This window comes from Sinocyclocheilus rhinocerous, unplaced genomic scaffold, assembly GCF_001515625.1.
Source record: "Sinocyclocheilus rhinocerous isolate Xijiao unplaced genomic scaffold, SAMN03320098_v1.1 scaffold2631, whole genome shotgun sequence".
Taxonomy (NCBI): Eukaryota; Metazoa; Chordata; class Actinopteri; order Cypriniformes; family Cyprinidae; genus Sinocyclocheilus; species Sinocyclocheilus rhinocerous.
The window spans coordinates 9,609-81,697 of NW_015630655.1; the positions used below are offsets into that span (position 1 = coordinate 9,609).

At 37.5% G+C, this 72,089-nt stretch overlaps 1 long non-coding RNA gene across 1 annotated transcript; it reads right to left on the reverse strand.

The window, feature by feature from the left end:
* Positions 1-16,504: 16,504 nt before the first annotated feature.
* On the reverse strand, positions 16,505-30,429 carry LOC107740700 (uncharacterized). The gene is made up of 4 exons (XR_001640106.1): positions 30,344-30,429; positions 19,548-19,553; positions 17,864-17,869; positions 16,505-16,515 (listed from the first exon to the last, which is right to left on the reverse strand). It is a non-coding gene; the product is annotated as an uncharacterized LOC107740700 (long non-coding RNA).
* Positions 30,430-72,089: the final 41,660 nt, after the last annotated feature.

The window sequence follows — 72,089 nt, forward strand, 5'->3', positions numbered from 1 at the left end:
CACTCTATGAATATGCCATTTCAAATAAATGAAATAGAGAAAAAGGAAAATGGAGGGAAACAAAACAGAAGAAAGGCAAAAAGCAGAGATTTAAATCGCAAATTAAATTGGCATATTTAAGAGAATTTATAGGAAGATGGTGAAAGAAAAATGATTTGGTCAGAAAATAGAGGGTCGTATTAGAGAGACAAAAAAGGAAGAAAAAGGAGGAGGAGGAAAATACTTTTTAAAGAGAAGTGAGTGTGGCAGTTCCTAATGCAGCTGTCAGTGCTGTGCTTGGGTTGCGGATACACGCCGTCAATGCCGCTTGGGATTCTACCGCTTTTAAATGAGCCGCAGCCAGGGGGAACGCCAGCCTGTCGCCCTGCGATGACACCAGCTATGATTCACCGTGCCATTAATCTCACAAGGGAAATCTGCCTGGTTTTGGTGCCCCTTGCCCCTCCCATCCTAACCTGAGATGTAGTCATAAACGCCGGAGCTGAGATAGATTGACAGAAGAAGAGGGAGCCCCAGATTCCAGATGCAGGCAGGATGAAACGAGCAAAGATTTCAATATTGTTCAAGGATCTATAGGCTGTAATTCTCCTCATATAGGAGAATTAAACTATTTCTTCTTTTCCTTCTTCACATTTTAAGAGATTATGCAATGGCTGTTATGTCACTCTTAAATGATCTGATCCAATTGAGTACCGTCTAGTTTATGCTGTTCAACAAAAGCCCAAGGTTGTTGTGGACAAGGCTGCTTTAAATCAAGCAGAAAGGCACTGAATGCGTCATTCACTGAATGCTGCTAAAAGGCTTTTGTTCCCTCCTCACTCGGTTGTACACTGATTTATTACTTTCATGTGCTTCATAGCGCTGTTTTATAAACTGCACACACCCTGATTGGCTCATTACATATCTCTTTTTAAAGTGGGAGGTTGTTTCTTTGTGTTTAATGAATATATACCTGTGCAGAATAGAGTTCCCATAGAAACTGTGAGAACACACACACACACACACACACACACACACACACACACACATAAATCAGCTTTAAAAAAGGGCTTTTTGACACTGAATCAACACTCATGCACCCACTCATTCCCACACAGACATATTTATGCAACTAAACACACTAAAACACAGATAATACAGAGATTAATAGCTATTTTGACAAAAGCTAAATGAAACATAAGAAAATAATGTTCCTGTTATGCAATACATTTTCATATCCCCATTTATAGGGATAAAATAATAATAACTCTGGGAAAAATAGCAATCAGTTGTTCAGTTGTTTTAACATTCCTTTGCTTTGATTGGATGTTGCCATTTTGACCTACAGGTGCTCTGCACTAACTTCTAAAATGAAAAGATTTATTAAGCAATTTATTAAGAAATGTCCTATACATTTTAAAACAATTATTAGCACGGTGACAGAAATCCTATGTGAAAAAGTAAGAGACCTTCATTTTGAACTGTAGAAAATCTTTAAACATAAATGTAAGTTTCCTACAAGGTTTGACACTCTGCCATGTTCTTTTCTTTATTTGTCTCTGCCTAATTTGCTGGCACAGATTCAGCAAGGTTGATATTCTGCTAGCTTTTTGGACGGGGTCTAAAAAAATTGGAAGTGTCCTGCACAGCTCTGGTGTCAGGGCTCATCCTTTGTTAAGCGCCCATCATGTTTTGCATTAATGAGCGCCATTATGGCTACAGAAAATGGGACCAAAATGCTTGGCGACAAAAGAGGCATTCTAATTCACAAGTGCGCACAGATGCTTGTTGCAAGCTGTAAACAATCTGTCAACTGGGAGGGGCATTTGAATGTTTGTTTCAATATTTAGCAATGCTAGCGAGGAATAATGTACTAAATGAGAAATACTTGAAAAGTGTTTGCTTTTACAGTGTGCTCTTACGGGTCTTTAAAATCAAATACAAAATGACAGCGTTTGAACAAAACATGTATGGGTAATGTGTTTTCATTTCCTTATGCTGCCCATCAGGCATTAATGTTTGTGGTAATTAGCGCTGGAGGCAAAGCAAGCTCTGTCAAACAGCCTCCTCCTCCTCTCCCTCCTGTCATCCTCATGGTCTGAGCTGCATTAGAGCCCAGGCATCCTCCTGCAGGCAGTGCCGGGGCCACTTGTGTCCTCGCTAAGGTGGGCCCCGGGATTGCTGGAATGTGGCAGGAGCCTCGGAGAACTCCCATTGCTAGAACTCATCATTTGAGGCTATGCCGCTATAAGAGGCAGTATGATTCATTAAGCCCAGATCCAAGTACTGAGGGAATGGCATATGAACCTCCAGCACTTTTACCTCTGATATGCCCCCCTCCCATGTCCCTTTTCTCATTCTCCAGATGGGCTGCAGCTTTGCTTGCCAACGATTGCGGCACGTCAAGGAAGGAAAAAGAGAAAGAGACCATTAATGTCACTCAGCCTGGGAGACATGTAAATGCTTGGAACACGGAGCACTTAGATTCTCACTTCCTGACATACGGAGAGAGCTGAAAGCAAGCAAGATTATCAGAATAAAAAGAAATGAGACAAAGAAAGCAAGTGCGAGAGCAAAAGTTAGAGGGTGTGGTGTAAAAGATGAAAAAAAAGTGAACATAGAGAGAAGGTATGGACAGAAATGCTTTGTGGAAGCCTATATCACAAGATTCTTCTATTCTCTCTCTTTTCACCATTGTGTCTGTGCTAGTTTCCTCTTTGTGCTTAAATCTGCCTGCGGGATTAGACAAGCCCTCTGCTTGGTCTTCAAAGCAAAGCTCAACGTTTTTTCTTCCTACTTTCCTTCTTTCTTTTCTACTTAAGTTTTCTTGCCAAAGATGCTTAGTGGGGCTCTATCTAGTGGTCCTGTCCTACTGCGGAGTTGAACAAATCCTCACAAGTCCTTGCCCCAATATGGGACAGAGGAAGAATGATAAACTGAGCAAAGCAAGAGTAATCCCCTCACGAACGGAGACATTGTTACTCGTCATCCTCTGACCATAAAATTGCCATTTGTGCACTGTAGGAAAGAACCAGGCAAAGAAATTTTGAACTATTGCACTACATGCGGATCGGTTTTACGGATACTTTGTAGTGCAACAAGCATCGTGTCATATTAAGACTGCTGTTTTATGAGACTTTTCTTATTTTCATTATCATTGGGAAATAAGGAAAATGCCACTGATCAAACTGACTGACTTTTTATGTTTGGGATCCCAGAGAGTCTAATAATATATTGTATATATACATACATATATTAGTATAATTTTGAACATTAATCTCCAAGATGGCACCACGGATGGCTGCCTCGGCATGGAACTCCACAGTTGTTTTTGTTAGTTTGTCCTGTTTTTAGTTATATATTCCTACAATCAGTTTCAACAGTGACGAATTGCTGAACATTCGTCAGTACGCACCACCCAATATTTCACCACTTTTCGACTATTCTGATGGATACTATTGGACATTGTAGTTGGCGGAGGGGGTGCGCTGTTCAAGCGCTTTAAGATACGCAAGCGAGCCGGCGTTCGGTGTTTCCCGAAACCATAGTTCAAACAAACATTCGCAAACAGCGTCGCAAACTTACGTGGTAGGAACTACAGCTCTCGACCTGTGGTTAGAAGCATAGTTTCTTGTTAGTAAGATATATGGACTTAAATAAATTATGCTCTTGGGCACAATAAGCAAGCTAACATGCAGTACAATCTATATCTTCCATTCTATTTAAATATATAAATTTTAATCGATACATTTTAGCACGTCCTCAATAAGCGCCATTTTTGAAAAGTGCGAGTGTGCATAATAGCTTAAATTTTTCGTCTTTTTTAAGCAAAGCAATCGAACGACTTGGAATATAGCCCACAAATCAAATGGACTACAGTTATGGCACTTTATCTGCTTTTTGGAGCTTGACAGTTACAATCACCATCCTCTCATCCCTCATACTTTTGTTTCACGGATGAAAAAGTCATATGAGTTTGGAGCGACATGAGGAAATGACAGGATTTTCATTCCTTTCGTATTGCTTCTGCAAAACAGTATCTCTTATTTATTTTGAGATATTGTACAGGCCTTTATTTATAATTAAAATACTTTGTGTATATTGTTGTAACACAAAGTTTGCAGAAAAAAAACCCAGATAGGCCTACTGACAAAAAGTTCATTCAGTTGAATTTGTTTTTCATTGAAGAGCGTAACTTTTAAATTATTCAGAAAAACTGTGAAACCTGAAAGAACACATGCCGTTTTAATTATTTAGAATACAACTGAGTAATTCATTGAGAAATATCATAAAACTGAAAGAATTATTTAGAAAATTCATGTATTTATTCTCAGCAGTTTTTCATAAAAACTTAAAAAAACTAAACTTTTAATATTGTATGCTCCTGTTTATTATTATTATTATTATTATTATTATTTTAAAGTATCAGATAATTAATAAATGTAAATTATGTAATTATTGTGGTGCAAAAGTTTTTCTACTTTGAATCAAATTGTGAACTATAAAAGGAAACAATATTATTTTATTCAGCGAATTGGAAGGTATTCATATGGTGATTGCAGTCATTCAATCTTCAATCAGTCATTCAATCTTCATTCAATCAATACTTTCTTCTTGGATTTCCTTAATGGATTTATCAGGGATTCTGTGGGGAGGAAGTTCATGATGTAAATTGACAGTAAAAAGCTGTCTGGTTGTGAAGAGCATTAATATTGTACTTCACAAATAGACAAGAGTGCCTCTAATTAACCCTCTACGGGTTATCTTAATTCATTTACATAGATACGAAATGGTTGTGATAGATTGAATTCCCTCAGTGAGGATACTTGCGCTTTTGAATCATATCAAGACACTTTCCTCTGGTTAAATGTTAGAGAGCACTCCAGCCCAGTGGTTCATAAATACCTTCTTGGTCTGACACAAAAATACTGATTAGGAAAACACTCAAAAGAGTGAAAGCAAAGGGGGGGGACATCAGATATTTTTTATGTGCATGATTTCCTCCGCAGAGACATAGGCCTTTCTGGTTTCCAACAGAGGGCCAGAGAAAGATACATTTAGTGGGCTGGACGAACTTGCAACATTCACTACCACAAGCTGCTCTGCCATTTCCCTCATGGAACAACAGGCACAAGACTTTGTTACAAAGACAAACCTCACTTTCAGCCATTTAATTGAGACATGCAATTACCAAGTACCACTGAGCGCTCACACCTCCTTTAATGATATAAATTCTTCTTTCATGGATTATGCATGGTTTAGGTTCAGTAAACTCTGCTTTTAGTTTAGTGGATTTAAACGCTTCCTAATGCAAATATAAAAATACTGTGTTTTATTCCTGGCATTAAAGGATTTCTTTCATATCGTGAGCCACTTAAGAGCATAAATTGATGCTATGTGACCAGTGGAATCCTCTTGGCTGACACGGCCCTCACTTCAGAGCACACCTCTTAGATACTTTACTCTTGCTTAGCAAAGAGGCTTTTAATTTAGTTTATGCCAGTGAGAGAGAGTATGAGAGAGAGAGAAGATGCCTCTTCTTCTCTTCACTCTGACTATGCCAAATAAGTGTTGATGTGCAGCTGGGTGAAGCAGGGCTGACAGTGCCACACCGCTAATCCGGAGTTAGCGTTCGGATGGCTTCTCTCTCAGTGGAGGTAAATACCTGGGCGTGAGATGGAGATAAGAGCAGCAGCAGGTTTTAGCATCTTCTGCTGAAAAAGGTTTTTCCCTAATTATTTCCGTTTTTGGAGTATCGAAGGCTGCAGTGCTCTGAATAAACTCACAGAACCACAGGTATGGTCAGGAAGTGCTCACAACACGTAAACATGCGTACACTGACATCAACGTCAAATTTATTTCAAATTTCTTTATTATTAGATTTTCTGCATGGAATATCAACTCAACAAATTACAACATAATTACAACCCCACTAAATTACAACCCCACTAAATACTTCCCTCCCTCAACAACTTATAACTTCACATGGAGGGGGAGAGAAAAGAAAGAGAGAGGGAAGAAAAAAAAAAAAAAAAGATTCAGGGGGACGATTTGGAAAATGAGGGAATAGTTTTTGCACAAAGTGCCTGACTTGAAAGAAACGAAATAAGTGGGAATTAGGTAGATCGAATCTCTTAGAAAGGTTATTAAAGGATGAGAAAATACCGCTCTCATAGAGATCATTAATGGTCTTTATGTCCTTATTGAACCATATTCGGAACGCCTCATCCATAATGGATGGCGCAAAACAGTGGTTTTTAAAAATCGGAGAAAGGATAGAAGACCTATGCAGACCAGTGTGCTTCCTAAATTGAGTCCATATCTTAACTAAGTGGGATACTACTAAATTTGAACTAAAATTGGCAGGTAAAGGTAATTGAGAGGATATAACAGAGTTCAGAGAGAGGCGTATCTAAAAGGGAAAAGTGAATATGTAAGGTTATTTGCCAAAGAATTTACAGGGAACAACTCACTCTTATGAAAGTTAATTTTATACCCTGAAATTTTATCAAAATGATTTAGAATGCTTAAAATAATAGGGACAGAAACCACTGGGTCAGAAATAAAAAGTAAAAGATCATCAGCATATAAGGATAATTTATTGATGCTCTAGCTTGATGCGCTAATAGTTTGCCTGCCTTATCACCCAGTTAAAAAAATCGTTGCCTAGATTTAAGCAGCAGCGCTTCAGCATTATTCGTGGTCAGAAGATCAAATTCTGTTTGCAGACGGAGACGCTCTTTATACAGATCTTTATTTGGATCAGCAGCATACTGGCGATCTGAGTTTTGTAGATCCTTCGAAATTGCATCTAGTTTAAGCTTATTAGCTTTATTTGTCAAAGACAATTTTTAATATAACTCCGACTGGATTCGTCTGAAAGAAGAAAGTCATATACACCTAGGATGCATCGGGGGTGAGTAAAACGCAGCCTAATTTTCATTTTGGGGTGAACTAACCCTTTAAGTATGTCTTGAACGTTTCCCAAAGGGTCCCTCTGCTAATACTTGGCATATCGTTAACTTACAAAAACAGGGCAGTTTGTTCAATCAAAAATTGTTTAAATTCATCTCTAGCCAAAAATATAGAGGGGAAGCGCCACTGTTTAGAAAAAGATTAATGTCAACAGAAATGGAAGCGTGATCCGAAATAACGATGCTGTGATATTCACAGCTCGATAGGTTTGGAAGTAATCTGTTGTCTACTAAGAAAAAATCTATCAACGTCAAATTTAAACAAAGGTTTTCTTACTCAGCTTTGTGTAAGTTGAAGATTTTAGTTAATATTTCTTTAAAACTAATCTGATACTGCCAGCCTTGCTAGACCAGATGTACTAAAATCCCAAATAAATGATGCTAATTTGCAATCGAACAAACTGTGTGTGCTTTAATAATTTATTTTAATAATTTAATAGTTTAATTTAATAATAATTATTATTAATGCTCAAACAGCCATGGAAATTGCTGTGCTAATAGGTTGGGGATACACCCTTATTTAAAGGGCGATTTTGCATTTGTGGCCAGAATGTTGGCCTCTTTCTAAATATGACAATTTATATGATTTCTATAGTGTGAATAGATCTACCATACTGTTCAAAAGATTGGCATCCTTAAGATTTTTAATGTTTTTGAACGAAGTCTCTTATGTTCACCAAGGCTGCATTTATTTCATGAAAAAACATAGTATAAAAGCAGTAATATTGTGAACTATTATTACAATTTATGCTAACTGTTTTCTAGTTTCTACATTTTAAAATGTTAATTTCTTCCTGCGATGGCAAAGTTGAATTTTCAGCGGCCATTTGTCTTCATTGGAATTATTCTAATATGCTGATTAATATGCTGATGTGGTACTTATTATTATCAATGTCAAAAACAGTTGTGCTTTTTCCAGGATGTTCTGATGAAAAGAAAGTTCAAAATAATATAATTTATTTGAAACAGATATCTTTTGTAACATTATAAATGTCTTTACTGACATTTTTACTGACAATTATCCTTGCTGCATCCATCAATTTTTTCTTATTTTTCTTATTTTTTAATCTTACCCCAAGCTTTTACATCGTGTTTCTAAAATAATATTATATAATATAATAATATAAAGTAATATTTGGCAGACACATTTACCCAAAGCAATTTATAGTGAATTTACAATGATACTCTTTAACCCCAAGGTGCACAACACCGGAATCAGCAAAGCAAACAAACATTTTCTAACACAACAAAATTCACCTTGCATAGTTAAGCCATAACTATCCAAAACAAACACAAAACACAATAGAAATTCTCCCGACCTAGGAGTAGTTGCTCAGTATAACTGAATGGTACACATTAGTTTCCAGTAGTGAAAGTGAACTGCTGCTCAGCCATGCTAGAAGTAATTGTTTGTCTAAATACATTGAATATACATTTGTCATATCAGTTTACTTACATTTAGAATCTGTTGTTGTGCCAGTAAAGGTGTCACAAAATCTTGATTTTCCAGGTTGACATTGCCCCTTGTGGTCAGGCATTTGCATTGTGCTGTAGTTTAGTTCCACTGTGTTGTGAACTTTTGTTTGATTTGTAATGTTGTTAACCTATTGGCCTCCACATGAACCAATTTCATACAAAAACAAGTCTGGAATGGAGAACGAAATAAGCTGAATTCACCAATGACAAAGAAGAAAAAGCCATCAGATTATGCATTAAATTACTTATTAATTTGGGGAAACCCGCGATACAGACATTTTTTGGAGGTGCTATTAGTGATCATGTTTTTTTAACACACAAATTTTAAATCAGGGCCTCATTGTCAGATATACGTTACATGTTCACAAATGTCAAAGAGTACAGCAGATTACATGCTTTCCTTTATATCCTTTATCTTCTTAATTTTAACACCACACATGAAGATTACTATTCACCACTTCACTTCCAGGTTCAAAGAAGCAGTTAATTCTAGTCTGTTTAATTATAGATATGCCCTGTAGATAAACAATCTTCAAATGTGACTGTAGGGCTCTATTATGACTTCACAATTGCCTAAAATACACCCACCTCTGCCTCAGCTCACCTAAGAGCTATTGTGTCGGAGCTGCAGAGCTGTCAGATACTTGATATTTTTCTTTTGGGGCCTGTTTGTCAGAAGAGCATCTCTTGTTATTTGGGAAATGTTTGAAATGAGAGAAGGTTGTAGCGACAGATTATAAATGAAAACACTTATTGAACTCTGCATGCAATCTGTCACGAGGCACTGACAGCCAGAGGTAAGCACTAAAGTGCCGTTTGAATCAAAGAGTGTTGCACTGGGACTAAAGTATCATACTTTTATCTGATCCTAATCTGAGGGTATAAGCCAACGTCTTGAGAGATAGAGATAGAGATAGAAATAGAGAGAGAGAGAGAGAGAGAGAGAGAGAGTGAGAGAGTATCATATATAGGCATAAACAGAAGCTAAATCTGCAATACAGGTGACAGTAAGCAAAGGCACTGGTTGATGAGCTTTATCATATTTGGGACCCTATGATTTCCATAATGCGGAAAACTCGGACAAAGTCATGGAATCCAGTCATAAAAATGGAATTTACTGTATAACTCGGATTGTCACAGAATTTAACTAAGTTTGGATGAATAAATAGAAAGCAAGTCAAATTGTGATATGGACTAGTGTCTATCAATATTAAAATACAAAAAGACTAATATTTAAATATGAAATCTGCATGTTCTGCGTGTCTCTGTGTGAGTGGCACGGTTTTGTCTACTACACATACTCAAGCATGTGTGATGCTCATGGTGTTTTTGGTGTCTGCTTTCTCACTATGGCTTCATTCACAATTTGGGATTGACAACCACATACTTATAGGTCTGAGTCTCGAAAAGTCCTGTTCACACAGCAGCTTACATGGGTTTGAAAACTGTCTGCATGAACACGCAACTAATGACAAGCCTGTACTCTTTTTGTAACAATCACCTTTAACCAGTAACAGTGACTAAAGTGAATGTCAAAGATGGTGACGTCCAAAACTGCCAAGTCTTATCACATTTGATGCAACAAAAGCTCAGCTGAGCGTGCAGACAAAGCTTAATTAACTGACAATAGCTTTTACACCTCAGCAAAGAGTGGAGCACATGAGTTGCATCAAAACCACAAAACTGTTTGGAGCAGCTCTCGAGGACAGTGACTGGATATAAGTCATCAGACACACAGCTCATACAGTATCTGCGGCTCTGGAAGTTACCGAAACCACACATGAAAACCTGCAACATAAGGCGTATATATATGCAACGCAGAGTGACTCTCTTGCACTGCATAACATGACAGACAACTTTGTCCAGTATTGTTTCTTTCACACAGGAACATCACCAAAACATGGTTGTGAGTCCTGAAAATGTATGGGTGTGAGTTTGGTTATAGAATGCAGCTGTCACTCCCATAAATAAATGAAACGTGTGTGAAGAAACAACTGTATTATTTACTCAAACACAGGACTGACAAACGTATTCTGCTGCTGTGTAAACATGGCCTATGAAGACACTCCACATGAACTCCATCTCCAGAGCTGCTCTAAGAGTTCACTTCATGAGCATTTCATTTGAGAAAAACTATTGTCATATCATATACACACACAGAAACTAAAAGGTTGATAATGTTTTTAAATAGTATTTCACATGATTTTAATGAATTATATATGCTTTATTATTACTAAAATGTAACTTTATCATAAAAATGGATTTGAAAAAAAGAAGAAAGAAATCCATAAAAATTAAAATGGAAAAAAAAAAAGGTATTTCATAGACCCTGTCTATTATTGCAATATATATTTTCAGTATGCATGCATTTAGTACCAAAGTCTTCTTTTTGTGGTTAAGAAAAAGAAAACAATTCGAGAGGGAGATACAGATGCAAACAATATGTTTATGTAAGATCACTGAGCAACATTCCTTGCTTGAAATAGCTGTGCTCCCCCTGTGTATTGCCCTGAGTGCAGAGGCCGCTGGGGGTCTTGATCTGTTCTTCAGCTGTTCCTTTGCTCTCTGCTCTGTCACCATCCTGTTGCCTAAAGACGGCCATAAAAGGAAAAAAAATTAAAATAAAAAATAAAATAGTGGGGGAGTGAGGGCTGAAGATGGTCCCCTGGTGCCTGGGAAACAGTTCTATGTTTGTAAACACACAGCATAACATGTCAAGTGTGTCTTGGTTGTAGAACATGTATTAAATGTGAACAGGGTGAATGAGAGTGGTTTATATCAAACACAAAGACTTCTTGTAGTGCAGATTGATAATGAACCATACATGTCAATTGTGATGAAATGAAATGAGGTATTGGAAATATTAAAAGCCATTTTCAGTTTCTGCCTCTGAACTCGCTGTTTGAGTTCTTCACATGTTGGTGATGGCCATCTCCCTTGGGTTTCATGCATGCAGCATGGAAAAACAAGAATCACAGACACTTCATGAACTCACTTCAAAAATAGGAAGCAAGTGAGGAGTTTAAAATCTTTTAAAACAGCAACCATGGCAAAAAAAGAAACATTTAAAAGAAATCAATTTGAAAGCAAATCTAAAAAAATATATATATTTATAGAAAAATCCAAGAGGGCTTAAATAACATTATCCTAAGAAAGAACTGGAAAGAAAAATGGAGCTTCTGACAGTTCTCTTTTACTTAAAACTTTGAAGACAAGCTGAGCAGAGAGTGGCTTAGGGAAAGAGTGCCCAGGATCACAGCTCACAGACACCTGAATAATGCTGTTTAATCATATCTACTGCATTTGCTGCACACGAAGAACATCCATAACTTCTTCCTTACAGGATTTACTTTCATTTCCTCTATACACTCTAAAAAAATGCTGGGTTGTTTCAACCCAACTTCGGGTCAAATATGGACTAACCCAGCTGTTGGGTTAAATTTTTCAATTAAATTTTTACCCAAAAAGTGGGGTTAGTTCATATTTGACCGAAAGTTGGGTTGAAACAACCCAGCATTTTTTAGAGTGTAGCTTGCTTGGAAACAGCCCATCGGGCACTTCCTGTAAGATTTGAAAGTATTGAGCAGACTACATGCAGTTAACCTTTCTCATCTGTCACAATCACAGTTAAATCACTTAGGCATAATTAAAGCTTTTGATCAATATTAATATCCCTACGCAGCATAAAAGTGACCGTCAAATGTCTAAAGCACTTAAACTGCATGAGGAGATGTTCTTAAACAACAAAAACTACACTTTCTCTGCAGCTTCTGAAAGAACAAACAAAGCCAGTCGAAGTGAAACATACAAACCTAATTCGGGATAATCTTTAATGTCAAGATAAGCCAAAGGGTAGTAATAACTTCCATGGCTGTGCATTACACAGTGGAGATTGGTCATATGTTTGCCATTTCCATTAATGTTGTGTATCCGTATGCGTATTTCTTCTTCTAAGTTGTAGAAGTGGATGAAGTGCACTGATTCCAAAAATCAAGGCCGATGGGCCAGCCAGTGTCATTTAATCTTTCACAACAAATTATTCTATTTGTTTATTTTCATTTGCAGCTCCCCTCATCTCCTCCTTCCACCCCCCGCAGTATTTTGAGGAATGCAATTTCAGAGAGAATGAAAGGGCAATGTTTTGTTTGATTCAATCAGTATTGAATTGAACTGGATCAAATGAGAGTCCATTATCTGAAGGCACTGTTTGTCTCTTGGTGTAATGAGGGCCCTGTTCACACTCCGGTGTCTCATCCACCACATCTGTCCAACTGTTTCAGCGCAATAGACCTTTTATTACCACTGTGATGATAATCTTGTTGTTTTGTGCGATAATTGTATCAAGTAATCTCCTTTTCACAGAAACAAAGACTCAGTGGTGATGGGATGCCCTGAAGTTCTCAGTGAGCTAAAGCAGCAGCATTGTCTCATGTCCTCCTGAGGCACAACGAACATTCAAGCTCGACATGGATTGACCGTGCTGTGACACTTCAATCAACATCTCTAAACAGTGGTAAGCTACCATCTGTGGAGTGATGACATACACCCTCTCATAAAAATGTGATTGGATTATGATTAAAAAACACAGTACAATACAATAGAAGAAATGATCACACATTATATTGCTATACTGCAATGAAATCTAATTTGCTAATGACTAACTGGGACACTAAACCATCTTAAAGTATCACTGATCTTACTGATAGACAATCCCGGTGTTTAGTATTTATTTATTTTGGAATTTTCAATCAATATCTTGTGTAATTTTTAACTTTAAAATTTTATCAAAATTATACTGAAGCCACATATACATAGCACACATGCAAAATAAAGTTTTCAACATTTAATTTAGAAACTTTGAAAGGATAAATTATAGTTATTTCAATATTTATTTACAGTATATATTTACAGTGATAAAACAAGTATTAGATATATGAAAGTTATGCAAACAATGTGTTACATTAGGTTGTGCTGATACATAGTATATGAATGTATTACTATATTCTTTTTCTCACAATATTGCAGCAATACTTATGATATATGATGATACATGCATCCCAATGTGTACTATATCATGATACCAGCCCTATTCTAAGCATGTAATGCAGCATACGAGCATAATGGTTGCCTATATTATTGTCATATACAGTATGCATTTTTTACAGTAGATGTCTTCCAGTCTTTTCCCACAGTTTGGAATTTGTTCAAAGCTAAAAATTCATTTCTGTAAAAGGCATTTCTGTTAGAGCTCACAAGAGGGCATGAGGATGTGGGTGAAGGGAGGAGGAGGGTGGTTTGCTAACACTTCTTCAAATGCACTTAGGGGACAGTGGGATCTCCTCTCTCTGCTTATTCTAATTACTGTGAAATCTGTCTTGTTATATGTTTCCCCAAGTCACTCTGTTATAGGCCTTTACAAGAAAAAAGTAGTACAGAAACTGATTGCATTTGGGCTGATGTTATTGTAGTATCTGTTAGTTTGCAGTAAGTGTTGAATGTCACATGCACATGACATTATAAGGTCACACATTAAGTGTTTAACTTTTCAAGTATATAAAGTACTTTCTTCCTCTATCTCTCTCTATAGTTACAGATGCAGAATTGTTAGGCCATAAAGTAATGCATGTATTTTCATCATAAGTGATTCACTTTAAATCACATATTTTTATTTTGTGCTAAACTTAACCTCTTTGAAACAGCATAGAAAATGTTTTACACTTCCATGGAAATATAGCTAACCAGTTCATTTGGTAGACACAAGAGCTCTAAAAATAAGTCTTCGTGACATTAATCTGTCAAAGGTAAAAAAATAGTACATTAAAAAATACGCTCAAGACAACAAAGCTTTGAGTTGCTGTTACATTTCCTCCTGTCTTCCAGAGAAGTTTATTTTTGTATACATACTTTATGTAGATGCAAACTGGTTAATGAGAACTAAAGTTCAAACACCATGGTTAAAAGAAGAAAGTCTGCATTTTGTAATAGCATTCCAACACTGTATTTTTTTCTTTGTTCTGTGAAGCACAATAGGAGATGCTAGACACAGTGTCTGAGTTTCTGTTTTCTGTTATTTTTCCCTAAACAAATGTTATTATTATTATTATTGGTAAATTGTAATAATAATTCACAATATTGCTATTTTTTCTACAATTTTGATCAAATAAATGCAGCCTTGGTTAGCATAAGAAATTGTTATTTTTTATTATTATTATTTTATTTTTAAATACGATTTCTATCATGATTATCAGTAAATAAAGTAACAATACAATATAAATCATTACAAACTGTCATTGTATGGGAAGGAGCCACTTGGACATGTCTAACATATTTTAATTCTCCAATGAAGAAAGTAAGTAATACAGGGTCAAAACATCATGACAGTGATTAAATGCTGACCATGATGATTTTAGATGAATTAATGCAATACTTTTTTTGTAATCTGACCGCTCATGGGTAGTTTGGTTAATGTTCTCTGAGCCTCTGGAATTTTTTTAAATGTACGCTGGCAGCTGGTTGTTCAAGCGTCAGCACAGCCCCCTAGAAAAGCACTCCTGAATGAGCAATGCAGCAGCCCGCAAAGAGGCCTGCGAAAGTGTCACGCCTCTCAGCTCAAACACGGCTTGAAGCTGACTCCGAAATGGCAAACGGAACAGGTCAGTTCGGCATTAGCCTCCAGTTACAACAGCACCACGCTCCCATGAAGAGCAATTACACACTCTCAAGCAAAGACTACCTTGGCATTACTTCTGGGCCATTATAGAAGGGGAATGACAGACTTTTCAGCGAACAAAGAAAGGACTTACTTTGAAAGGAGGAGAAAGTAGACTTACTGGATCTTTCTCCGAGAATAAGCGTGCAAGACTAATACAAGTCCTTCAACACTTCAAGTATACATTTCTAATGAGTCTTTGGTCTCACACTTAAAATGCAGCAGGCCAGACTGGAATACTCTGAATGCAAACCCAGGCATGGTACATCCGTGGCTTCTGTAAACAGATCATTAGCATTGAAGTGACCTAGTTTACTTTACACCTAACCTAGAGGTAGCAATCTAATCTGACCGCTCATGGGTAGTTTGGTTAATGTTCTCTGAGCCTCTGGAATTTTTTTAAATGTACGCTGGCAGCTGGTTGTTCAAGCGTCAGCACAGCCCCCTAGACAAGCACTCCTGAATGAGCAATGCAGCAGCCCTCAAAGAGGCCTGCGAAAGTGTCACGCCTCTCAGCTCAAACACGGCTTGAAGCTGACTCCGAAATGGCAAACGGAACAGGTCAGTTCGGCATTAGCCTCCAGTTACAACAGCACCACGCTCCCATGAAGAGCAATTACACACTCTCAAGCAAAGACTACCTTGGCATTACTTCTGGGCCATTATAGAAGGGGAATGACAGACTTTTCAGCGAACAAAGAAAGGACTTACTTTGAAAGGAGGAGAAAGTAGACTTACTGGATCTTTCTCCGAGAATAAGCGTGCAAGACTAATACAAGTCCTTCAACACTTCAAGTATACATTTCTAATGAGTCTTTGGTCTCACACTTAAAATGCAGCAGGCCAGACTGGAATACTCTGAATGCAAACCCAGGCATGGTACATCCGTGGCTTCTGTAAACAGATCATTAGCATTGAAGTGACCTAGTTTACTTTACACCTAACCTAGAGGTAGCAATCAGTGTTATAATTAATCTTTTCATGGAATCTCTATCATATTTGGCTGTTTAATGGAGATGTTCAGATGCTAAAATAATTACCTGAGCAGCTACAGTGGCCCACAAAAAGTATTTGGACACTGAAGCCACACATATGCATTAATATTATTATTATTTAAATAATTATACACTGCTTAAAATTAAAACTAATTATTTAAAAACCTCCCGGCAGTCAAACGCTAGTTGAACATGTCCATAGATAATGTGATGAGTTTGTGAGTCATATTTGGACTCACAATTTCATATTTCCCACTCTGACTTCCTGACAAAAACAGGATGTTTTTAGTGCTATGCAACTTAAAGCTGCAGTCCATAAGTTTTGCCTCTTTGTCGCCATCTCTGTTTGAAAACCTGCAATTGCAGTTATTTGCTGAATTATCTTCCTTGTGTGGGTTGTGCACCGGCACGGCTCCAGCGCGGATTAACCTAATGTGTGGCTGTCAGTTACCGTACTTGTGTGGATACTGCACTTTGTATTCACTGATTCTACATCTATAAAGTATGACCCGAATAAGAGTTTTCACTGGAGAATGTCATCTGAACAAGTAAGTAACACTTGCCACTTTTGTTCTGATCAACTGAGGAAAAAAGCATTACAATAAATTGCGCTATCATTGATTAAATCTAACGATCCGTTAGCTCATATCACATCAAACCGTGCCAATTATTATTGTTATACTTTGTTTTCAAATTGTTGACGTTAATAACATCAGCATTGCGTGAGTGTGTGTATTTAGTGTGTATTAGCGTTACCTGTAGATTTAAATTTCTGTACAGTCTAATCTTTCGACCTTTCTGGATTGCAATCCGCCATTTATTGGCACGGCTCCAGCGCGGATGAATCTAATGTGTGGCTGTCAGTTACCGTACTTGTGTGGATACTGCACTTTGTATTCACTGATTCTACATCTATAAAGTATGACCCGAATAAGAGTTTTCACTGGAGAATGTCATCTGAACAAGTAAGTTACACTTGCCACTTTTGTTCTGATCAACTGAGGAAAAAAGCATTACAATAAATTGCGCTATCATTGATTAAATCTAACGATCCGTTAGCTCATATCACATCAAACCGTGCCAATTATTATTGTTATACTTTGTTTTCAAATTGTTGACGTTAATAACATCAGCATTGCGTGAGTGTGTGTATTTAGTGTGTATTAGCGTTACCTGTAGATTTAAATTTCTGTACAGTCTAATCTTTCGACCTTTCTGGATTGCAATCCGCCATTTATTCCAGCTGCTGTCAGAAAAGGCTATAAACCATCCATCACCTGCAGCATCCTCACATGCGATACAGCATACTAGCCGGGACAACTTCTTTATGTTTACAGATGTTAACTAATGACGCAGTGCCATGCTCGAATTTCCCGCGAAAACCTACCCATACCACTCAAATTAGAAAACTTTATTACAAGCTTACTGTTGTGAATCGAGCTAAAGTAAGGCGATAGTTTTGAACACTGGCTGGTAATGTACTTGCTCAAAAATTGATTTTGGATCATTTTTAAACAAAAAAGTTATGGACTGCAGCTTTAATGAAGAGCAAATTATGCACATTAGGTGTGTAATTGATGTTTTATTTATGCATTTTCGGCCCAACATTCAGCCACAATGAATGTTGGGAATTGTAGTTTGTGTATCATGCAGCTAAAAAGTAGTATTTTCTGGGTATTCTCTATCAACAGTACAGAAAATTGTACCATCAACATATTATGATTATTAACATTTAACTGACATCCTTAGTTCAGAAAGCTAGGGCTTAAATTAAGTGTCAAGATTCCCACTAGTAATTATGACTTTCTGGTGGCATTTGTGTGTGCTCAATTTGTAAATATGATTATTCAGATAGTAAAATGACCTTGAGGCCCATGTGTTTAAATTTTTTTATAACTGTATAAATGGCTCTGGAAAAGTTCTAAGAAAAGGACTAACATTATTTGTTTGCAGATACCACTTGGTTCGATATTTTGGTGCATTCATGTCAGTAAGATTTGTTGAGTTCTAGAACTGCAAGTGGAAAACTCTCTTTAAGCCCTGCGTTTCAAACTGATTTAAAAAAAAAATATTTACAATAAAACTATTCATGTTGCATGTACAAAATACCACAACAATACAATTACAATAGAATATATAACTATTACAATTAAATTTACAGAACCTTCAAAAGTTGAATAAAAACATTAAAAAACAAAAACAGACCTGATGCATATTCTTTAGTCATCATTTCGCAGAAGTAGATTTAAACAATTTTGCTGACTTTTTTCGTAAAAATGGTAGATCTTGCTCTGACCAAAGCTTTCAAAAACGTGTGTACAAACCTCCCGGAAATTTAAATGCAACAACATTCATGCACGTTTATGTGTGGTGTAAGCATCCAAATGCTTGTTTTGACTTCTGTGTAAATATGAGATGATGCTACATTTGAATAATTATGTGGATTGAGAACAACAGCCCTTAATGAATGGATCACATTTTTTAAGGACCACAATAATCCAGGAGCGCTGTCTGCTTGAATAGATCAGCACCTGCAAATATTACATTGAGTACACTCTTGCCTTCTGAACACTCTGAACATCCCATATGATCAGAGAGGCCTCTGATCTGTTTGATCTTACGTCTATTCCCTGTGTTGCTCAGATGTGAGATCTTCCTGGATGACTGAGAGACCTGTATTCATTTCAGACTTTGCAAGAGGATCAAGTAAACACATATATTTCATTTACTTATTGTTGCTAATCATCTTAAAAGTCACTTGCATGAAGGTGAAAGGTCACTGATTCTTACATGTATATTGAACTGACAACCTCTTTACTCCACAGACACTAACAGCACTTACTGTTCCTCTTTGTCTCTTTTCCTGTGGCCTTGCAATGTGTGATTAAAACAAGGCAGCACTTCTCCTTTAATCTATAATGGAGCAGCCGCTATCATTTATTGTTAAATAATGCACAGTAATAACTTGAGCTCCAGTGACCTGCCTGTGGGCTCGCTGTGGACTTTGAACAGGTCAAGGTATTGCGGACACAACAACACGAGAGGTATGCAGCAAAGTGCATGAAAGTTGTGTATATCCATGCTGTTGCGTGCGTCTGCATGAGTTTCTATTTCCTTTGATCAAGCCATAGCACAAAATTGAATTTACTGGTCAGAGCAACAGCAGATTGCATTGTCAGAGATTTGTAGAGATCTTTTTACTTTACATTGTGGTATTACCAAGAAAGTCTATATTATCTGGAGAGAGCTATCTGTTAGCATTTCCATTCATCTCAGTTCTCTTCTCAAGTTATTTCCTAAGCTGTGACGTTAAAGACAGCAGACTGAAAACAGTAAATTTTCAGCTTAAAAAAATCTGTTTTATGCTTTTAAAATAGTCTTAAAATAGTCAATTTTCAGTATCTGGTGACAGACTAAAATCTTTGAACCAAAATCTGTATGTCTTCAGTTGGAGAATATCTTTTTATCAAAGACTTCTTTCACTAAGTATACACATCAAAGTGGTTCAGTAATTTCATTTAAAACTCTTGACATCTTATCAGTGTGTACCACTCTCCTTTTATTCAGAACATCTGCTCTTAAAAAAACAACTTTATCTGCAAAGTCAAACTTTTGCCTGTTTGCTTTGCCTTTCGGCCTTCTGCAAAGAGTTGCATTTTTAACATTAAAAGCATTCTGGCTGAAGTTATTCTAAAGCTTTGGAACTTTGACCTGTTTTGTTTTACTTGGATTTGGAGTCATGGTGGGCAAGTCAAAACTTCTTTGACCAGTATACCCACGGAAAATTCTTCCTAATCAAAGTCACATTTCAGGAAGCCAACGCAATCACGTTCAATTCACCTCAGTGGTGGAGACTAAAATACTTAACCTCTTAAAGTCAAATTTGAATGATAATCATGCAGTCATGTGCTCCATATTCATACTTCAACAGTGTGCCTCTCATTCTGATGACTACCCCATATCAGGTTAATGAATAATGCATGATAGCTTTTTTTTTCATATTCAAGCACACATATATACGTATATATACACTCAAGCGTTCAGCTTGCAAAAAGTGTACAAGAATGTTTTTGATTATTTTTGCATTGTTCCAGACATGCACCAAAGCATTTGGGGATACACTATCTGAAAAGTTGGACAACCATTATAAGGTCAAGAGCAGATTTTTTTTTTCAGTCGTGGAGACAGATTTGGTTATTAAACATATTGTCCAAAAAAGTTTATTGGTCAACATGAATCTTCATTTTTTCTTTCTTTCTCATTATTTTCAACATGAAAAAGAATAGCCAAACAGAGTCCCGAACCCAACCTTTAACCCTATGCTCTAACAGTTTGTATTGGTAATACTAGACCAGATCAGTAATGGACAAGGAACAGAGGGATGATTTTCTTCAGTCCTGCATTTGGCTCAGTGTTTACTGGTCACACTAATGTCAGCAAACAAAATGAAAAATCAAACACAAGTTAACACACTCTTGGCTGTTTTTCATCTGTTCTGCTGTAAACATCCATGATAAAAATTCTATTTGGTGGATAGCTTGTAAATTGAAAGTTTAAACATGGTTGCTGGGCAACCATGGACCAGTTGCCAAACAAGCACTACTGCCAATTATGGTGGGCATAGGAAGTGGCAGGTCTCTTTTTTCAATGTCACTTTCTCTTTGAATAAACTCTTTCACAGAGGACAGAGTTAACATTGCGCTGAGGATCGCAGCTGCTTAAAGTGAAAATAGTCATTTCTACTATAAGCTACAATTAACTGAAACAGCAATGTGAAGGATAATTTAAATATTTCTTGCTATCTGTATGTGTATTGATTAATCAGAGTATTTACTCATCTAGGATTCATTTCAATCTCAGATTTAAAGTTGTAAATATAAATGTATACAATACACATAAAAATAACACTAGATGTACTGCCATTGCTGACAGGTGAAAATCTCACCTGTCCCACTGTAGTTCCAGAGGGACAATATTTCATACTAGACTGTGATGAAAAGAATACAATAAACTTGATTACACTAGACATCTCGAGATTGCATCACTCTTACTTACCAAGCCCACTAATCAGCAGGACATCTATACAACAATAAAGTATTAGGCAGATAATTGTCTGTACTCAAATGACTGATTTATATGAAAATATAAACTGAATACAAATTAGAACTGATATTTAGAACAACAGCAATATTGCAAGTGTGACAAGAGTCAACAAAACAAGACTCTAATATTGTGTAACTTACATTTTAGACAACACTCAAAATAAATTTGTTGACTAAGTAACTGGCGATATTGTGTGTGTTCCAGCAACACACAATAATGGTGTCTTGTTCCTCAGTGTTTTTTTTATGAATTGTATGAGTGAATGGTTCAATGACTCACTCGTAAACACAGTCATTTGTGTAATTCCTGAATGAATCAGTGTGTTTGAATGAATCATTTGAGTGAATAATTTAATGTTTCACTCACAAAGACTGTGGCTGGATCTGAAATCACCTACTTCTCTTCTATATAGTAAGCAAAAAAATAAATAAAAAAACGTATGTGAAAAAAATTGTATGTCTGAATTCACAGAATTCATCAAACGGTAGGCAAAAAGTACCTGGACCAGACTGACTGACAATCTATCTGGAACCTGCAAACACAGTCAAGCAGAGTTGTATAATCAATATGAACTGTTGTAAAAGCAGAATCACAGTCAGAAATACTGAATAGCACAACAGAAAGTAAAATGCTGATATATTCAGAACCACAGCCCTCTTGTTCATGTGATGGTGCTTGATTGCAAGATAAGGGAAAAAAAAAAAAAAGTCTAAAGGTGCTATCAGTATTTCTTCTGGTAAAAAGCTATCAAGTGAACACCTGTGTACCACAATGAAAATTCTTAGAAGTTTTAAAGAGTCATTTTTAGGGCTTGTGATAAAGTGAAGAGCCATCTGTTTTGCCGTTTACACAGCACTGATAGTGAAAACCATGTAATAATTCATATTCATGAATTTGAGGCGATAATTCAGTCCCTCTTGCCACAACATGACCAAAAGGAATTCTGGGGCAAGCACCCACGATTAGATGTGGCACATTCAGAGGCTCTCAGCTAAATGCTGCTTGAAGGTGTTGGTTTCAGAAGAACACTGATGAAAAATAATGGTGCCATTGTTCTCTGATATTGCACCTTGCTATTAGATTTACCTGATATGGGAGCGTGAAGTGTGTAGAGGGGGAAGGTTGATCTCTTTAGGTAATTAGGTTTGCCCGGGTATTATTGCTGCAGATCCGAACCTTGAGGGGTGGTTGCTTGGTTGCTAATCATTTGAAGCCTCTGCTGGAACTGAAGATGTTTGGTTGCACAGAGGTAGCTGCCCGGCCTTTGGTTAAGCTTGTTAAGGAGGGGGCAGGGAGGTTACCGTTATTGAAGGGAAGAGAGCAAAAGAGATTAAGTGAGGGCAATAAATATGATGACTTAACCACATTGCACATCTCTCATAGGTATAATTGTCCCTGCGGTGCCAACTATGATTCAATTACTTCATAATCTAGTGAACAGTATATGTGACATGACAGGTTGGTTATTACCTTCTCCACAAAGCCTGGTATTTGTATTTGTCTGTGTCAGTTTTTTTCTGGGATAGGATGTTTGTGATGATGTATGTCTACACAAGCAGGATGTTAGGATACAAGCACTTAAGGATACATTTTAAAGCCCTGGCTTGCTTGTAAGCTGCCGAACAGAAAGAAAGGTCGATAGATACAAAGTTATGTTTGTTTCTATACATAGAAATTAGTTTGAGAACCTGGATTGTCATTGGGGATTTTTAGCATTGACACAGATCTCACCATTGGACAGCCAACGTGAGGGAGTTTTTGATACTGTGTGTGCCCTATTCTTCCTTCCACTACGAATCTGAATTGTTAGAAACGTAGCAGCCAGCTGAATAACCAATGGTCCAAAAGCATTTGGAAAGCAATTTTCAGAGCTTTTCAAAAGGCATTCTGAAAGTTCAAAGATACCATCCCCTGCCTGCGACTTTGGGGAAAACAGACTAAAGGTGCCAGTGAGGTGCTGCAGAAGTCACACGTGCTTTTTATCATCATGCAGACACATTCTCAAAACCCTGCCATCTCAACCCAGTTTTAATCACCATAGGCGACATCTTGAGGTGTTGGGAGCAGACATTCCTCTTCAAAGGCAGTGCTACAACACAAACAATAATGCCAAGATAATCAGTCCTCTCATTATGCAGTGAAGTGGCTTATTTCACCACGGTTTGAAGTGAGAAAGAGCCAAAAGTCATCCTCAGATCCCAAAAGCAGACGGTTGACACAACTCATTATACAGCTATTTGAAAACACGTCACAGAGTTTGACAGGTCACCCTTTCCGCCACACAGGTCATTAATGGCACTCTAAAATAAGGCTGGAGAAAGAAGGCAATTTCGGATCACTTGACATGGACTCTCGATCCTCTCGGCAAGAGAAACAGGTTGCTTGTCTTGAATCAACAAACCCGCCGGTTTGAAACGTACAGTATTACATCTCATTATGTCCCATTCCTGCTACGATTGTCATCTTGCGCAGGGACACCCCACTTAGTTTTGGATCATTATGTCTTTGGATGCGGCCTTACAGACAGCTGAACTAAGAGCTCTGCTATGAGACTGTGAAATATTTCACTTGCCGACCTACCCAAATCCAACCTATCCTCTTATGTTCAGCAGACATCAAATTTCACCTTGGGTCTCTCCATTTTGCTCAGTGAATGAAAAACAGAAACAATTCTAATAGGCTTGAGAGGTCAGATTGCCATTTTATGTCACCATTCTGTCAGCTGATTCAAATGATGTTAGTTGTGAGAAGGTCAGAGTGAATGGCTGTCTAAGGGCACGTTTCAAAGGTGATGGTGGAGATGGGAGCTCTAAGAAATGTGCTGTATTAAAAAAGGTTAAATTTGGTGTATGACAAAAACAGCGCACAGCGACTAAAATGGCATCATCATAAGTAAGAAAATGTTACAAAAAAACCCCCACCAGAATAATAAATACAGTTACTCCTATGAAAAGATAAACTTCCAGCATTTATGGAATGGTAGCAAATGTTACGATGACAATATTTTCATGCGTCACTTTCATGTTACTTTTTTACTGCTAATGAGTAGTTCTAGTGTTGTTATTGCTAACTAAAACAAATAAATAACAAGTAAATAGTTTACAATTAAAAGTCTTATCTTGAACTATCTCAACCATTTCATTAATGAGACGTTTATGAAAAAAAAGAAACAAAAACATGTAGCTGACATGCTACTTTTAGAACTGAGTAAAACAGAACTTGAAATGTATTTTCAAAGTAATGTATCCTTAACATGCTAGTATGGAAAAAGGCAGCTGGTTAAAAGAGCTCTTTAAACACAAGTGCGGTGAAGGAGAGAGAAAGTGTGGGAGAAAAGGAAACTAATTACTTTGTTTCTTTGTCGCCCCCTCTCTCCACTAATGTGACATGGACTTCTAAAGAAAAACACGGTTTTGTGATATAATTGGTATTTTGCCACCTGCCATTTCAACTGCTTTCTCAAATTACTTCACTTAAAGGGATAGTTCAACCAAAAATGAAAATTCTGTCATTAATTACTCACCCTCATGTCATTCCAAACCCATAAGACCTTTGTTCATCTTCAGAACACAAATTATGATCTTTTTTATGAAATCCAAGAGCTTTCTGACCCTGCATAGACAACAATGCAACTACCACATTCAAGGGCCAGAAAGGTGTCAAGGAAGTCGTTAAAATAGTCATAATGTTATGAAGCTACAAGAATACCTATTGTGCGCAAAGAAAACAAAAATAATGACTTTATTCAACAATTTCTTCTCTTCCGTGTCAGTCTCTGCTGCCATTCACGAGAGTACCATGACACATGCATGCGGTGCTGCTGACGCAGGAGGCGGGTTGGGGACAAAATGCATATGGCTTGGCAGCTAATGAGAATAATATAGCCATGAAAAAAAATACTAAATTGTGAACTACTTTTTTGTTGAAGATATAAATCCACAGACAGACTTTCCAAGTAGGAGGTGGATGGATTTCTTCAAATATTTACAAGGAAAGCAGTATTGTGTTCTGTCATTGCATGTGTTATTCCTTATCCTTTAGATATGTGTAACATTTTTGGAATAAAGTGGTAAGCAAGCAAATACATATCATCTCCAAATTTCAAAGCATGCCGATTGCTACATTAAAGTTTCCATCTCAAAACAGTATCTGCATGATTGGATATCTGACTTATATAAATGCTAATATCAGTTCTAACTCGTGCAATATAAAAAGGTCTGTTCATGCCATTTATTTTGCAGTGCACTGTGAATGTGAAGCCTGTAACTTTCCCAGTCAAGGTCATGACCCCAGAAAATCAACTAAGCACAGTTTTCCAGTATATCTAAAGTGCATTTAGCAATGTTTTGCATATATAGATAGCATATAAAAGCCACAAAACTCAATGTTGATTTAATGGGGTCTTTAAGACTTTGAAAATGTCACCCGTAACCCAGGCTTTAGCTGCCAGAGTCTTTGTTGACCTGTACTGTAAAAGTAAAACCATCTCTAAATGGGCAATATAATACTTTGCAATTTGCAACTTGAGGCTTTGTTGAATTTTTCGATTTCTGTTGATGCCGTCTGCAAACACAATCTACTTCAAATGTATGCACTGTTAGAGCTGCTTTACCTTTGGCTGTTGAAAGAAGCACAAAGAAAAACAGAATTGTGAGAAATGAGAGTACAGAAACAGAAGCAAGAAAACCGCATCGCCAAGATTGTATGGCAGGACAGAACATTGGTCTTGAAAACAAATGATGAAGAGGGATGTGGGGAGGGGGCGGCAGAAATATCATCAATGTTTCCCCTGCGCTCTACGTTTCTCTCCTTAGGACAGATATCCCATGGGCTTACAGCACAACAAATATGAAAAAGAAATGACAAACAAAACAAAAAGGCCACCGAGAACTGATGAGAGAAAGGAATGACATAATAAAGTAAATCTATTAAAAAGCCATCTGAACATTAATAAAAGTAATGCTTTGATTATAACATGCTATCCCAGCCCCAGCGGCACAGACTAAAGTGGTTTTTATTTTTATGCTCCTCTATCAATAGAGGAAATGAAAAAGAGCACGAGAGTGCAGAGGAAAACGAAACATAAAAACTATTGCAGTTCTCTCCCCCTCCCTCCGTTAATGGGATATTCTCTCTGTTGCTGATGTGACTGAGGTAGGAACATTATTTGTCAAGAGAAGTGATGTGGAGATGGGACAAAGTGCAACCGGCATTGGTTTGGCTTTCTTCTTCCTCTCCATCTACCACTTCTAGTGTTGCTCCTCTTAAGTGAGCACTTCTGAGACCTCAGATTCATGAACCCTATTAGAGGTACAGCTATCAAGTGATTTAGTGGATAACTGTCCACAGTGTGAAGAGACTGTATTGCACACTTTGGGCCTGTCCTCGTGGTCCTGCCCCTAAATTATGGCCACTCATCTTCAGTAACCCAAGAGATGAAAGCAATATTTCCAAAACAGTCCTACCAGAAAAAAATAAAATAAAAAATATGACAACTTGGAGAAACCAACACTGCCACATTTTCTTTGCCCTAAAACATCCAGTATGTATGGTCTGGTTAAATGCAGACAGGTGTACATTGTCTACAGACTAATAATGTTCATTGCTTCTCTTAAGCAAAGAGACACAAATTAATTTGCATACAGTACCATATTACATACAAATTGTTAATTCAAAGTCATAAGCCAGTACCCTGATGTCATGAAGTATGTGTTTAAAGAAGTTATTGTAATGGAATTGGATGACATTTTGTAGTAAACCTCTTTAAGGAAAGACAACATATACAGTTTAGATACAGTTGAGTGCATAGATTTACATGCACCTTAAGTGAAGATGTTTATCATTAAAAAAGAAAAATCACAAAAATGGCATTTTTAGTACTGCCTGATGAAACTATTTTTATTATAACTGTTACAACTGTTTTGAAATGCACTAAATACTACTAAATACAACTAAATAAAAACACTTTACTTAAAACATTTATGAGTAATACATTATACAAATATTCATAATGTATTTTTCAATGCATTATTTATTTTCATAAATAATTATAACCAAAGTTAAAATGCATTATAATATTTGAAGGTTTGTTTGTCATGTGTTTTAACGCATTATACTTTCTAAAGGTGTAACAATAAGTGTTATGTAATATAACTGTGGTTCATGAGATCCTACATTGCATAATAATGTGCATTACAAGGCATAATTCATGCATTAAAATACTTTTATAATGAATTATATATAAAGTGTTTCCAAAAGTTTTTTTTTTAATTGCTTATATTTGTATATGCAAATATATGCAACTGTATATATGCACAGTATACACTCTAAAAAACGCTGGGTTGTTTTTTCAACCCAAATGCTGGGTTGAGACTGCTGGGTAAGGACGTTGGGTTGAAAATTGGTCTTTATCAATAACATAGCGCTGCTGGGTTAGGAACGCGGACGTGAAAGAGAGCACGCACGTCACGTTAACATCGGACGACACCAGTACAAGAAGCCGCCATTTTCTCAGCGTGAAAGACGGTTAAAGATTAAAAAATCATCATTCATTGTTTGAGTTCGGTAGTATTTTGAGATTTCACGGAAGGCGGAAATATTCCGAAAAGAGCTTATATTGAAAAATACGCGGACGCGGATTTCGCCTCAGAAATAGTCTTAACGGTCTCTTTTACTGAACACAGAAGCCTGCTTGTGTGAGGAGGCGATTTTCTCAGCTTCTTCAGAAGAGAGGGAAGGCAAGTAAACTTCAGAATTCCATGTTATCATTTTTTTCTTTTTTTACTAAGAGTAAAAGAATGTTTGTTTTTGTAGATGTTGAAAGCCAGAGACATCGGAGAGCATCATTCTTTTGAGATTTATGGGAGTTATTTTTTAGAAAATAAATGTTTCTGTTGTCTCCTGCCTGTTTACCTCACATTTTGATTGAACAACAGTATGATTACGTGTTCATATTTTATGTAAACCATTGATGTCTGTGTTCTATATAATCAGTATTTTCAAGCTTCAAAAATACATAATCCATGCCAATATTTATATATATGAATAAATCTTAAATTATATCATAGTGAACATGTCTGTTCAGAAGAAAATACTGGTCTCCCAGACTTGCAATGGAGGACAACATTTTTTTTGTATGGGTATGGTTTGTATGGTTTTGGAACAACACAGGGGAGAATAAATTATGACCATTTAAATTTTTTGGTGAACTAACCCTTTAAAGAGCAGCCCTCCACGTACATGAAAATTTGTGAGGTATGTGAATGTCATGTCTGTTTTAATGTTTCAGTAAAGAAGTAGCTTTCTGAAAGCAATATATTTATTTAAACAATATTACATGCCCTCACACTAGTGCTGCCATTATAGCATTCTAGAGCGCTGTGGTAGACAGAGACATTAAACAACCACACAAAGTAGTTGAAATCATTAAACAGACTATTTACCAATCCTTACTGTGCCAGAATAGTTTGTAAAGAACTTAACTATTAACTAATTGTACAACTATTGTATAATAGTGTTTTTGTATCATATTTTTATACAATATATAAAATTTACCAAAAAAGTCAAATTTGATCTTAAAAGTTGTATTCAACAAATGTTCAATGCTTCATTTGTAAACTCTGTAGCTGTTAATGCCATACTTTTTCTGCATTTCTTCTTGCATGCATGTTACTTTTGACTGTTTTCTCTTGTTTTAAATAAATATTTACCTTTTGATAGTCATTCTGTGTGTGTAAAAGTGATTTTAAAATGAACAAGATTTGTAGGTTTAATGTCTGGCTCGATTTGGGTTCATTTTAGCCTAGCAGTGTAGTAATTTTAAACCATAAAAAAGCAACCCAGCGTGCTGGGTCAAACATATAACCCAACTTGTTGGGTTAAAACAACCCAGCGCTGGGTTCGTCCCTTTTTGACCCAGCGCTGGGTTGCCAAAATAACCCAAATTGGGTTGTTTTTAACCCAGCAGTTTTTAGAGTGTAAGTTTGGGTTGGTGTTCATTTTTTGAAAGAAGTCTCTTATGCTCACCAAAGCATAAGAAATCATTTCAATATGCTGAAAAACCCCCCCACTCATTATTATTTTTTATGAACAAAGTTTAAAAGAAAACCCTAATATTATTATTATTGTTTTTACATCTTTACTATCACTTTTGATCAATTTAATGCATCTTTGCTGAATAAAAGTTTTTTTTTTCTTAAAAAAACCCTACTGACCCAAACCTTTGAAAGGTAGTTTATACTGTACCATATGCTGTATGTATTGTACCACTATGATGGACTTGCCATCCATCCAGGATATGCTGCAATAGGCCCCAGCATCCCCACAAGCTTGGAGAATGGATGGATGGATATACTGCAGGCAGAGGTGTATATATGACTTTTGTTAAACATCTCTTCTGGATGTATAAATCAACGAGCCTTCAAGGAGATCTTTCACCATTATATACTGTTAAACAACAAAATACAAAATCCATAAAGAACACAATCAGTCCTCATTATAAGACTATATATCCATCAACCCTGCATAACAAACTGCCTATATTATGTGCTCAAAGTATTATTTTTCCTCTTCATCTAAGTTTTTTTAAATTTATTTTTTACCCATTTTATTGCCCCGGAGGTGACATGTTCGGTTCACTTAGTTTTGTCATGGCCATGATATAATAACTTGTGGGAATGTGATAATATGTTGTGGCCACGAGATATTAATTTGAGGGAACGTCATATTAACTCGTGGGAACGTGATATGTCGTGGCCACGAGATCATTTTGTCGAGGTAAGGACATCCATTTCTTGTGGTCACGAGTTTAATGTGTAAAAAACCTGCGTGACCATAGCAACCCGGGATTATCAAAAATGGATAAAACATTTTTATTAACATTAAACATTTAATTTAATATTTGTATAGTATTATTATTATTGCATTAACTTATTAGGGCTATATTTGTATATTTTGCAAATAAACGCCTGACAATTATGCCAATAAAGTTTTGACTTTATGTTTGTATTCATGGGCGACATTTGACTCTTGAGTCAGGGGGGACAAGAAAAAAAGTCCGAAGTCAGATCTGAATCAAATGATTCGCGAAGTCCAGATCTGAATCAAACGATTCGCGATACGCGCTTTAAAGTCCAGATCTGAATCAAATGATTCGCGATAGGCGCTTTGAAGTCCCGATCTGAATCAAATGATTCGTGATTGGAGCAATTCAAAACAGTGAATCATTTTGCGATGCAATGGTTTAACTGATTCGGAGTTTCAAAAAGCTCCGTTGATACTGTAAAATGTATGCTCTTTGCTCACTTTCCTATATAATTTATTCGTTGTTTGAATAACCGTTGAAATTAATTAATCGGCCTATGTTTTTCTTAAATTGTGATCACGTTAAATAGCCTACATTTTCAGTCGTATAAAAACATTTTGTGACATGACGTACATTATCTGGTACTTGCTTAAAAAGAAATATGATATAATGACATAAATGATGAAATAAAAGTAAATAAAAGCAAAATATTATTTTTTTCTGATATAAGCATCAAAATAATGCCCTACCATATTACAACGCATCAAAGTCAATCCAAGACAGTCGAGAATAACTTTAAGAGGTTGCCACCGTTTAGTAAACTGTGGACTAGCTTTGGCTCTTGCTGACTTGAATGGTGATGCTTTCCGTTTGTCAGTTGATGGCCTTTCATTTTTAACCAGAAATGTGCACGCTGCTTTTCTGATGTTCACTGAAGTTTTCCGTGTCACTTGAAATGCTTCCGTTTTGAATCGTTGTTACCAAAGGCAAGACACTTGAGGAAAAAAATAAATGATCATTTGTGGGACTATATTCTGTCATAAATCGCACGCATGGTCCGTGAATTAGATCTCGCTCGGGACGCGCGCTGTGTGTGGAGGTTTGGCCAGGACCGGTTCCAGAATTAAATCAACATATTTTATGTTCTGTCCATTGCCAATCACTGCTATTTTGAGAGTGAATCCCGCATAAATATGCGGATGTCATTCCCGAAACTTTGCAGGGTGTAGCCTATGTGTCCGAAAAACTAAAGTTTCATACAAATTCTGAATGGATTATACCAAAGTGTGCAAAGCACGCTCCCTTTATCACTAAAAAGCGTCACTCATCTTTGTTCATGGCAATCTTACAAAGTTCCGTTATAATTAATGAAGCTCTCTAAACTGCACAATGAATCTCTTATTGATGTCTGCACTTAGTCATGAAATGATTCACGAGCGTGCATAACTGCACTTAAAACCTGCGGCGCTTTCAGCGGTGAGTGAATTCTGACAAAACGTTCTGATTTGCCATTGTGTTCAAAAAATCAACAGATATGTCTGTGATTGGTTACATTGCTCAACGCTGCAAAAACACGTTGAGGGTATTTAGCGCTTGGCTAAGCGTTCCAATTGCAGTGGGCCACATCAGGGATTCCACGACTAACAATTGCCCTCCCCCCCATAATGTCACCCATGTGTGATGATAAATGAGCGTGTTGTGTTTTCATTTACAAATGAAACTATGTGAATGATTAATTCCTCAAAATAAAATATTAATGAATCCATCTCTGATAATCCCGGGTTGCTATGGACACGCAGGTTTGTTTATGCATTAAACTAAAATATGTCGTTCCCTCAACATAAGAAGTCGTGGCCACGAGAAATGGATGTCGTTCCCTCAACATAGCATCTCGAGGCCACGACATAAGGATGTCGTTACCTCGACAAAATGATCTCGTGGCCACGACATAATATCACGTTCCCACGAGTTAATATGACGTTCCCTCAAATTAATATCTCGTGGCCACGACATATTAACACGTTCCCACAAGTTATTATGTCGTGGCAATGACAACTAAGTGAACCGAACATGTCACCTCCCGGGCACCGTACCCATTACCTGTCTGCTGAGGGAAACCAATGTTGGAGAAATGAATGGCATGGTCATGGCTCTTAGTGGACTCTCAACTGTCAGCCGTTTAGATCCCACTGGATCTTACAGGCATGCAACTGTCACTTAAGCTCAGATAGACGCCCACGGACACGCTCCTGTCTTAGCATGGACCCCAAGTGCTGGAGTGATGGACACGGTTTAGCAGCAAGGCTGGGCTTTGCGTGATGACAGTCTGTAATTAACGCAGACATTTGAATCTTAGGTAATGAGTGATAATAACAGAAGCAGACAAGCGTGTGTTTGTGTAATTGGGAGATGGTGGCGGCTCCTGGCACGATGTCACAGTGTGTAAGTAGTGGGCCATAATTATGATCTGCGTTTCAATTATTCCCAAAGAGACGTGACTCTATTCCCAAACTGCTTATTACTTGGACGTCTGGCAAAGATAATTTGGTAGAAGGTAAAACTTTACAAAATATTTGATATTTCTGTGGAACCAGGGAATTTGCATTTTCCTTTCTCTTTGCTATTATAGACCATCTAATGCAAAAGTGAAAGTGATGTGGTCAAAGTATGGTGTCCCATACTTGGAATTATTCCTCTGCATTTTTCCCATCCAAGTGCAAACACAAACACACTGTAGTGAGTACACACCGGGAACACACACCTGGAGCAGTGGGCAGCCATTTCTGCTGCAGCGCCCGGGAGCAATCGGGGGTTCTGTGCCTTGCTTAAGGGCACCTCGGTTGTGGGTAATGAGGGTGGAAGAGAGCACTGGTCATTCACTCCCCCCACCTACAAATCCTGCCGGTGCTGAGACTCAAACCCGCGACCTTCGGTTTACAACTCAGAATCTCTAACCTTTAGGCCACATGTGCCCCCAATTGTATTTGTGCTACATTCATCTCAAGGAAGCCAGACTGACTGTATGATTGTTGTGAAATTTGTGAGACTTAAAAAAATAAATAAAAATACAGATAACACAAATCTCAGAGCATGGTTTAGACGACCTCTGAATGGATTCCAAATTGGATTGTGTCCAATATGACTGACACAAGTCTAGTATGCGATAGACACATCCCATCATCCTCTCTGCCAAAGGAATACCAGTGACAGTTGAGAATACAGGCTCTGTATTATTACATGGTTGATGTTTCACTCTTACACCTTGAGGGGCTGTGTTATAAAATTGCATGTAGATGCAAAATCTAAATAGATAGATAGATAGATAGAAAGATAGATAGATAGATACATAGACACATACATACATAAAAATAAAATAAATAAAATTACATTTAAAATAAATGGTTGAATAAATGTTTGGATTTTTCTTAAATATAGTATAGCTTTAACTGTTTTGTTAGATTTATATTAGGATTTTTGAAACCTGACTTTCTGTCTTACATGCAATAAGGAAATGTTGATATTGGTGAATGATGACTCAGTGGTGTAAAAGTTCAAAAAATCACTTTTGAATGATTGTGCAGTGTAAAAGTTGTATGGACTATCATAATACAAGTTTTATGGACTATCATGATGCTTTTAATGTGCTTTTTATGTCTTGACAGCCCCCGGTCATCATTCATTTTCAGTGTATGAAAAAGAACAGCTCAGACATTCTGCTAAACTTCTTAGAAATGTCTTTCACAGAAGAAAATAAGTCATATGACTTACTTGAGGGTGATGACAGAACTTTTACTTTTTGGTGAACAGTCCCTTTAAATCATCAAGTAAAACATTCCTTTTTGTTCCTGTTTTGTTCCTTCCTTTACACCCTTTTTCTTTCCCCAAGCAAAAGTGTTTATTCCTCACATCACCAGATGAGAAATATGCACCGATCTGCTCGTGTACATCCAATAACCACCTGAATCACCCGAGCCTAACTAACAACAATTCCCAAATTCTCCCTGGCAGGTTATTTATTTATTGCCAGATTTAGCAATAGAGTGGGCAAGAGATTACATCATCGGGCTGTGAGCAAACTGCACAAGCATTAAATTGGATTGAATCCTATTATTGAGTATATTTCTAAGTTGGTTATTTGTTATAACATTCCAAGGAAGAAGAAAAAAAAAACCTAGAAGGACTTGCTCATAGATGCTTGAAATTCAAAGCCAGGGGCACAGTAGAACGTGTATTGGGAGGAACTCCATTCTTTGTTTTATAGGATTTTTAGTTAAAGCCTGTACAGACTCACTAGAGACAACACACAATGCACATATTGATAATTTCTTACAGTCACATTACATGTATTCATTTTCAAACAAGTTGCGTCAGCCTTTACATATGCACTATAGTGTAATCTTTGTCTGCACCTCTGAGCTTTGTAAACGGCTATTCATTGTGTGTGGATACAAGGAGTAATTACATTATGGCAGTCGATTAACACTGGATTGATTCTACAGTGTAACTGCAGGACATCCTTGAACTAGATCTGAATAGAGAGAGGAACGCCTTAAGTGTGTTTTAAAATTCAGCCATAATTACGCACATACTGCAAACTAATTAAGAAATGATGAACTCTTTGCCTCTCATTTCATTCTTTGTGTGACTGGGAATCATATTTCATATGTCCCACATGTCATTATACATTGCAAATGCCTGGTCACAGCTTTCTTCACAGAGCTAAAGAGAGAAAAGTGAAAAATTGGGGCCGCAACTTCAGCGGGAGAAAAAATATCTCTGACTACTGACTATTTCAAAGTCATTATAGTAATAATCTAAAAAGTCCCATCCAGAGAGAAAAATATGGGCATTTTTATAATTCAATACATGTAATTCATGACTGCAGTAATCAGGATGTATTTCCTCTGGGATGCCAGCGTATCGTCTGAAAGGAAACAAGAGTCATAAATGAAATCTCCGTTATTAAGCTCTTTTGTGATTACGATAGCAGGCTTCAGAGAGCAACATCCTCAGCCATTAGACGAGATGTCTCTCACACCCAGCCGGGAGTTTTGAGCAACCACAGCTGGCAATGACAGTAACACACCCATCCTCAGACGGGGGAATGTAAAAAAAAAAAAAGGGCGAAAATCAACAGCAACTTTACCCAAAGTGACACATAATGTCAGCAGTAACCTGCCTCACTTTCACAAGATTACTGGTCTGTGAAGACTGTAAGCACTCTTCTGACAAGTGTTGGGGGGTGGGGGATAATATTGGATCCATCTGGCTTGCTGAGTTTTGGGAAGGCGATGGCACCCTCTCATCCATTTGTAGAGTGTTTTGTGTGCAAGAGTGTGTATTCATCATATTCTGTGCAGGTGCTATGTTAATCCAGAAACACTGGAATCTGGAAGATCTAAGAACATTTGTAGTTCTTCAATCCCCCCCACCCCATAATAATTAATATGATCATTTTGTTGTGAAGACCATGATTTTTTAACAGGTGAAATAATTTACAAATAATATTTTTCAATCTTTGAAAAGATGGTGGACTGAGACAAAATAGCTAGACTGAGAACACAATTAATAATTAATAATAATTAATAATAATAATAATAATAATAATAATAATAATAATATAATAATAATAAACCACTGAGACAGAATAGGTAGAATTAGAATATAATTAAAAATTACAATTAATTAAAAAAATAAAAAACGATCTTACAAAAAATACAAATAATATTCATGTTAAAATAAAAGGTTTGAGAGATGGAAAGCAGCTCAGGACTTCCCAATTAAAGTGAACAATAATCATCAGGAAAGAACACAAATAGTTAAAATACTACTTAAAACTACTTAAAGTAGAAGACAAGGTGTTGATGTAGTTATGTTAGCCAACCAGTCTACAGAAATAGTAACTTGGGTTGTAGAATAATAATATATAAATGAATTAATATAAACATTGTCTATTCTGTGATAATGACCGGCTGACTTTGATTATAATTTCAGCTACCGAAAAGAGTGCTGTAAACTACTTACATCCAGCTCTGCAGAATTTCCACCAAAATCAATGCAATTAAAATACAAAAAAAAAAGCCATCTGGTCCGAGCCATGACTATCAATACCTCCACAACTGAGGGGTTACATGACTGCACAGGTCATAGTTTGTTCAGTGAGCTGGCGTTCAGTCAGGTTGAACCAACACTGACCTCAACACCTGAGGAGATCCTCTCACACCCAAAGCTTAGCTCTGCTAGCACTGCGGGGTCCAACTTAATCACGCGCCTCGCTAATACTGGCCACCGCAGAGCCTCCTTATGTCTAGTGACAGATCCATAGCACTTAGATTTATTCCATTAAGGTCCATGGTGTAGTTGTATTTGTTATATAGAATGTCTGTATGTGTTATGTTTAGCAGGAAGTCTATTAACAGATCCACTGGCCTCAGAAAGACATCTCATTGTCTGCATTGTGACCATATGGTGATAATCAATGCACCTAAAGGCACTTCAGCTTACAGGAAGGAGTCTTTTGCTCTGGGTCTGGGAAAGCTCTGGGCAACTGAAGGGGAGGTGAGCTCTCAACACTATCACGGTGGCAAATCAAAACCTGCACTTTGGGTCAAGTTCTCATCCTCACATCAAATGAATTGTACATCATCATCAAAGGCTGGCTAAATGACCCTGCTGGCCTAATTGTGTCAGATGGGCTGCACTTTCTAAGGACCAGACGGTTTTCGAAAGAATAAAACCACCTTATTACGAAGTCTTCGTATTTCATGAGATAGTACCTCTACCACTGCCAGATTTTGACGCTTATTATAGGAAACGTTAAACATCAAAACTAATAAATAAAAGACAAATTATTAGAAAATAAACAAATAATAAAACATTCCAGTAAATAGTATAAAAAAAATATGGCAGGCATTTGTTGTTATCTGATTTGCCTTGGGTAAGAGAAGAAATGATTCAATATGTCCCAATAATGATGTTACAAACAAGAAAACTTAATTTTAAAATATCACCCTGCTTATGCTGTAGGTTCCTAATTATTTCTTGTGCCCTTATTCTGTTTTTGAACATTCAAAAATTCAAAAGGGGAATCATACTCCTGCTTTGCCTTGTGCTGCCATTTGAAAACATAACTTTTGGCAATTTGGCAGTGGAAATGTCACAAAAAGAGAGAGAGAGAGTGAGATGTAATCGTGGTCAGGTACACAATCCGTTCGCAGCCTTTTATCATTAAATGTTCCTCAGCAGCATTTTCCAGCCTTTAAGGGTTTTGCTTTCATTTCAAGGTTGAATTTCCTAGCAAAATAAAACTTCAAATGAATGGTAAAAGTAATTATGTAGACATAGCAGATTTTTCCTCCATCCTATTCTCACCCTCTCTAGCTTTCCCCTTTCCCATTTTAATTAGTCTTACAGTACGTTCTTGAAGATCCTGCTTTTTGATGAAGGCAGCTTTCTGCAGCTGAGCTATGCCTATCATCATAACCATCACATCCCCATTAGATACTGGGAAAAGAAATGTAATTAAAAAATATATCAGAATGCCTGACAGGCTACAATCTTCTCTTTTTCTGGTTTTCAATTATAGTCCACTTTTTGGACTTCAACCACTCAATCAGCAATATTCCTGACATTGTTCCAGCACTATCCTGACAATGCTCAAACAGTGTGGTGTTGGCGCGTCACGCTTGTTCTCGTCTTTCCTGCAGTCCGAGCAACATGACATCATGTTACAAACAAAGCAGAATGTACGCTTTCAAATCGCCATTTTGATTGAGCGTTCTCTATTGAAGCGTTCGCTCAGATGTTCAACGCTGAAATGATCATCTAACTCTACAGACACATATCTGCGGTTACACCAGCGAACTGTGGCGTATCTTCCAAAATGTACAGAGAATTCATCCTCCAGGTTTCTGTTCTGAAAAAAATAATGAAGAAAAACTTTTTGAAAACTTCATTGTCTAATCGTCTTCTCCATATCTTACCTAAATTCTCTGACACTGACGTTCAAAATGTCTTCAAATCGAGGCTGTTGTACAGAAGCCCTCTTGAGTGGAGTCTTGTCAAAAGTTAGCTCTAATAATGCATTCACTCCAAGCTGTCTAATATGGATGAGAAAAGAGACACGGGGACGGGTGAGAAGTGCAGATGGTTCGCGAAAAAGGGCCACAGTCTGTAGGTAGAGCAAAGCTGGATTTGAAATAAATTAACTGTGGGATTGCTCAGTGTCTTAGTATCCCTGAATTGTTTCTGACTTTGTATTGCAGATTTCCCATAATGCCAGTTGAGTGCAGACAAAAGAAAGGGAGCCTGAGAGAGAAAACGAGGGAGAGAAGAAGAAAAAGTAAGAGAATATCAATATGCAGAGCATTATCCATTCAAGGTGAGTCGCTGGCTTTATCCCTGTGGGCTTAAATATATCTGACGGTGTGTCGTTCATACGCTGAGAAGATTATAAAATACCTGCTCTTCTCAGCGGCGTTGATGCACGGAGATTACAACGCGGCAGAAGTGCGGGATGTCACGAGGACGATGTGAAATTAAGACATCTCTTGCTGTGGAGATCAAAAACATTTTAGCAACTCTCCCGAGAGCAAGAGAGAAAGTAAAACATGACGTGGAAACATGTAAAGTAGGTAACCGCACTTTCACGTTCGGTTTAAATGCACGTCAACTTGCTTATAAAGGCAAATTGGGTTTATAGGTTCTGATTTTCTCACCAGCACATTTATATAAACCTGGTTATTTTTCTGAAGTGCACATTTAAGGACTTTAAAATGGAAAGAAAATCCAATCTGTCCCTACATAAACAATACAAAATAAATTTTTCGATTCAGTTTAAAAAAGGAAGTGTGAAAGAGAGAGAGAGAGTGCTTGTAAGCAGTGCCTCCTGGAGTCAGACAGTCAGTCTGATGTCAACAAGAGAACTACTGTTTTCTGGAGAAATCAAATTTTCGGGTAGACTAATTTCTTCATTATAGGTTAACAATTATCCTGGGGTGAATGGAAATCCAGATATGGAAATCAAATAAAAAAGAGAGAGTTTGTGCTTATTATTAAGAAATGGGGTGAGAAAATATTAAGGACCTAAAGTTTTACGATAAAGGAGTTAGAAAGAAAGGTTGTTCATATTTCAGACACTTTCCTCACTGATTTGATGACAATAAATGGAAACAATCCCCAAACCCTTGGTCTTTCTTTATTTCCACTTTTAAATATTTGCTCCCAATTCCAATAACATACTGCACAAAAAAAAAATAAAAAAATAAAAAATAAAATAAAATAAATAAAAAAACCTTTATTGTAATAAAAACACTATAATCATGACTTTTGATTCTGTTACTTTCAAAGTAGAAAATTATTGATAAATAGAGTCCAGCCTCTGGTATGTTGTATTAATATTGAATAAACTACAATAGCAGAAATAATACATTTGTTTGCTTGTCTAACTTGATTTAACACTCATTTAGCCGTTTAACTAACTCACTCATTTAAGTTTTTTTTTTTTCTTGTACTACATTATGGATCTATGGTCAGTTTTATCTGGTTTATATAACAGTTTATTGATTGTGCCTGTGTACAGAGTGGCAGACATAACACAAGGTCTTTTTCAGACTTCATACTGTTGTGTGTGCAGGAGCATGTTTTCTATGTGATAAGAAACCAGCAAATTAAATCAAACGAAGTGGCTCTATATTAGCAAAGCAAGTTTTATTTAACCCAGGATTTTCTTGAGCTCAAACTCATCACATTTCTTTCAGAGAAAGATAAAACATGCCTTAAAGTGTTTTTTTGGGCCTTTGCTCATGTTTTGTTTGATCATTTCAAAGTTTGGAAAGATTTGCTGAATTGTCCCGTTTGAACTTTCCAGAACTCCCTAAATGCCATGCTGAGATTATGCAGTGTTGTGCTGAGATATATATTTAGGGACAAAAGTGTAGGTTTGCAGAATTCTCCTTCTTAAGAACGGTGTGGGGTTTGAAGGTGTCTTTACGCTGTTGATTTAGCTCACTTGAAAAGTAGACAGGGAGGAAAAGCTAGGAAGAGGGAGAGTTTGATGATATTCTGTCAGATGTGGGGAGTTCGGGCGTCAGCATTGAGTACCCAGCAGTCTCTGGGCCCCAAAAGCACAGCCTCTTCTGAAAAGCCTTCCTGCTTTACCCCTTGTTATTTCCCCCATTAGTGAAATCTCCCAGGATGCACTAGAACATTTGTCTCCATTAACAATTTAGGTTACAGGAGGGCTGGGCTTTCTGCGTGCTTCGGGAGAAAACTTTTCTCCAGCTTTTACTTATCCAATTACAGCCTTAATGTTTGTTCTTTGAGGAGGGCGAGAACAAAGCCCAAATGTATGCATTTTCCCCCAATGCAACTGTGTGAGAATGTGCTGGCTTTTGCTCAGAACTGGCCAGTTCATTTTTGCCAATGATGTTTTATTTATTTCAGTTAACATTTCTTTTATTTAAAAAAACAAAAAAGCTTTTTATGGTTTTAGTTAACTATAATAATAATTGTTTTGTAAATGTTATTTTCTACAATATGTATAATTACATTTAACCAAGATTAATAAATTCTGTAGTTCTTTTTTCATTACTATTTTGTTAGCGGTTGTTTAACATAGAACCATATTGCAAAGCTCTACCCATATTTTGATAAAATGATAATGAAAAACTACATAAAACTGCCAAAAGTTTAAATAAAATACAGAAAATATGCTTAATGGATGTGAAGTTACTCATGCTGTCTTATGACACTATCCTCCAGGTATTAAGAGAAGGTGAAGTAAGAGAAGACTCATGCTTTCCAAAATACTTAAATCAGTTTTTTGCTTGGCAACATACTTCTATTTCCCTCAGATCCACAAGTGATCCATCACCATATGAAGTGCTGAAAACCTCAAGATAATGTTGCCCATGAATGGCTCACCCACACAGTTATTGGCAAGACCGATCTGAATAAGTAATAATCTGAATAAGTCTAACTTAAAACACAGATCTTTTGTAATGTCATCAATATAACAATCATAAATCCATAAAATGCACATTTACTATAGTCTGGCACCATGGTTTATAAAATTTTCCATCTAAAGTAAAAATTTGGTATGAGGCAATGAATTATGTCATATATCCATGGCATTTTAAGTTTAATGTTACAACTTTAGTTTAGTGAACCTGTTTATGAGGTGCCTTCTATGATTGTTTATGTGAATGTGTTTATATGAGTGTTGATCTAATTAGTCTAATGGGTGGTATGCTGGTCCAAACTGATTCTCCATATGCCAAAACTTCTCTTTAAACATGGCTGAGTGCAGACCAAGCACTGGGGACACCTGGGCAAAGACAACTAGACACCAGACCCGGCCATTGCACCCTGCCAACCTGGCTCACCATTGACTCATTACTGCTCCAATTCAATGGGGCATACCAGCAATACCCTCCATGTTCATCAGTGTCCAGTCCACCCTTCTGGGTAGGCAGATAGCGGCCCTGCTTGGCTCCTATGATGACAAGAACCACACCGCTTCAAGTGAGGTGAGGCATATTTTTGGGTTAAAAAAGGACAAATGTGGCTTGTGGCATGAAAATGTGCTGAGATCCTGTCTGAATCTTCTTTCAGGTGAATTGTCATATATAGTGTCAGTCTCAGACAGCAAACCCACGGGCCATCTGATTCATATTGTTCACAAAAATTGCAAGAACTGGTTGAAATTGTCATTTTTAATCTGATAGGATGTTGCAACAGTCTGGAAACAAAGTAATGTTTACAAGGTACCGTATTGATGCAGTGGGAGATTTTGAGGCAGATGTGGGATTTGCAGAATCGTTTTGAGCTTTGGATGCGGTACAATATTTATATAACTTGTATAACTTATAAATATTTCAACTTCAACTGATTTTTTTTTTACGGTTTATATATTATATAAAAGAAAATGTTATTTACGATTTGAATTGTTTGAAAATGTAAGATTTATAAAACAAAACAAAGCAAAAAAAACTAAGCATGAAGGTCCATTCCCAACACACATGAAAACTGAGATTGCACAAATATGATCGTAAATTAATTGCTATTAGAGTGTGTTAAACTTTTCTATTCAAATGGGCAGTTGTTGGCATAAATAAACAAGCCAAACTGTCAAAGACTTTCACTATGTGATAATATTTTGCTAGGGAAAATTGGTTTGTGCAGCCATGGAAATACTTTATCATGTTATGACCCTTATTATGGCAAGCTGAAATACATAAAGTGTTATTGTTATCTGTGCTGCACTGCTGTTAACATATTAATAAAAGTATACATGAGAGTTCTGTCAAATTACTGAATGCGCTAAATATTGCTACTCCATGTATTTGTCATTTACAGCTGACAGTGGAACTGCATTAGTCATGCACGTGTGTCCATGAAGCTCTCAAAACACAAAATAATTTATCAACATGTGTCAGTCACAGTTATTGTCGAGGACAATCATGCATGTGTGCATTTGTGTGCGTGTGAGGTCCTGATGAAGGCATCTTTGGCTGCTAATCAGAAGTGGCAGGCCAAAGCAAGGGAACAGGAGCAAGAGAAGAAGCGTTTGATCATTTTCTGCCAGCATCAATAACTTCAGACAGCTGCCCCCTCATCAATCACACCCCACCTTCACACAAACACAAGCATGCTAATTCCAGTACTTATCACAGCAAAGTGAAAGAGTTTGACAGCGCCTGACTGGTCCTCTGCTGAGCAGGGCTAACCTTTAAACTCAGAGTGGGCGGATGAGAGGGTGGCTGCATGTTCTCTGCTGGTTAGTCAATGATTGATCGCTCGTTGTGGGTTGTGATGCGATCGCTTGCAATGACCAGGCATTTCAAGCTATTGTAGCATGACAATTTCTTTAATATGAATTTGGTATGCTAGCCAAGAAAGCCGGTGTTAGACACAAAGTGCACAAAATAATTTTCCTAATCACCACTTTTATCTTGTTTTCCTGTAAAAAGCAATTATTGCATGAAATATCAGAAATTTGACAACATATATTTAGAATTAAAGGTGGGGTAAGCGATTTCTGGTAGCCAATGTTGACATTTGAAATCACCAAAACAAACACGCCCCTACCACTGCTGCTGCGTTCTATTTATGACGTATTCAGACAATTTTTTATTATTTTCAATGGTCGCTTTGTCGTGTCCAGTGTACTAGACAGACTTTAGCTGTTGCGGCGCAGACACGGTGTTACTCACCTATCGAGAATTAACAAAGCAACCTCGGCGTCCGATCGCAGGCCTTCCCTTCCTTGAGTTCTCTCCAGCGCTGGAAAGCTGATCCGATATTTACACGGGTCCTACTTCTTGCCTTATTGCCTTAAGTCTTCTTTTGTTCCGCAGACGTTTTCCTCTTTTGTTTTTTTATCCGCCATCTCTATCTTTCTGTCGCTCGTCTCGGCTAATGTCCGTCCTGTGCACTGAACGCTCTCTCCTCCACATCATGAGTAGACACGCCCCTTGCTGCTGATTAGCTACAAGTTTGTTTTGCTATTCGGCCCGAATCAGATTTTCTAAAGCGTTTTTGAAAAATCGCTTACCCCACCTTTAAGTTAATTTTCTTAAACAACTTGTAAATAGTTTTTGTATTTTTTAAGCATTAATCAAAAATAAGTGTTGATATGGTTAGCCATCGTCTCCCTCTTGGCATTGCTAGCATTTTTTTTTTCCTTTTTGGTCTGATATAACATGTTGCAATACAAATACTTACCATTTAAGTATTGGAACTCTGAAGAGGCATGTAAAATACAGTATGCACACAGTAATACACCCACAGACATGTACTTATATTAATAAATATGACTGAACACTTGATAAAGGAACATAACATCTTAATTGTGCATTTCAATGACACTCTCCCTCTATATCTTTGTATACACAGTGCATACTTGTATGTGTATGTCATTTTTTTTCTAAAGGAACTCGAAAACGGTTCATACCAAAAGATAAAGGAAAACAATGGTCTAATCCAACTGTAATTGCCGATGTGAATTTTTTAAAGGGATTCACAGCTTGAACTCTGGCTCGTCAAACAAGCATAATAACAAAATAATAAACTTTCAGTTTGATTTTTGCCGTGGTAAATTTGAGACTTTAGCAAAAAGTATTTGCTGGGATCTGGACTGAGCAATTTTAAGGAAGCAGCCAGTGTTTTCGGTACCACTGAATAACAAATTTCAATCTGTTCCTCATAAAAAGCAATTGTAAGGCTGTTATACATTTATAGTGCTTTTTCATGCTTTCTGAAGCTTGCAAACTCCAGTCCTCATTCATTGTAATTCTATGGAAGCGAGCGACAAACTACATTTTTTTTATTTCTCTGTTTGTGTTTAGCAGGATAAAGAATCTAATACAGTTTTGTAATGATATAAGATATGGAGTAAATAATCACCAGTTTTCCTTCCATTTGTGGCTCGGCTAAATAGCCTATTTTAAATTTGGAACATCACAGTACAGAAATCATCATTTTTGGGATATCCAAGCAAAATGTTGGTGTGGGCTGGAAAACTTTGATCGTGCATGTTTGATAACCCAACTCAATCAGCAACGTGATTTGAATGACTGAAGAACAGGCCCACAGGAGACTTAAGACCAAAGCAAACCACAACAAAGAAACAAAACAAAGCACAACAATAGCCTGCGAGTGCCGTGCCTCCACCATTCCATGAAATGCATGACACAATGTGTTCTCTGCCATCGATTTTAAAATAATATTACATTCAACAAAGAGCCTCTGAAAAACAATTTCTCTAAAAAAGCAGTGAGTCCAAGAAAGAAATGTTCTTCTCTAACCTCAAAAGAGAGCCTAAGTAATAATCTTAATGTCAAGTTGGTCACCTGTCGTTGCTGCCATTCGGATGCCTATCCTTCTTTTTCCTTTCCCTCTGCAGATTTACAATGAGCATGATGAAAATGACACACTCAGTTCTTGCACCCCTCTATACAAAAGCGAAAGCTAGATCATTATTCTGGCCTTGAGACTGAAATACATTTCAGCTGCTTTTATTGAGCCCGGAGCAGATCGTATGCTCCATCACTCAGCATGGGATGATTAGGGAATGCAGTGCTGCGGGAACGCCAGCCCCCCTCCTCTTTCGCAATAACTGCACTGTACTATAGTACATGTGTCACAGGCCTAATGTACAGTTAAAGAAAAAGCATTTGAGAGAGAGAGAGAGAAGTACAGAGAGAAAGAGTCATTAAATTCTTGCTTCAAGCCTCTTTATAAGCTTTTAGACTCATACATTTACTTTATTACAATAAACGACTTATAAATGTGCGTTTTCGCATATGTTTTAGTCAAGTGCAGTATTCAGTCTCTGTCAATGCATTGAACAAATGTAGATAAATATCAGCAATAAGCAATTTCCTGGTCTATTAAAATATTTTTTTCACCTTATTATATTATATCTGGGGGAAAAAAGTATCTAGAATACTGACACTTTCAGGGGAAAAAGGAAGGGTGGTTCTCTTAATAAAATGTGCATTGTATTTGCCACAATCTGAGGTAAAAAGTAAACAAACAAATAAAAGATATCCCACCTTACATTTTAATAGTTCTTTGGGGAAAATGTAGCAATTTAAAAGACAACAAGATTCCCTTTGCTAGAGGCTGGTTGTTATTAGCCAGGTTCTGTGCTGTCACCTCTGAGTAATGGGACTCCTTCTATCCCAGATTTGACAGGTCAATTATTCCCCCTCGCCTGAATTACAGTGTATAATATTGAAGCTATCACTACAAGCGCAGCCAGAAACACCCAAAGGGCCGAAAATACGACCATCTTCCAGATATTAGATTTTTGTCTCTCCAACTTCTTTAATCAAAGTTCAGGAGTTAATGTCTTTGCACTGCTTGTCTTATTTATTTATTTGTTAGTACTTGCACAGGACAATGTGATTTTAAAGTGCTTTGGACTTTAAAATCATATTTTATTACTTTATTACTATATATATCATGAGCCACAGTAATATTGAAAAATACCTTTAAAACATTTATTCATCCAGTTTAGTCATAATCTGGACATATGATAATGCATTTTAACATTTTAAGTTGTATAAATTAACATTAATGTATTATGATCAAACATACATTAACATTTAAAGGGACAGTTCACACAAAAAATAAAATTCTGTTGTCATGTATGAGTTTCTTTCTTCTGTTGAGCACAAAATAAGATATTTTGAAAAATGTTGGTAACTAAACAGTTGATACTATCCCTTTGACAGTCTTTATACTGAATATATTTATAAATATAAAGTGTTACTAAAGTGTTAAAATTCTCAGTTTCTATATTTGAGTGAGATATGATATGAACTGTGAATGCAGAAAAAAAAGATGGAGAGAGGTGCAAACAATAATCACAAAATACATAAATGAAGATGCCTGAATTTACTTCCACTGACCTTTTGCTGTGACTTGGTAAACTCAGATAAATGTTTGCACATTCACCCTGCCACTGTAAATGAGGAATCATATGAGACCTTTCTAGTAATCACTTGGCTGTTGATGCAGAGAGGAATGCAAAGATGTTGCAGTTTTTTTCTGAGACCAAAATACATCTAAAGGTGTTCTATTTGCAAAATAAGCATACAAAGTTTCTGCCACTGGGTATGTGAAAAAAGGACATTATGCTAGTGACTATTTGGTTTTCATCAACAGAAATGTCATAGATTGGATATTCTTTCTTTTGATGCTAGCAGTGATCCGGAGACAATGCAATATTCAAATGTTTTTGAGCTTGTGCAATGCAAATCTCATATCAGCAGTTTTTTTTAAATGAAATGGTGGGACCTATTTAAATCACATGACTCTATGCCTCCCATGGGGTCAAAAACCAATTAGGACAAATTGGAGGATGGATTTGAGCATGAATGCTTAGCTGGGCCATACCGAGGTCAAGAAAGGGCCTGTCATGTTTGGGGTTGCCCTCACAGGCTGTCCAAGCTGCCCACTGATGGAGCTCTGTGACTGGATTTAATGCGATGAGGCAGCTGGGTCCAAGTCTTGAGCAGGTGGTGATGATGGACTCGTCTGTGTGTACAGGTGGCCCCGTAGACATGAGCAGGTAAGCTTGCACGTCAGCCAATCAGAGGTCAGTGCACAGACAGAAGGAGGGGTCAAAGATTATGAAAACGTCATCCTGCTTCTTATAAGTGACACATGGACAAGGTGGCCTAGATCTGAGCAACACTTTCTATGTAACTAAATGGAAATCCTGGCTTAATATCACACATAAGATTAAGACCACTTTTTTTTTTGTACTTTAAGGCCTTTTTAACAGACATTTTTATGTATTGTATTTACGTAATACATAATATATTATAAATGCACTGCCATTTGGGGTAAGATTTTTAAATATTTTTGAAAGTAGCCACTTATGCTTACCAAGACTGCATTTATTTGATCAAAATACAGTAAAAACAGTCATTTTGTTAAATATTATTACAATAAAAAAAATAGTTTTTAAGTTTAATACCATCTGTTATTTAAAATATACATTGTAATTCATTCCTGCGATGGCAAAGCTGATTTTTCAGCAGTCTTCCGTGTCACATGATTTTTCAGAAATCATTCCAATATGTTGATGGTACTCAATGTATTTTTTACTTACTTTGTATACTTACTTTTATATTTTTTATTTACTTTGATGAATAGAAAATTCATCAGCTTTATTTTAAACAGAAATCTCTTGTAAAGATGTAAGTCTTTACTGTCACTTTTAATCTTTTTTTTTTCAAAAAATAAAAAATAATTATATCTTACTGCCCCCAAACTTTTGAAAGCTAGTGTAAATTAATACTTTTATTAATATAATACACATATATTAAAACATACACATTCAATATAGATTTATACAACATCATGTAAGCACATGTGTTTCCATGAAGGTACAGTAGATAATATAATACTATAAATGACATTGTACGCTCCTCCAATAAATAAAAAGCAATATTCCTCCAACCTTAGACCTGCTCATAAAGACGATGATTTATGTATCGACAAAAAATGTGAGAAAAGGAAAATTATAGGAGAGTGGTATGAAGAGTAGTATGAAGTTCCACTACCAGCAGCCATATCTGCTCAAAGACAGCAATGTTTCCCTTTACCACCACTGTTAATTTCTCCAGGGCAAACACTGTAAAGATCTCCCGGTACCGGAGTCAGCGACGGAGGACTGGTGTTAATCCATCGATTTAAAAAAATTCTGGTGAGCAGAAGCAGTTGAAGTAGCTGTTTTTGGATTTATTCATTTAATTATTTGTTCCTTGCATGTCGTACAAGTCAGAAGCTCTCTTTTATTCATGTTAATTTTAAACACTGAGCCAACAAGTTTTCTCTGTACTTTCAACTGAGAATGTAGCCATCTGTAGAACTGCTAACTACTCATGAGCAAAAAAAGCACAGAAAACAAGTGACTAAGAAAGAATAGGAGAGCAAAAAGATGGCCCGAAAACATTCTCTAATGATCCATCACTCCTTTGGGAATATACTCGCTGAGTTCTCTCAACAAACATGCTGTTGGCACAATCGTCTCCAAGGCGGTTACATGATTTCCCTTCCCTTAAGACAACACGCTGCTTAGCAAACCGCCTTTAGCGAAAGAGTCCTTGTCTCAATGTGAGGGGTTAATGACAGCATCGATCAGAGGCTACAGGGAGTTTGAACATGTGTGTACGACTGTACGTCTGCGCGCCTGACTCTGAAAATTACTCATAAACACCTCACAGCATGAACTTTATGACATGCACAGATGAAAATGCTGTATTCTGCCGTTTGGTGGTGATTCACTCCCGACAGTGAAAAACAAAGTGCTTTTCCTATTAGAAGGAGAACCTCTCTCGGTTTCTCATTTGTTCGCAGACTGCACAGACGGAGGGCAAAGTTCCCAGCCGTTTGGGTTTCATCTAAACACGGGAGGTGCACGGTCCTTGCAGCCAAAGGCGATAGGAAATGGGTTTGTGTTCTGTGTCTTTCAGAGACATTCAATCTCTCTGTCTGTTCTCTTGTAATTAGCGAGAGAAAATTGACAAATGTATAAACGGATGCCTCGGAGAGGCAGATTTTTTTCATAATGAGATGCAGAACTGCTGTTTTGCTACCACCCAAGAAATGTTTGATGCTTGCCTTTCTAACACCAGGCGTGACTCGCCGACTTCGGTTCACCCCCGTAATTCTCCTCCTAAGAACCTGAATCCCCTTTACTGTGTCTGCAATAACATTAAAATCAACGCCCACTGTAAGCAAAAGACAACTTGTCTGTCGTGGCATCAAAACTTCTAAGCAGCAGGAAGAAATGAATCTTCTTGATGAGGCCAACGTGCTGTTTTATTCGTTTGTAATCTCCTCTTCGCATTAACGGTGATGTGAGTAGACGTGAGTGATGCTGTCTCACATGAGTGTGTCTAACGAAGTGTGTGTGTATGAGTGAGCGAATGTGCTGTAGTGAAACTCTCCCATGCTGGGCAATGATCCTCCATTAGAGCTGAAATATTTTCAGCTGCGGCTTTGCTAATGTCACAGGCGATCATGTAGCATTAAGCATTAGATATTTATCATTAGCACGCCATTAAGGGGGAGTCATTAATGCGATTCCGCTAATGTCAGTGCTTTTTAAATGCGAGATGGAGAGCGGAAGAAACCGTCGCTTCGGTGGCTGAAAAATGGGGAGGGAGTATGACTTGTAGCGTGTGGGTATTGGTGTGTTCCCAATCATATGTTCCCAAAATTTCAGTCACTGTTCGTGTTAATGGCTTGCCAGTAAAAAAATGAAATGGTAAAACTTAATTTTGAATCGGAGATAAGCATATCTACAGGAAATAACTGAGAAGAGATGACTTTGAGTTTGTGTGTGTGCACGTGTAAAGGAGGTCGCTTTTCACAGTTTATCAGGTTGGCAGGCTTGCTCGCATTTAACAGCTGAGCACACTGTTGGCTTTGTGGAGACTGGCCTGAGGGTCAGGGGTCCCATGGTCCCCATAGCTGTGAGCTTTACACACTCACAAACACTCACATACTTACACGTATGCACAAATATATAGTAGTTAGCTTAAAAAATTTCAAAACATCATCTGTAATTCAAGACATTACACAGCCAGTACACAAATTAATTTGTCAAAAAAAAAAAAAAATCTGTATTTTGGATAAGTATTTGTGTTTTTTCTCAGGTTTTCTGTGTCTGAAGTTTTGACTATGGCATAAGTCTAATCTGAAAAGCGACCAGTTATGCTTTTATGTGCTTTTGGGGGGTTTGCATGAAATATAATACAAGTATAAACTGGCAAAAAAACAACCCGGGGCCAATGAAACAAGTTTTTCAGGCTGGTATTATTTTTTTTCTTCATGAACAGTTTTTTATGGGTTTCAATTTGCATTTAATGAAATAATTAATTATCATTTTACAGTATAGACTCTGGCATGGTGAATCCATCTGTGTGGGTCTACTCGGTCTTAAGCCCAAAGTATACTGTGGCCATCCATGTTCCGCGGCCGCCGCGCATTGTCCGTGTGGCGTCATTTTCGTCGTCAGGGATGTCACAGTTTTTGTGTCCATGCAGACGGTGTGTGTAAAACAGCCCAGCGCAAGGTGAATGTTGAGACAGAACGAGTCCACTAGGTGGTACTACGCATGTGTTGAACTCGTCCAACTGCGCTCATCCACGGTTGGGTATATTCAGACAGCTGTGTGGACATGGCTGTGTGTGAGATGGAGCGGAACGTGGAAAAAGAGCTATACCCGGGCCTTTAGAGGAAATAAAAAGAGAAGATGGGTTGGGTTTTAGTCTGGTCGGGTTGTTTGGGTCGGGTCAGGGGTCTCATTTACACTTTAGGTTTGGCTTAATGTCCTCACAGACTTCTAGAAGCAAGTAGCAGAAATGTGCTCTAAAATGAACACCCAACCTGCAGCACCTAATCTCATAATTTGACAACAAACCCCTGCAGGCATTCAGCTCTGTCATTCGGCCCATTTGGCTGACATAAGAATTAAGTATTGTGAACATTTATATTTATGAAGCCTTGCTTAGAAATTAAATGTTATCTCTACCAAGGCTAATATGTTTAAGAAGAGGGAAAAATATCCTGACAAAATCCCCTGAGCTCCACAACGAGGTGCTCTGTAGGGAATATTGAGCCAGGTATACCATACAGTGTGGGAAAGACATGTCACAAACACATTTACCAGCATCCTTCACTTGGGTCAGGAAAAAGTGTCACCATGTGTATGGAAAACAGAGCCAATACTGAATGAATAAGCATGGTGATGCTGGGGATATCAGTGTCCCTTGAGATGCAAAACTATGCCAATTATAGTTTGGGAAACAGCAAAAAGGGGGAAAAGTTCACTTAAACACATTTCCCGTATTTTGTTCCCATCGAATCACTACACAGAGTTGGTCTGACAGCAGATGTTTGCAGATTTTGACTTGGCTGGGGTTACGCTGTAGATAAACAAACATTGTTGTCCTTCTGTCTCATGGTTGTTTGATAGGACTTGAGCTGGAGGTCTCAGTATCACAAAATCCCACTGGACTAATTCTGTCCCTTATGAACTAAAGCCTCCCCAATCTGATCCCCAAGTATTTTTCCCCCACTTGTTTCCACTTGTTTTGCACCAAAATAAATAGTACCTTTTAACAACTAAGCATGGCTTCATCTGTGAAGAAGAAACGTGGTCGAAAATTGAAAGCGAATGATAGGGACCGTCAAACACTAAGAAGGATTGTGTGCAAATAACTCACAACTACTGCAGCAAAGTGGCAGCAAATTCACCTTGAAGACCCTGTTTCCACAAAAACCCACCACAGAGAACTTGTAGTTGCAAAATTACTTATGGTCAACAGAATGTCTAAAGGGGACCATCAGCATAAAGTGTAACAAATGTGGTCCATATCCCATAGTTTCACATTATTTTGTCCAACCTCTGTATCAGAAGATATTAACATTCTACATAAGGCATGGCGCCCCCTCACGGTGGCTGTCATAGAGATCACATGACCAGCAGTGTCTTGGATTTAATAGACAATAACTTTAGATAGCTTACCTCAAACTTAGGCATTTTCTGAGAACATCAGCTTGCTTTGTTGTCAATCTGTGGTAACTTCACATAAATTCCATTGGTACTCCAGAGATTTGATTGCCAGTAATAACTTTGCACAATTTCACATCAATCTGCAAGCATTCGCACCAGTAAGTTAACTCTTGATCCGATTCGAGAATACCTTCCTTTCTTCAGGATTAAATAAAGCAAAGCCACATTAGTTTTCTGCAGCGATCCTGAGGGATAGGAGTGAAATGTGCCTTAAAAGAGCTCATAATTAGTTTGGAATAGGCCTGTGAGAAAATACAATAGGGGACATGAGAAATTGCATTTCAAGTTCAGGTTCAATCAACTTGTCAGTTTATGTTTTAAATCACAATTAATTTTTAATCAAATGCACAGATGAAGATTTTATTACTTAAGCCTGCAATTAAACAGCTTGCGTTTTTTCCACGAGGGGCCAGGAAATTAGAACAAGGGTATCCGCAAAGTTTCAATTGGCTGACCTTATTTATTAAAATACTAGAAAATTGAAAGGAGCATATATGCATATTGGGCCTGAAGAGATTCAGATTCAGATTCAGATAGAGTGTCAAAGGTATTTGTGAATACCCAAGAATCTATCTGATTAAATTAAATTAGACTGTTGATGCTTGAACCTCTCACTTTTGGGGCTCTTTTATGTCTGCTGAGAACAGGGAAAATGAACAATAACTAGCTCTAATGAGTCCGCAGCACACAGAAGCCCTAAACTAACCATGGCAGAGCTTTTTGGAGATCTTTCATGAGAACTCTGGGCCTCTTTGTTGTGTTCTTGTCATTATCAGGAAGCACAAGGCCTCTTTGTCTGCCCCTGTGGCCTGACCATTTGTGTATATACACGTTCCCACTGTTTTAGTGATAATGAAAACTAATCTCAGTACAAATGTCACATTTAACTTTAAGAGGATGGAATGGAAGCGGTGGAATAGGTTTTAAACCTGAAGAGGAGTGTTTATGTGGGGCGTAGTGGGAAGAATTGGAAGGAAGATTTTGTTTGTTGCATTAAATGTCATTCTTCTAATGTTTTTCATTATGCAGCCATTAGAAAGCATTCCTTTTTTGTATAAAGGTATCATCACTGTTAAATGAGTTTTTGTAACGACATACAGAGTATGAGAACTGTCATTCAGTTTCCATAAGGCTGGGAACGTTAATAGCTATACCACAGCCCTGCGATGAAACATCATAATGGCTGCTTCAATGGTATTTCAGCAAAATGATGATACACACTATACTTTGAGGAAAGCAGGAAGAAAATAAATCGATTGAAAAATATAAAGAAAAAACAAAACAAAAAGAAGAGAATATATACACTTGTTTAAAAGTTTACGTTTTTTAACTGATCAAAAGTGATAGTAGACATTTCTTTTTCAAATAAATTTGTACTTTATATTCATCAAAGAGTCCTGAAAAAAAATGTATTAGAGTTTTTTTAATGAAAATATTAATAAATGTTTGTTAAGCACCAACTCATCATATTAGAATGATTTCTGAAGGATTAATTGAGACTGAAGGCAGGAATAATGACAGCTGAAAATCAACTTTGCCATCACAGGAAAAAAATATTCATTTTAAAATATATTTAAATGGAACAAACAATGTATTAGAGTTTTTTTTTTATGAAAATATTAAGCAGCGCAACAGTTTCCAACATTGATAATTATAAATGTTTGTTAAGCACATAATCACCATATTAAAATGATTTCTGCAGGATTATTTGTGACTGAAGACAGGAGTAATGACAGCCGAAAATCAGCTTTGCCATCACAGGAGAAAATATACATTTTAAAATATATTTGAATGGAAAACAGTAATTTTATACTAGCTGCATATATTTTATATATGCACTAGCATGAATTTACATGTTGGTCCATACTGGTTTTATGCTATAGTCCAGCTCACTGACTTGCATTAGAATGTTGTTCACGGATAAAGGAGCAGGGCATGATGAACAAATATTCTAAAAGCTTACTGGGATTTTACAGCCTATAGCAAAGACAATGACTAACATAAACATTGCAATGCTGGCTTTATTTACAGGACATTAGATTGAATTAGACACAGTGGATTTGTTTGTTTTCATCTCTGGATCAGAATCTGTTCACAGCATTTTGTATGCTGGCACTCAAATTGACCCATGTAACTATGTTTGATCACGGGTGAGTTGGTGAAAACTTGACTGAAGCTTTTCATATTAATCCTCTAAAGGCTGCTGGTGTACACCGAGTGGGCCAGTAATCCCTGCCATTCCCTGAGCTCAGCACTACAGCTCCACAGTCCACACCTCCACGCCTCACTGCTTTATATTAGGTCAGGCTGTGTAAAGCAAATACCCATTAAACAGACCACACAGTCAGGGAGAGAGAGAAAGATAGACCTGAAACACAAGGCTGGTCAGCAATTGCCTTGTCTCTTGGTCTTGTTTACCTGAGCTAGCCAGTTATCGGAAATCCCACGGTAAGCCTGTGTAGAGATGAAAGTAGGCAGATTGACTCACAAATAGATCTGCACTTAACTTGAGTCCTGCCAAACCAAATATTCATGCCTTTATCCGTTCACATCTGCTGCCTTCTAATGAACGAGTCGGGTGAGATGTCTCATGATTGAAAAACCACAAATCACAGTGATGCCTGTTTACTGGACCCAAACTAAGACTCTGTTCAGTCTAAATTTGAATATGCTCTGGTTTTTCAAATGTCACAGTGAAGTTAGATCAGATCAGCTCAGTAAAATTAAACCCCTGTCAAGATGCAGGCAGTGCACTGAAACCCAAGCCTTTATTTGCAAGCATGCTTCTGCATGATTCTCCCTTTTTTATATGTATCAAATATGCATTGGATAATATCAAAACTGGAGAAGTGCAAACGAGAGGTGCATGATACATAAACATGTGAAATTAGAAGTATAATGTTTTAATGCACATGAGCTCACATTGAATGACTGTCATGGGACACTATTACAATATTATGAAAGATATCACGACTGCATACAGTAAACCAACCACTTGCACAAAGTTTTCTCAAGGCACTCATTATCTTCAATGCCTTAAATATTTAAAAACCTTCAATTCAGCTGAAAATATGGAGATTTCTGCTAAAATGCATCCAACCTAACATCATGCTCTTAAAAAAAATACATGAAAGCCAGAAATAAATAAATAAAACACCCTAACCTCCACATCCAGTGTGATTCCTGGCATAAGAGCCAATCAGACTTGAATCATCGCCTCGATTCTGGAGGAAACTGAAAATCCCTCTTGGATATTGAAAAACGTCTTGACACTGACATAGTCCCTGCCAACATTTCTGTTATTTGCATTGTATTTAGGTTCGCGGAAAGGTTTCAGCACTCGTTTGAGCATTTCAGCTCACCTGGTTGCACACTGAGCTGCCATTGAAGTCATGGGTGAGGACTTAGCTGCAAATACCAGCTGCCAGGGCTGAGACGCCTGACCTTTTCCTTTTGCATTTCATATCCCCTTAAGGAGAACATGCTTCCCCTCCTCCTTTAATGTCCTCTCTCTTTTCCGTAGCCTATATGACAGGCTGACTGTACACCGAGTGTGAAGTTTCCCTACGGCTTTTTGACTGAATACAACCTTAGTATGGGCTACTGAAACACAATATAAGTGAAGACATTTCATAGTATGCTGGTAAGAGTAGGTGAAAGGTATAAAGAGTGAATCTTAGTTCAACAGAAGCACCGATATTGAAATTTTTAGATGATAAGCGATAATTATGTTCACGTCATGGCCGATAACCAATAAATGTTTGATATTAAAATCCTATAGTACTTTGTCTAAATAAATAAATATAAAATAAAACACTAAAAACTAAATCTATCTATGTTGAGTGAAAATAGGCATCATAAGATTAGAAATGTTCTATACGAAAAATAGATTTGAGATTTTCTAAATATTATATTTAACAGTGTCATTAAGTTATTAATGTTGTTAAACATTAAGTCAGCATGACAACAAAGGTAATTTAAATGTACCTGCACAATTTAATATCCAGTATCAGATGATATATTCAATATCAACAGAAAAAAAAAAATTATAATAAAATAAATAAATATATATATCTTGTAGATTGCACCTGGTGGATCAAAGAGATGCAATGTGAATGGTTAAAACAAAGGAAGACTTCTTTTTTTCTGTTATTATCTTTCCCTTTAATGTCATTAACAACAAAAATGACTGTGCTCTCAATTCATTACTCTCAAGTATCTTTTTTTTCTCCAGCTTTTAACAACTGAAGCAAAAAAAAAGAAAAAAAAAAAGTCCATTCCACAAGTATTTGTTTTTTTCCACTTCACATTTCTTTCTTTGGGAAACAGGGGACACACGTCATTTTTTGACGTCATTAGCGGTCTCTAGAATAGCAGAGTAAGTGAGGTGTAAATTAAAGGAAGCCATTCTGTTTTCTCTTCCTTCCTGCAGCTGTCAGTAGAAGTTAAAATGTCTGACACCGAGAAAAAAAAGAGAGACATTCTACATTTTTATTAGTCCATCTCACGATGAGTCTCTGTCCAGCAGAAAGGAGGAGGAAGGTGAGTCAGCACCTGTACTCCCACCTGCCATACCATTGGCTGCTGTACTCTGACATTTGCATAATGACTCCACCCCAACCACAGGAACACCTGCTCGCAGATTTCTCCTGACAGCTTGTTTATATGACACTTAAGACAACATTCCAGTCACTTTTAAAATTTCTGGAGAGATGGACAACATTCTTCAGTTTTTGTTTTGCTCACACTGAATAGATAGCAATGAATAAAGAATTTATACTCAACTGTATTCAAAGCCATTTACATCTTCTGGGGTTGTATCAATGAGAATGCACGAATAATAAATAAAACATTTTCTGAATCCACTGTCATTCAAAGTGCAAGTTTTCTCTGTTCTAATTAGCTAAACGCTCAATGGCGTATGGATTTGCCCTCACAAAGCAAGAAGTAGAGGGACAAAATAATTGCAGTATTATTTTCTGTCTTAATTAAGTGGCTAAGGCTTCTTACAAGTGTAAAAAATTTAATCCCTTTTCTAAATCCCATATAATTTAATGTGAAAGAAATCCAATAAATAAGGGAGGCTCTGGCTCTCCATTTTGCCTTTCTGAAAGGGTTTTGATATGGATGATTAGGTGTGCGCACTGTGAAAAGCTCATTACGATTGCGTGGTGTCATCAAAGCACTTTCGGCCCTGGCAGAGGAGTCACCACCCTAATCCAACCCTAATTCCAGTCCTCCATTTCTTCAGCTGACGAGAGGTATGGGGGCCTTACTTGCAGCTCACTGATTGAATGCCATCCAATGAAAGAGATGGAAATGAAAATAAATGGATTTGTAATTAGACTCAATTTTGTGGTATGATAAACACAATGAAGAGCCTCTTCCATTTGGTCCGTCCTGCACTCAAAATAGGTGGCCAAATATTTTAAACTTCTTTCATCACGCTTTTGTCAGTTTATGGAAACTGTTCATAAAATATATATAAATATGTGTGTGTGTGTGTGTGTATAAACTATACCATGTCCATGTCTCCACAGACATAATGATTTTACATTATGCAAACTTTATATTCTGTTCCCTAACCCTAAACCCTAACCCGTTTTTATATTTTCCAAATAAAATAACAAATAACATGAATAACAACAACAACCACAATAATAATATAAATTATTATTATTATTATTATATTACTTGTAAGTCACTTTGGAGAAAAGCATCTGCTAATTGAATAAATGTAACATAATAATAATAATAATAATAATAATAATGTTATTTAACATTGATAATTGATCATCTATTCTGCTCAAAATATTTCCTACATTCAAAATAAATGCAAAAACACATCTTATTGATACTGCAAGTTTTAAAATCATATATCTTTTTACAAACATCTAGTATATACTATGTTGATGAGACAGGGCATTCTTTGTCTCATTTGATTTATTAGGGTTGTCTTGTTGTCTTTTTCATATTCATATAGTGTGAGATACCAGTGTGAAAAAGTTATAAATTCGAGTTCTAATATTTTATAAGCTTTCAGATACAAGGTGCTTTAACATCAAAAAGCTCAATATGAATAAAGAGCTAATGTAAAATGACTTTTTTTTTCTGGGAACCCGGATGTGAGCCGACTGAGCGTTTGTAATCTGTAATTTAATCAATCTTTACATTTACTAAGAACTCTATTTAGCTTGAGCAGTATGGCAAGTTTTTAAATTGTAGCACTGAAGTGAGAGACCTTTTCTCAGAGACCTTCAAAAAAGCTAAGCTGTCCACCTACACCATCTCACAAGAGCATGCCTTTTATGCTGCACACAGTCAAAGAAGAAGAGGAAGAAGAAGAAGAAAAAGAGGAGAGAGAAAAAAAAATAAACGATCAAAGCTGAAGTCATCCCCGTCTAAGTCTCCCACAGAGCTAAACATGATTGCCTGTCATGGACAATAACACTTTCATTCCAAGCTAATTTCATAGAGGGTGACTTCTCGATTTGATATTTGACTCGCCCTGGTTTCACAACTTTGAGCAATAGATTCAAGACAGTGGTGATGGTTTACAATGTATATTGAGTCCTGATCTCCACACACAGGTTAAGCTCATTAACTCCTTCTGATGTAAAGGATAAACAGTGGAAAATTGGTTTTAGTTGATATTATTTCACTTGAGTATAAACTCCTCCCCCCTTTTCTTTTTCCTGTATGAGAGATTGAAATTATTTCTGTAAAATTATACATGGTTCATTAAAGGGATACTTCACCTTCAGTTGCTGGTCCCTAGCATAGTGTTTTGTTTTTCCATACTATGGTACTCAATGGGGACCAGCAACTGAAAGTGAACTATCACTTTAATGAGCATAGATACAATGAAGAACTTTTTTGGCTGGGAGGCACAACAACACACAAACAAAGTCAAAAGTGAACAGAAAATGATGAACTGAAAAAAAAGGTTGCATAAAGAGACAAAGAGAAACCAAGCCCAACTTTTCAAATAAAAAAGATCAAATGAAAGGTGTGTTAAAACTTAATTATGACAGCATAGAGACGTGTATAATTCACCCATAACTCGTAGAGACTGCAAATCAGCGGGCTTCAAAGAGAAATCTAAAGTTTAGACCAATCTGTGCTTTGTTGTGATCAAATGTACAAGGCTTGTGGAAATGTGGAGAGGGATTTCAATATGCATTGACGGAGGAGGTGAAAGAAAGAAAGAAAGAAAGAAAGAAAGAGTGCATATTGTGCATGTTTTGTTCTACCTCCTACTGAATTTGTTTCCAGTGATGTTTTAAAAGGGTCACTCTGATAAATAGTTGGGCATTTTTAAATAAAACATGGGTGCAACAGTTCTAGAGAGATTTTATTGTGCATTTATTTGCTGCTTTGATGTGGTTTTTATGCACTGTCTTACACAGTTGCTGAACAGATTTAGCATAAATATTCATACACAGGAATCACAACAGAGGAAAAAGGAACCACACACTCAAATGTTGATTATTGATTCTATTCAGGAAAGTATTATATAACAATGTGATATTGGTTATTGGCCAATATTAGAGATTAATTTATTATTATTGGCCGATATTGAATATTTAACATACTCATTTCCCCTATTTTTACATTTAGATTTGCTTTTCCATGATCTAATACTCACTAAAAGTTCATCTTAAAACAAATAGTACTTTAATAACACTTTTATATGCGTTATGGTTGACAAAACGATTGAAGCTAAGATTTGATGATAATATAGCATAATGAGAGATTTGCAAGTGATTTTTAAAAGGCTGGTCATGTTTGACTGGGAACACCAAATTAAGGGATTTTCAGCACATCACAGAATTTAAGTCTTGCACAAGGTTAACTTCTCTGTTTTTGGCTATTCGATAACATACAATAAGCTAATGTTAACATTATTGTATGCCTGATACTTTTGGTAAATTAGCTTAGCTTCCTCCATATTATTATACTGCCAGAATAGCATAGTTGGTGGATATAAGATCCACATTTAGAAAATTACAGTAGGTAGACTTTTAATCATCTAACGAGTGCAAAGTACATGTTAGACATGAAACTGTAATTGTAATAATGACCTAATGCGACCACATTAGATCCTCCTCGAGAGGATCATTTATAAATGCTGAGATTTTCAGAGTTTCCATTAAAACACAATGCTTATCGCATTTAAAATTGAACATTTTAATTACAGCTAAGCCCATCTGCTTGACACAGTGATTATCACAGTCTATTCATTGAAGGATACACCAGAATCGAACACACTCGCACATGCCCAGACTTCATACGAGATCCAATATTAACAAAGCTCAACAAACAGAGCAGGTTCATCATTGTTTTGCACTCATTTCCCTCCACCAGTGACACCGGTGTCACACAGAGCCAATGAGCCAGTGTTCACAACGAGCCAATTAGCCTTTATCTCACCGAAGTCGTGAGACCATGTGGGCATGTGTACAGGTGCAGGTAGGTACTACATTTTCTGCCATCATCTTGACAGTGGGAATTTTGTGTTCGGAGAATAAAAGTCTCCCCACCCCACTCAAAAGATCAAAATCAGTATTCTAACCCGAAGCGAAAATATGATTAATTGCTAGCCGGCACATTCTTGGCATGAGGGTAATAAGCTCGACTGGAGTTCTCAATTCAGGTCTTTCTCCTGTCCTTGTGTATGCATGCAAATATATTCTCGCTATGAGTGCACCACATTAGAATTATCCACAGAAAATTGAATTTGGATAGCAACATGCATAAGTAGCAAACTCATTTTCAATGGAGGTTAATTTATACAGAGAGTAAAACCTGTCTGGTGCCGTTTTATACGGTGGGCAAATAGTGCCGGCAAAAGCACCTATCTCTCGCCGTCTCTTGTTCCTTTGTGTGGTTTCAGACCCTGAGCAGAGAAATCTTTTCATCAGTGCACTTCTCAGACACATTACCAGAATAAATGCACTTCTTTCCTGTCATTACAGGCAGCTTTACACATTTGAAGGGAAGTAGGTGCCCTGTGGTGAGGAAGAGCAGCTGTCATGCTGGCCTGTCTGGCTCATCAGTATCAGGTGCCACATTACTTAATCTGAAATGAGTGATTTATGCTCTCTGATAAGTGCCAAACCTAGGTCGAGGCTTACAGCTGTAAATGCTTCATGTATAAAACATTCTCAACGACAGTCTTTTTTAAAAGTTTAATACATGTGCAAACTTAGAGATGATTGCCAGTTACTCTGGTCTGGTGCTCTCTATGGAGTGCAGGAAATGATAAGAAATATGCATACAGATGAGCACAGATTCTGCCTATTGGATCCTTCAACAACCTCATCTAAAATCAGGTAAGCACCTCACAAAGAAAACTCATTGTCATCATTTCCTCACCCTCATGTTGTTCCAAATCTGTACGACCAACTTTCTTCTGTAGAACACAAAAGAAAATATTCCGAGGAAAACAGCACTCTAAAAGTATGTATCTTCTGAAGGCATATCAGAAACCAGAATTCATTATTTACTGGTCATTTTTCCATCTAGTGAGCTGTATGACATGAGCTGAACTTCGGAACTGGATCAGTATGATTCAAGCATGAATTGTTCAGATTGACTTTGTGAATTTGATCTCAAAAGCACAATTTGTTCGCAAATTCAACATATTTACTTCTCTCATAGAGAGCTGGGGTGGATGAGCGAATAACAACAAGCCAACAACAAACAACAATATATAATTATATAATATATAATTATAAAATATATTTATTCATGTGATGCAAAGCTGAATAGAAGGTTTTACTCCAGTTTTGTGTCACTTGACCAATGCTTTTTGGATTAATTTCTTGAAAATACCACTAGATTCTTTCCATACATTGGTTATAATAGTACCCATTCCATGTGGGATTTCACATTTGATAATGTGAAAATGAAGGTCAAAATGAAGGTTTTGGGATGAAGGTCTGGGCAGCTAGTCGGCTGATTAAAGGTTGAGGTGAGTAAACATGCCGTTTAATTTTCAAGTGCAAAATTAATTGAATAGCCTGCATGTCAAAACTTGAAAAACAATCTTCCTCGTGTCACTTGAATACATATTATTTATTTTCATATCTTGGTTTTGTTTCTGTGTTCGGGCTGTTCAGATAAGTTTCAAAATGTGTAAAAATCTTCTCCCTTCAGTAACCATGTTGTGTATCTGTGTATGTGTCTGTATCAGTATGAGACAGAATAAGAGAGCAGCCTGTATGTTTTGGGAGATTCGCTCTGTGCTCTGGTGCACAGCGGACTGGCGTCTGTGGGCTTATGAGCTCAGAGGACTGGATATCGACTCCATCATGCTGGTCATGGGCGCTTATTGTTCTGAGAGCCTGCGGATTACTCCCCAATTCCCCCCAAAATGGATGCCAGTCTCCTTCCGCCACGCTCTGTGGTCCGCTCTATTACAGGTCAAGACTTTAAAGGCCTGTCTGCCCCGCGCTGCCACTCTTCACACTGCATGCCACCAAGCAGCAAGAAACAAAATGGCTGCTATATGATCAGAAGCACAGTCAGAATTTGAAGGCAAAGCAACACACAAGCTCAAAACAACACAACACACAAAATGACTAAATTTAAAAAGAGTGTCTAATAGTTCATCCACTGCAGCTATACAGATGAAAATATTCTACACTGAAACTAGTTTTGTAATCGCAAAACATAACTTGGCACCAGACAACTAGATAACATGGAGACAGTTAACTTTAAACAATTGTACAAAATTGCAGGAGCTGACCTTTATTTCTGCCTACTCTGAAGGAGTCATACAGTTATTGAAGGAAGATAAATGTATACGGAGAGACAAATTCTAGTATAGGACGCATTCCGCACCATGAGCAGTTCAAAGTCAGATTATTCTTTACTAAAATAAAATAGCGTAAAAAAAAAAAAAAAAGTATGTCTGAAGTTTACTTTTTTTAAACAGAAAATGAACATCCAACTGGAACAATAATTAAAACGTTCATGTTTAAATAAATAAATGAATGAATGAATAAATACGTAAATACCTGATAAAACAAGCTGATCAATGCTAAAAACACAAAGTAAAATAATAATAATAATAATGATGATAAAAACCTTGCTTACTGTACTACCTTAGAAATTGTTATGAATTAAAATAGAAGATGACACTTCAAGCTAAAGAAACAGTTTAAAAATATGTGGGCACAAATCATCAAAGGTAATTTTTGTGAGGACCCTTCAGAGTCCTAAAATGTCAAATAAGACACCCTACACTTGTGTACTTCGCAGACATATGTGCAAAAGACAAGTGGCCTTTCAAGAATGCTGATATTTACTGTAGTAAAATAGCACTGGAATGTTTCACTGTTTATGACTCCACTTGTCTGTTTTTGCATGTTCCAGACAGGCAACACATACAACTGTTGACACTGATTTGTCTTTATTAAGTTGGCAGTGTAAAAATGAACAAAATAACTAGCCATATTGCGTCTACAAATTAAAATGACTTTATATTAATTTCTTGTTTATGTAAATGCTGCCTGCAACACTCTTGCTTAAATGCAACTCAAAACCCTCACACATATCCTATGACAATAGTATATATTACAGTACACCAAATATTTGAACTGCTATAAATGTTTCACCTTCAGAGTTTGATCTCTGAAACTACAAAATAAAAGGGAATTCGATTGATGTTCACAGGAGTTACACAATGAACATCACAGTGTCAACTGCTATAACAAAAGATTGACCATGTGCTTCTTTTGATAGGCTGGTGTTTATAGCCGATAGATGAAAGCCCATAGATTAAATTTTAAGTGTAGCCTCTCTCTGTTGGTCCCCCTCCTCACAAACTCCTGAAGTTTGCAGATGACACTACAGTCATCGGCCTCATCCAGGACAGCGATGAGTCTGCTTACAGACAAGAGGTTGAGCAGCTGGCTGTCTGGTGCAGTCACAACAACCTGGAGCTGAACACGCTCAAAACTGTAGAGATGATAGTAGACTTCAGCAGAAACCCCCCTGCTCTCCCCCCACTCACCATAATGGACAGCACTGTGGCTGCAGTGGAGTCATTCAGATTCCTGGGAACCACCATCTCTCAGGACCTGAAGTGGGACACTCACATCGACTCCATTGTTATTGAGTCGGTTCTGTGCTCTTCTATAATTGTCTTGTTTGGGTCAGCCAGCAAATCAGATATAAGAAGACTGCAGCGGACTGTTAGGACAACAGATAGGATCATTGGTGTCCACCTGCCCAATCTTCAGGACTTGTACAACTCCAGAGTGAAGAAACGGGCAGGTAACATCATCAAAGACCCCTCTCACCCCGGACACAACCTGTTTGCACTTCTGCCCTCAGGCAGACGCTACAGATCTCTGTGCACAGGGGCAGACTTACCCATTAGGCAAAGGTAGGCGACCGCCTTGGGCCCCCAAAAGCCAAGGGCCCCCTAAAATGCTTTTCATATAGAATTTCAGTTATTTTACAAATGGGAATTCAACGAATTCATGACAATGTTTACATTCAAGCTACCTGTAACATTTATAGTGAAAAGTACTTTAAAAGCATCTGGAAAGCAATAAAGTAATTTTAAAGCTGTTTTTTAAAGCATTTGCTGCATGGATAAAAAAATATAAATAATTAACATATCATACAAAATTGCGTTGCAGAAAATCCTTTAAATTTTAAGGTATTCAGAACAGAGCAACATAAAAATCAGTGCTGTGGATCGCCGGATCGGCCCTCACCGTTTTCAACGCTCCTTCGCCGGGACCGCCGTTCTCGACCCCCGCCGCCTCAGCTCACTCTTGCCCGGCTTCAGCTCACGCTAAGCCGGGTCTTTCGCTCACGCTAGGCCGCTGTGTTTTTTGTTGTGAAAGCGAAACTACTTTGTTTGGTCTTCCAAAAGAGGACGATATCCGCTTCGTCATGCCTAGAGCTGATCTGTGCTGGTCGCTGAGGGAATACATCAACTTTCACTGTGGACGAAGCAGAGTCCAGCCCAGGGCCGCTCATTCGTCGCATCCGCCGGGCACACCGTTCTCGACCCCGCCGCCTCAGCTCACGATAGCCCGGCCTCAGCGCACGCTAAGCCGGGGCTTCCCCTCACGCTAGCCCGGCCTCTGCGCTTCAGCTTCCACTCCTCCGCAAACGATTGGACATGCGTCTAACAGCGCACATTTATATAGGTTACAGGGGTCATATGATGCGATTTCAATTTTTCCTTTCTCTTTGGAGTGTTACAAGCTCTTGGTGCATAAAGAATATCTGTAAAGTTGCAAAGACTAAAATCTCAAATCCAAAGAGATATTCTTTATAAAAGTTCAGAGGGTCATATGATGCTATTTCAATTTTTCCTTTCTCTTTGGAGTGTTACAAGCTCTTGGTGCATAAAGAAGATCTGTAAAGTTGCAAAGACTAAAGTCTCAAATCCAAAGAGATATTCTTTATAAAAGTTAAGAGTCAGCCACAACAACTAAAAATAAATATATTTTAAAGTTTAGAATTAGACCGCCTTTGCACACAGGCTTACGCTGAAAACAACAAAATGGAACCTCAAGGTTGATGTAGGAAAATGTGTGCAAATATATAGGGCCCCATTCCTATATTTTGCCTGGGGCCCCCAATTCACTAAATCCGCCCCTGTCTGTGCACTAGAACATTTAGGCATAAAAACAGTTTTCCCCCCATGCCATCTCCAGCCTAAACAGCTAACACAGGAATTATTACCTGTGTTCTGTAATTCATGCCTGTAATTCATTCTCCATCTCGAATTATTGCCTCTCTCTCAAGTACTATGTAAATACATATGCATATTTTTTATACAGCTGTATATATAGAGTAATTAATGCACAAATCTGTACATATATCTTCTGTTCCAGATTCATACACATTATTATTTATTGTTAAAGGGGTCATATGATGCTTTTTTAAAGATCATTATTTGGTGTATTTGGTGTAACAGAATATGTTGACATGCTTTAATGTTCAAAAAACACATTATTTTTCAAATACTGTACATTATTGTAGGTCCTCTATGCCCCGCCTCTCACACGTCGTTTTCAACAAAGCCCCCTCCTTCCGACAAGCGCAGTCTGCTCTGATTGGCCAGATGACCCAGTGCATTGTGATTGGCCGAACACAGCAAGCACTCGTCGGAAATGTAACGACCCTTACCATAATCGTGAGCTTCATCTTTCAAAATAAATGTAAAGACAGTAAATAATGTCATTAGTTTTACCATCAGTTCAAACAGAGTCGCGTGACAGACACAGTAATGATGCAGTACACAAGCCAAGGTTAAGAAAGCTGACTCCACTGTGATGTGACGCTGTCTCTCTCTCTCTCTCACACACACACACGATGCGCAAAACTCCGCATTTGAACAGTCAATAGCAAATACTTAAACTAATAACAAAACAGTAGCTGATTCAGAAGCGCCAGATTGTCATAGCAGAGTCAGAATTACCTCCTCTCCTAGGTTCACGAAACAGTCGTCCATAAAATGCATTGCTGTTCTGTTGTAAGTAATCTTAAAGATTCCTAAATGCATCTACTTTCGGAAGGCCAAATAAAGTGCTTTTGCTTTCGCACTGAAACACACAGCGTCTCCCTGACATGGCTGCTTCAACACTAACTGCGGTTACTGAAACCACGCCTTCATTCTTTGCTTGCACATTTGAGCGCATTATGCAAATATTCCCACATAGTGACCTAGATATGTGGGGGCGTGTTAGAACGAGCCGTTTTAGGGGGGCGTGGCAGAGTCTTAACTTTGATAAAGAATATCTCTTTGGTTTTGAGACTTTAGTCTTTGCAACTTCAGGGATCTTATCTATGCACAATCAGCTTGTAACACTCCAAAGAGAAAGGAAAACTTGAAATCGCATCATATGACCCCTTTAGGTCTTATTTAAATGTTTCTGTTCTCATGTCAGATATGTATGTATATATGTATGTATGTACCAAGAGCTTCTTAAAAACCACAACAAATTCCTTGTGTGTTTGCGCACTCTTGGCGAATAAAGCTGATTCTGATTTCCGTTTAGCTCTTTAGCATGAGTCTATAGCTCCTCTTGATCTGCTGTTGTGTTCTCTCAGCAGTTGAGGGAAGGCCAGAGGCATCATGCCCTGCAGGCAGTGGGCCGCCTTAATCTTTCAAGAAAGGCTTTCCATTCGGTTACGAGTGATTCTTTGTATACAGTTCTCATCCTGTGCTTGGCCGCGTCTATATCTGCTCATTTTCTTTCGCTTACATTCTATCACTTCTCTGTGCCTCTCAAACGTATTCTCTCTCTCTCTCTGTTCCTAAGCCTTATCTCCACCCCTCCAGGAAATAATTAGTTTCTTTGCAATTGCCATGGCAACAAAGCACAGTTGCTGTGGTGGTTTGCCTGCTATGTATTATTTCAGCGTGCTGTGAGAAGAAAAATGTTCTGATGACAGAGGGATCAAAGCTTCCAGTCCACTCTTGAAAGACCGACCATCACTCCACACCTACCATGCCAACCGTATGTGTGTGTGTGTGTGTGTGCTTGAATGTGTGAGTAAGTCACCATTCAATTGCATTTAATGCGTCACAGTATAATTGTGGACTTCCGGTTCCACCCTTGAGCACATCCGTACATATATTTAAATGTGTGTGTGTGTGTGTGTGTTGCTGCACTGTTGGAGAGGAGAGAAGAGAGAGGGAGACAGGAAGTATAATGATCTATATTATTCATTGCTATGACCCTGTGCTCTTTAAACAATAAGAAGTCCAATAGTCAGACATTCACTGCAAGCAAATGCATTACACATTGTCATAGCAGTGGAGTCTCATATTGGTCCAAAAGTTTCTCTATCTATTTTCTCTCATTCTATTTGGAATTCGAAGTTTCCATGGAAAAGTATGCAAAAGTATGCAACCAGATTCATATACAATGATTTCTTCTTACCCTTATTGTAATGGTGATGAATCTGGATTATTCTAAATGAGGCAGCATGTGCACACACTTAATAATTAACACAACAACAAACCATCTCCATATAAGGACCATATTTTTCTTATTCTGCACAAACTCTCCTGTTCAGATATTCACCATTTTCTGGTCTTGTATGCTCTCTTAAGATGTACTCTTGCCTGAGAGCAAGATCTTAGATTAAACCAAATTTGCCAATTGCCATACAATCAGTTCAAACAGAATAAACATCTCGTATATAAGGCTACAGACTACATGTGATACACTTTGTTACTCTAAAATAAGCACTTATTATAGGGCCCCCTGGCTATTTAATTACTATATAAAATAATATACACTAATTTTCAAAAGTTAAAGGAAATTAGTATTTTCAGATAGCACATGATGCATTAAATTGATCAAAAGGGTAAAAAGTAAGACTTTCAAAAATGCTGTTCTTTTAACCTTTCAATTGAAAGAATCCTGAAATAAATGAATCACCGTTTTGGCAAAATATTAAGCAGAATAAAGTTTTTTAACAATGGTAATAATAAGAAATAATCCTTGATCGCCAAATTATTACAATGATTTCTGAAGGATCATGTGACACTGAAGACTGGAATAATGGCTGCTGAAAATTTAGCCTTACATGAATAAATTATTTTTAATATAAACTTTTGAATAGTACTGTATATATACAGTAGTACAGCTGTTGGCTTCTACTTACAGTTAAGATATCCAGCTAGGGTTTGGTCAGCTGGGGTTTCAGTCAAGAATAAATGAGCCCACAATCCATCTTTACATTCCATTCAGTCAGATTTCAATTGAAACATACTAGTAAAAAATGACATGCAATTAATAAGGTAGTTCTTGCTGCCTGGAAGCCTAACAGCAGAAAAAAAAATGCATAGGTACCTCTGGATTACTCATAAACCATCTTAGTTTTTAAGTCACAGACATGTATTAAATTTTCTCCTCTGGCATCATGCACAAATTAAATGTGTCATTAAACAGACAACACTGGAGATTGTTGATGCCAGTTTGTTTTTATCACTAGTATAGTTAAGATATATTTTCAACATGATAAAACTGGATCAATTTGATCAAATGTGTCAGGGTTGGAAAAAATGGCTTAGTGTCGAGTGCATATGCTTAGGCCCAATTAGAATGCATATTTTAACTGAACTTAAACTTGCTGAATTATTAATATGTGCTCTGGTTCTGCACCCATAAGCAGGAGAATGAAGGAATATTTCCTCTTGATGGCACAGTGCTTCCAGCCATTGTGCTTCAATAGAAAAACAGAAAAAAAGTTTAGAGATGAAACTTAATTATTAGAGTTTATTGAAGCCATTTGAGTGTTACATTCAAAATAATTGTGTAATTTAGATATTTGAACTATGGAAGTCGTTTCTTCAAATGCTCTTTTCATTCCAAGGTCAGAGTGAGGGTCAGGCGAGATTGTGTCAGATAACCTTGCCCTGCTGCTTTGATGTGCTTTTTGAAGTTCAGACAAAGACTAAAAGACAGACATAAAAAAAGCACAAATATTGTATGCTTCTTTATTTGGCTGTACTGACAGCAGCTAAAGGTCTGAATCAAAAGTATTACGAAAAGAGGTGTCTTGCATTCCAGTGCATGACTTAATTAAAGAAGACAAAGACAAGAGGGGAAAAGCAAAGAGCAAAGTCTAGATATTAAAAGAAAAAAAAGGCACCAAGAGAGAAAAGAAGAGAAACAGTATGGTGTTCAAACACAAGATGCAGTCTGCTGATATGATCTCACTCCTTTCCCCATTCCTTTTTAAGTTCTCTAAGAGAATATAGGGGAGTGTGCGAAGACTTACGCAGCTCTGTATCTCCTACCCTGCCCTGAGTGAGTGATCTGAGGCTGGTTGGGCTGGAGAGTTGCTCTCCGCCGTGCAAGCTCCATGCCTGGGGACGTTTAATCATGTCATGCTGTGCATTTGGCCAAGCTGGGGGCGACAGATGCCATGCAACCAGGGTGTGATTAATCCTGGAGGATTCTGGGTGCTGCCAAGGAGAGAGCGAGAGAGGGCCACCGTGAGCCAGTGCCAGGGGACACGCATCACACGTCTTGCCACCGGCTCCTGGGTCTATCAGCATCGGAGGAGAACCAAGAGGTCATTGGACACTATCACCTCCTCACCATGACACCGTCTGTTTTTTCCTGTTTTTCCCGTGACAATTATGCCTCTCCCTGTCTGTTCTCGCTCTATTTCCTCTTTTATCTCCCAACCCATGTTCTCGGTTCCCGGGTGTACCCCGATGGGAAGAGGCATAATTTGAACGCTGGAGGGTTGGTGGAAACATGTAGATGATGAAATCTGAGGAATCATGCCGAGGAGAAGGCCAGGGACAGCGGAGAGGAAGGCTTTCATGTCTGTTAGGATTTGTCCCATCCGTCCACAGAGTGGCATTGGGGAAATTGGGTAGAAAAGGAGTAGAAGTTTGACAAGTTGCACAACAATGCAGCTGAAGTAAGGAAAAGAAGAGGACTAGCAAGGATGAAAGAAAGAGAATCTTACTGCTCTATGGTGCACAAGATCCCAGTTTTGAATATTTATATGGCCACTAGATGGCACTGCAGACAGGGTCTTCATATCTGGTCTATCTCTCTCTCACTCTTTCCAGTTTCTCTCTTTTTCAGTCCTCTCTCTCCATTTCCTCTTACTTGTTCTCTCTTATGTTACTTTTTCTTCTACACAGTTGCTGAACAAAACAGAAGCCTTCAGATGTGAAGGGCAATCTGAAGTTTGGATAGGTACTTTATGGAGGATTATCAGCCGTGATAAACACCAGTCTGAGCAGAGGGACGAACACACATATACTCAGGCTTGACCTATGTGATCTTGCTGTTGTTTAATGACTGTGTTAACTTTGTGTTCTGATCCCTCAGGTCCGTTTCTCAGGTTGGAATGAGAGCATGAGAGATCAATATTGGGAAATTTCCCAATTTCCCAACTTCCGCCTGCTAAACATAAGCTCTTCATTTGAAACCCCGCTCGAACGCCTTCTCCTGCTATTACACCGTACGAGAGCAAAAAAAAGGTAAAGAATAAAATGAAAATGAAACACATCTGTTTTGCTTTGTCAATGAATGAGATGCAGTAATGATGTTAGAGCCTTTGTTGCACAATACTACAACCTTCATATTGATGTTTCCACAGCTCAAATTAGAGGTGCAAACGAATCGAAGACAAAATGCTCTTAATTTCTCGCAGTGTTGCTAAAACCCCTAACCTCATTATTGCAAAGCCATCACGGCTTGTGCACTGAAAACAATTGAGTGAAAAGAGTTGCATTTATGGATGTAATTTTCGAGCTTGGCTGAGTGCGGTTCGGTAAGGTTTCCCAACAGCCTGTCGTACAGCTCTCCGCCCTAGTAATTAGACAAGAAAAGGCATAAATCGGTACCCTTGTGTCTGTCTGGCACTGAGGCAGTCAAAGAGCTGGCTACATTAAAACATTAACCCAGAGAAACAGACATTACATTGTAATCAATCCTGCTACACAAATCAGATTAGGTGGAGCGAACAGAGTCCTAGTGCTCTCAGATGAACACACATCCTGTACATTACAGCAGGTCAGCGGAGCAGCCTGAAGTGTAAATGGATGAGTGATCTCACAATCTTTAGAGGAAGTGCATCTCGGCCCTGTTACATATTTGACCAATTAACAGTAGGAAATCAATTTATAGTCATATCCATTTGCTCACCGAGTGCACAACGTACCTGTTTGCTTGCACACTTGCACACTTAAAACACTAATCGGCCTGAACAGTTCAGGACCGTCACTACCTTTGATTAATTTTCAAAGCCCGTTGAGTATACGAGTGCACACGAACTCACGCACGCACCACTTTAACAACCACTTGACAAATAGCTACCTGAAACACAAAAGGTGACAACCTGTAATTAGAAAATATATTAGTTTGATTTATGTTTTTGGTTCAATCGATTTTAATTAATTTGGTAGCCCACGATCTCAAGTATTATTACA